Source organism: Phragmites australis, chromosome 21, assembly GCF_958298935.1.
Source record: "Phragmites australis chromosome 21, lpPhrAust1.1, whole genome shotgun sequence".
Taxonomy (NCBI): domain Eukaryota; kingdom Viridiplantae; phylum Streptophyta; class Magnoliopsida; order Poales; family Poaceae; genus Phragmites; species Phragmites australis.
This window is the reverse complement of record NC_084941.1, coordinates 5726944-5799032: the sequence shown is the minus strand read 5'-3', so window position 1 is coordinate 5799032 and position 72089 is coordinate 5726944. Positions and strand designations below refer to the sequence as shown.

General features: G+C 44.6%; 4 protein-coding genes across 6 annotated transcripts in view; 2 read left to right on the top strand and 2 right to left on the bottom strand.

The window, feature by feature from the left end:
• The window catches only part of LOC133903491 (cold-responsive protein kinase 1-like), a 6673-nt gene extending 3461 nt beyond the window's left edge, over positions 1–3212 (top strand). For both annotated transcript variants that reach the window (XM_062344893.1, XM_062344892.1), the window contains 5 exons: positions 825–952; positions 1145–1358; positions 1683–1914; positions 1993–2143; positions 2574–3212. In XM_062344893.1, the coding sequence (XP_062200877.1) occupies positions 825–952; positions 1145–1358; positions 1683–1914; positions 1993–2143; positions 2574–2885 (1037 nt within the window). In that variant the 3' untranslated portion in view covers positions 2886–3212. The remainder of the gene's footprint in view (positions 1–824; positions 953–1144; positions 1359–1682; positions 1915–1992; positions 2144–2573) is intronic.
• Positions 3213–29461: 26249 nt separating this feature from the next.
• On the top strand, positions 29462–30415 carry LOC133903844 (uncharacterized). The gene has a single exon (XM_062345311.1). The coding sequence runs from the start codon at positions 29562–29564 to the stop codon at positions 30126–30128; it is 567 nt and encodes a 188-aa protein (XP_062201295.1). The 5' UTR covers positions 29462–29561; the 3' UTR covers positions 30129–30415.
• Positions 30416–43386: 12971 nt separating this feature from the next.
• LOC133903730 (pentatricopeptide repeat-containing protein At1g09820-like) lies at positions 43387–46386 on the bottom strand. 2 transcript variants are annotated; one of them, XR_009907333.1, is made up of 3 exons: positions 44622–46386; positions 44079–44164; positions 43387–43980 (listed from the first exon to the last, which is right to left on the bottom strand). XR_009907333.1 is itself a non-coding variant. In XM_062345171.1 (2 exons), the coding sequence occupies exon 1, from the start codon at positions 46347–46349 to the stop codon at positions 44625–44627; it is 1725 nt and encodes a 574-aa protein (XP_062201155.1). In that variant the 5' UTR covers positions 46350–46386; the 3' UTR covers positions 43387–43980; positions 44622–44624. The 2 variants fall into 2 exon arrangements, 1 of the variants encoding a protein (XP_062201155.1); XM_062345171.1 differs by lacking the exon at positions 44079–44164.
• A 5528-nt stretch (positions 46387–51914) lies between these two features.
• LOC133902900 (uncharacterized) lies at positions 51915–54767 on the bottom strand. Its single transcript, XM_062344222.1, has 2 exons — positions 53521–54767; positions 51915–52347 (listed from the first exon to the last, which is right to left on the bottom strand). The coding sequence occupies exons 1-2, from the start codon at positions 54454–54456 to the stop codon at positions 52312–52314; spliced, it is 972 nt and encodes a 323-aa protein (XP_062200206.1). The 5' UTR covers positions 54457–54767; the 3' UTR covers positions 51915–52311.
• Positions 54768–72089: the final 17322 nt, after the last annotated feature.

The window sequence follows — 72089 nt, the reverse complement described above, 5'->3', positions numbered from 1 at the left end:
TGCCACGTGAGCACGGACAAAGGCCCAATCCTTAGACATGGTGTAAACTAAAAGATAAACGTAAAATATATGGTTCAAAGTGACACCTATTGTTAAATGTGGTTCAAAGTGCGCCAGGTGCACTAATATATGGTCTAAAGTGAAATTTGCTCATTATATTATTGATGCTGGCATGGATCACATGGTCTTCAATGGTACCTGTATTGCCAGCATGATTGTCTTCTATTTATCAGGGATCTGAGTAGACTTGTCAACTAAAATTGGTTGGCTACTCACATTTTGTGAAAGTTACTAAAAGATAGAGGCTTTAGGAAGTCGGGATAATATTAAGAATAGAAACAAACATTTATTCTTCTTTTAATGTTCATAGTCACCATAACCCTGGTTTTCTCTCTGAAGTAAGATTAGTGGTTGTTTATGTTTGGGGAATTTGATTCTTCGGTACTTTTTTTTAAACTTGGGCAATGTCTTACAGTTTACTTTTATTTATAGAACCATATTGAAATAAAAAACCAAGTCCGATCACCTGATCTAGGTAAATGTTGAATTTTTCCATGTTTTGTTCACAACAGCTGGGCAACTTGAAGGATTTCCCTAGTTTTCAAAGATATATTATGTATCAAATGTATTGGAGTTTACCAATGATCCATTTATATCTGCTTTATATCTGCAAGTATAACCAACTCCGTGTTTGAAAAGGAAAAAAGGGTTTCATGTCTTTATTTTGTAAATTACATTTATTTGTGGAAAGTCAATTAGAAAAAAATAATAATCAAACACTATCTTGTTTCTGCATTTCCTTGTCTGACTGTATTGTCTTTTAGGAGATATACTTGGAGCTACAGAATTACAAGGCCCGACAAGTTTCTACTATCATGATCTTAAGGCTGCAACCAATAATTTCAGTGAGAAAAGTAAACTCGGAGAAGGAGGTTTTGGAGATGTATATAAGGTATGGTTATCTTCTAATATTTAATCCTCTATAGAAATTTGCGGACTAGACAAAACTTTACAGAATGAAAAAATTTAGGATTAAGAAAATTCTTACAAGCAGTGCTTTTCGTTTTAAAAAGGGGGTGTTGTTTTTGTTTGGTTATATTTGATCCTCTACAATATGATTCTTCAAACAGTCCATTTATGACAGGGTTTGCTGAAAAATGGGAAAACAGTTGCAGTAAAAAAGTTGATAGTAATGGAAACTAGCAGGGCCAAAGCTGATTTTGAAAGTGAGGTGAAGCTGATCAGCAATGTTCATCATCGGAATCTTGTCCGGCTTCTTGGTTGTTCTCGCAAAGGCTCTGAATTCCTACTTGTTTATGAATACATGGCAAATGGTAGCCTGGACAAGTTCCTCTTCGGTATGTTTACTCTAATACATGATTCTCTGATATTTGATGCTTGGTACTTAATTTCCTTAGGTTTTTAGAGCACCTGATAGACATCTTAAGAAAATCATTTCTAATGATGCATCTGGTACTGCCATTTGGTTGTGCTAGATGGTTCCATTAGTTTTAACTGAATCCCACATCCACATATCACTAGAGTAAAATTACTACAGTTTAGGTAAACATTTTGAGAGGGCAATTGCCTTGCTGATATTCCAAGCAGAATTAATGGGCTAACATAACAGTAATGACACAAACTTCTCTGCAATGGCCTCATGTTGGCTTAACACTTAACAGGTGAGAGACGTGGAACCCTTAACTGGAGGCAGCGATTTAACATCATTGTTGGCATGGCTCGTGGTCTTGCATACCTTCATCAAGAGTTTCATGTCTGTATCATACACCGTGACATTAAATCTAGCAATGTTCTTCTTGATGATGACTTTCAGCCAAAGATTGCCGATTTTGGTTTGGCAAGGCTCCTACCTGATGATCATAGTCATCTGAGCACAAAATTTGCAGGAACATTGTAAGTTTAAAAATGCAAATATTGCATTAGGTAATAGGTACATGACTTACATTTTAATCATCCTTTTCTCTTGAGCAGGGGCTACACTGCTCCAGAATATGCAATCCATGGCCAACTATCAGAGAAGGTTGACACATACAGCTTTGGTGTGGTCGTTTTGGAAATACTAAGTGGTCGGAAGAGCAATGATACAAGGCTTGAGCCTGAAACACAATACCTACTTGAATGGGTATCCATCTTTCTTCTGAAACTTCACTCTTCTTGGTGCATGCATTACCCCATATTACTGGCATATATCATATTCTCATGTACGACTTTACAAGTCTGTAATTTATGCATATAGCTTTATTTTCATCTATTCCTAAATTGGTGATATGAACACTCTGCTGGATTTTCACTATACGCATCAATCTGAAGATTTATCAGGCAATTGTCAGAATTCCAGCATAGAAAGTATATCCTACTCTTAATGTTCCTTATTAGTCTTCATCAAGATCAGGTTTGGATACTTTGATCAGTTCCTTTTCTTTGACAAAAAAGCCTTAGTAGTATTACTCATGTTTCATATGATCATCTTGAATCAGCTGTACTAAGCTTTGTTATGTTCAACACTCAAATGTACCTAAATGTCCTTTTGATAACCCCTGATGGTTGCACAGGCCTGGAGGCTATATGAAAGTGACAACTTAATCGGCTTGGTGGACCAATCACTAGATCCAGAAGAATATAGGCCGGAAGAGGTAAAAAGAATCATGGAGATAGCCCTTGTCTGCACTCAATCAGCAGTTGCCGCAAGGCCAATGATGTCAGAGGTGGTTGTGTTGTTGTTGACAAGAAATGATCCAGAGCTCCAGCCCACAAGGCCCACTTTTATCGACGCAACAAGTAGAGTGCGAGGTGAGACATCCACCTCCAGTTCATCTTCTGCATCCAAGGCCACTGTATCAATTTCACAGTTTTCAGCCAGGTAAAAATCAGGGCCGGCCCTGGGGGGAGCGGGGCGGCCGCCCCGGGCCCTCAAAACCCAGAGGCCCCATATGTATATGTATATTGTGTATATCGGTCCAAAAATAAACTGAAAAAATTAGATCTGGACGATTTATATTTAATAATGGGTCCCATTTTTAATCTCGCCTCGGGCCACCGAAATATCAGGATCGGCCTTGATAAAAACCGTTGTATATGACTTCATTTTTTATGTGATAATGATGTTTGTATATGTACATATGTCTATATAGCAAGCGTGATGATAATTTGTCAGTATATATGAGAGCAACGTACGTAAATCATTTGAAGTATCCTTTTATTCCTGTGAGATGTAACTATATCTATATGAGTATGTGACTCCCGTGCATAATGCAATTATGTGCTTTCTTTACAGAACAGTCTATCTGAGATGATCTATATGTCTCATGTTGTATGTATTGCAGTGACTGCATTTTAGCTACTGATATTTATTTAGTTAAGACATCCTAGCTCATCTGTCATGAAATGAATTCTGAGTTGCAGTTGCTACGGTGTTTCCCTATAATTTGTTCATTTAGCTATTCTACTAGCTCAAAAGAGGCAACATGAACAATTAGATTGTTTAACAACTGAAAGTTATCCACCTGACAGAAATCCATACTGAGGACAGGCTCTCTTTCATTTTTTTCTACCTTTTACAAGGGAACCCTTTCATGTGGTTCATGAAACGCAATTGTTTTCTAATTAAAGTGATCCTGGCAAGCTCTTTCGGTGTCACAATTTACGAAGAATAGTCTATAATAAATACGCCTTTTTGTACAAGCCTGATCCAACGCCTTCATTGAGCCCTTGCAATTGATTGGCAAACCTAGGCAAAGGTCTGTCTTGTTGTTGTCAGTTTTCATAAATGGCTAGTTGGCACCAGAATGTAAGCTGCAGCTGTTGAACTCTGCATTCATCCTTCTGATAAGCTAAGTATCGAATAAACTAATAAAAAATTCATATGATTTTTTTATAATAAAGTTTTATTAACTCTTATCGTCATAACAAGAAGATACAATCGCATAAAAGCATACTTCTGATTTCTATATGACTAAGATGCATATAGCCCAAAAAACAAAAAAAAAAAGCAAACCACCTAACAAGACAATCTCAACAAGGTAGACTTGAAACAAGCGATATTATGGAGGTGGATACATCATCTGAAGCCTGAACCCCATCCGTGTCTAATGAAGATAGCTCTGACTATCTACTCCAGTCACGTATATGCTGCTGCTACCATCTCTCAACTGCTAAAGCACAACTAAGTACGAAAACAGTGTGTACATGTATATATAATCTGCAAAGGAGATAGATTTTTTCTTTTGTTAAAGATAATATCGTTTTTACATAGCCATATTGCCTAGCAAAATGCTGCTGCTCCAACCATTTTCTGTTTCTTGAATATCAGAAGTATATGAAGCCGCAGACAGCTGCATTTTCTGTTTTTCTGTAGCTTGTTTGGAAAATTGTAACAATACTCTATTGTAAGATAGGCTGAATATGACAAGACCTGATACTGGAAACAGCAAAGCAGAGGGTAAGGCGAGCAAGCCGTAAACAGAGCTTACGTTTGTTCCACATGGACTGCGAGTGCCTCTCAGGGGCATGAATTACAGTTTATATATGTAGGATTCGTCAAAATGTTGCAAATGATGCATGCTATCAACTGAGTTCTGAATTCCTTCAAAACTGCCATCTAGGTAAGCATTAATTTACTGTCATATTCAGAACTAATGCATCTCCAGAGATTTTTATAATTTATTCATTGCATATTTTTATAATTTATTAGTTCACTTATCTTGTTTGCTTCCCCAGCCTTAGTGTGTGCCACATAAGCTGACTTTACTAGACAACATACAGACAGTAATCGGATGGCAGCATCCAACCTGTTGCACATCATTATAATTGGTTTCACATTGTTGCTTGATGAGACAATTCATCAACTGTGATTGTTTTCACATTGTAGCTTTGATGCAGACAGATCAGCTCTAAATCCCCTTCTATTGTTTCAAAAAATTGCATCATAAGGCTCTTATTTGAGCTATCACTAAATCTATCATATACGAAGTTTGATGTTGAACTTCTAGAAAAAAAGGATATTGTCAACTGTAATGATCGACAGTGTGCTCTCCATCCTATTTCTGTACTGGGCTGTAGAGGTATGCTTGCATATTTAGAGTTAAACTTACGCTGGTTCTGATCAATGAGTTCCATATTCGAGAGTGCTTTCTTGCCCACCATTAGACCGTCTATGTTGTAATGAATCTTGGGCATTGAGATATGAAAAGTGCCCTTATTTTTTATACTTGTGTTGGTTCTTGTGTATTGGAAAACATATTATTGATAATGCTTTACCTTTTTTGTTGCATGTTTTGTATTTATGAAATAACATGTTCCACAATGCACAGTATCAGTAAAATGTCTTTGTGTTACTGTTGGTGCATACTCCCTCTAGTCACAAATAAGTACCCCTTTTGACATTGATACAGTCTTAAAAACATAAGAGATAATTCCTTATATGCAACTGTTATAAACCTTTATCCCTAATCTGCCACCAATAAAACTCATATTCTTTGAATGTCACTGATCTTAAATTCTAATCCCTTATATTCCACTCCCGTTAGATTTGTTACCTTTGACCGTCAGTCAAACATTGAAATACCGATGATGCCCTTAGTCCGTAACATCATGTACATGTGTAATTTTTATGGTGCTATTCGTTCTTTCCCCTAATATTTTTTTTTGGGATAGCATAGAAAGAGACAAGACTAAGGGTTTGTTTATTTTTTATTCTGATTGTGGATTCTAAAATCAGAATATAAAATAATCAGGACGACTCTATAATCTACAATCCATAATCTGGGATCAGATTATGCCATAATCCATAATCCAGGAAAAAGCTGCTTCTAGATTCAAGATTGTGGATTGTGACACACAAATAACGGTTCGCTTCTTTCTCCCTTCGTTTCTTTCTCCTGTCACTGTCGATGCCCTAGATGTCGGAGCCGTGTCGTCATCACAGAGAAGAGGGGGGTAGCGCCCACGAGGGAAAGAGCGGCGGGCGGAGCCTTGCTGCTGCTGCCGCCACCCATGGCGCGCGCAGAGGATGGAGGCCCGAGGCCTGGTTGCTGCTGCCCTTGTGTGGTGTGACTTGGCCACCGCAGCGAGCAGATGGAATTAGATGGATCCTCTTGCAGCCGACACTCACAACTCGGTCACCGTGTATTAAGGAGAAGAGCGGCGGCGCCCCTGCTACTGCCTGCCTCCATAGCCACTGCCGCCCCTGGATGGAGAATGAGCGGTGACTTGCTGCCGCCATGCCAGCCCTGTGGGAGCTGCTGCCGTGTCGGCCTCGTAGGAGCCGCCCTTGGATTGAGGTATGTGCGCTTGCTGGGCTTATCTATGTTGTCACGCATTGCGTGTTTTCCGTAGATGAGATGCTCCCGCCGACCACCGTGCCGTGCAGGTCGAGGTGCTCCCGCCAGTCGACGTGCTGCAAAGGTCGAGGTGCTCCCTCCAGCCAACGTGATGCGCTGGTCGAGGTGCTCTTGCCGGTCGACGTGCCGTGTAGGTTGAGATACTCACACCGGTCTTCCTTGCTGAGCTGGTTTGCTCGTGTGAAGCTCCACCGTGTGCGTTGAGCCAGCCATGGTTCCATTAATCTGTGCGCCGCATGTGGTGGAGAGCGAGTCTGTAGGGGAGGAGGAGAGAGGGGAGTGATTCTAATAATCTAGTGGCGTTTGTTTTAGATTGTACAATTTAGATTCTAACAATCCAAATTCTAGATTATGAGAATCAAAATCTAGATTGTTAGAATAAAAAAAAACAAATAGGCCTTAACAAAATTGGTTTGGCCAATTTTGCACTTTTCTAACTCCATTTATGCCCTAAACGAGCACAATGTAACCATCTTAACATTAACAGTGAGGAATTCATACATGCATGCATATACACTGCAAATTACATATGATAAGGAGTACAACAAATCAAGTTTCATATTTTTCTAAGATCTCTACAATTACTTATGAGTTTTTAAAGGTTAAACCTATTTTTAAATATAAGGGTAAAAATGTCTTTTTTTATCCTGGTAACGGCCAAAGTTGACGGAAATGGCTTGCAGGGGATTAAAATTTAAGATCGATGGTATTCAAGGAATATGAGTTTTATCGGTGGTAGATCAGGAATAAATGTTTATGATAATGGCATATAAGGAATTATCCCAAAACATAACTTTTGCCACCATATTCTGCTGTAGCGTATTGGTGAAAACTGAAAACTAATAAGCTATAGTATTATGAAGTACATTTGGAGACAAATATATTTACATGGCCAATCAAGCACTCATAAAGAGATCATTGGCCAAAATTAAGATAATTTGGTTGCACACATCCTTTGTCTTAGTTATGATACTATTCATGATTAGAGTTTGTATACGGGATTTAGGAGAACAATTTTGGGGATGATTGGGAATAATGAATACAATGTTAGACTAGTTCTTGCTGTACCGTCTAGCTGAACTAGACGCACTTGCGTAGCACTCACGCCTCAGGGCCATGCAGGCCATGCAATCACGCCCAGGATCGTCTCCAACATCAACACGACAACTCCAACCGCAGCCAGCTCGGTTTCCATCTATAGCTGCAACAGATATGCATGTAATCTTGTTTCTAGTTTTAGCCTTGCCATGCACAACTCATATAAGCTGATCCCCGGCTAATCAATACGATTCATTGCATGCTTTGCATATTGGCTATCACGCTTTCATGGTATCAGTTAGCAGGACAATCATGCTGTTTCCTCCCACACCCTAACACCGATCGCAAGTTCCCCCTGTTGATCACCGCCTTCATGGCCAGTCTAACGCTTGAGGAGATCACCGTCGCTGTTGCCAAGGCCGCCGATGCCGCCCGAGTTGATGCCAAAGCCAAGGTAGTCCTCTGGGCACAAGCAGTCGCCGTTGTGGGCATCAAATCTCTTGTCCTGGTCACACTTGATCTCCAAGCCTCCAACTTCTAGAAGTGGCGTGGCCTCTTTCGGCTTGCGCTCTGCAAGTACGCCTTGGAAGACCACATCGAAGGTGCACCCTCACAGCCTGACACAACGTGGACGTGTCTCGATACCATGGTCTCATCATGGCTTCTTAATTCTGTCTTGCTGTAGGTCCTTGAGTTGGTGATGGCTGACAGCCCTGACGCCGAGACCATCTGGACGAAGATTGTCGATTTTTTTCAGGACAATAAGGAAAGCCGTGCACTTTATCTTGAAGCCGAGTTCAAGAAATTTTTCCAAGACGATCTCTTCGTCATTGATTACTGTCACAAGATGAAGTCCTTTGCCGATGCACTGGCTGATGTCGAGTAGCCCATCACCGACAAGGCCCTCGTGCTCAACACCATTCGAGGTTTGAACGAGAAGTTCTCCCATCTCTGGTCTATCTTCGGTGCCCAACGTCCATTCTTGTCGTTCAACGACATTTAGACCACCTTTCTTCTTGAAGAAATTCAGAAGAATGCTGACGTATCGGGTGCTATGGCCCTCCCCTTTGGGACGTCACGGCCCAAGGGCAACAATGGTGGCCATTCACAACCTTTCGGTGGTGGCACTCCTTCCCATGCCTCCCATGGTGGCTCAGGCTCGTATGATGGCTCTTGTTCCTATGTCGGGTCATCTTCCAACGACGACGATAACAATCGACGATGTCAAAACAATCGTGGTGGTTCTGGTCGCCAAAACGGCGGCCAGAGCATAGGCGGCGGCCAGCGCACTAACAACCGAAACCAGCAGTAGCACTGGCCCATGGTCTATAACTTGTGGACCGGGTCCTTCCAGGTTTGGGTTGGGCCATCCCAGGGTCACCCTGCCTCGGGCCCATTTGGTCTTCTTGGCCCACGGCCTGCTTCGCAGTAACAGGTGTTGCACGCGCAACATGCTATGCAGTCGGCCCAGATGCTGCCGCAGCCTGTACAAGCCGCACCGCCCTCCTGGACTCTGTGGCAGCCGTGGCTTCCCATGTCCTTGCTGTCGCCAACTTGGGACCAACAGTCCCTTGTCAACACCTTCAACACCATGACAATGACGCCACCGAGAAACTCTGACTGGTTCATGGACTCGGGCGTCACCACCCATATGACCTCCGACTCCAGTACTCTCTCCTCCTCCCTACCCCCTTCTCGCCATACACCCACAAATATCATCATCGGCAATGGGTCAATGCTACCCGTTGCCTCCACTGGCCATTCATCTTTTTCCACATCTTCTCGTCCGTTCCATCTACACAATGCCTTAGTTGCACCTCATATTATCAAAAACTTGATCTATGTTTGCAAGTTTACCACCAACAATCTTTGCTCTATTGAGTTTGATCTGCTTGGTCTTTCCTTGAAGGATCTTCGCATCAATACCATGATCATCAAGTGCAATAGTTCGGGGCCTTTTACTCGTTCTGGTCATCAAAAGCTTCTCCTTGCGCCCTTGCCGCATCCACCTCCGCAACGCTTTGGCACCGCCGCTTGGGACACCTTAGTCGCCAGGGCCTCTCCCATTTAGCTTCCTCCTTGCCGTGTAATACACTTGTGCATGATGATGACATTTACCATGCTTGTCAACTCGGTCATCATGTTTGCCTTCCGTTTTTGGCCTCTATTTCTAAAATAAATAATGTGTTTGATCTCATACATTGTGACTTGTGGACGTCTCCTGTTTTGAGTGTCTCCAGTTTTAAGTACTATATTGTCATCCTTAATGATTTCACTCATTACCTATGGATATTTCCTCTACGTCTCAAGTTCGATGTATTTGCCACACTCACACATTTCTTTGCATATGCCAAAACCCAGTTCAACACATGCATTAAAAGCATCCAGTGCGACAATGGCCGCGAGTTTGACAATGCATCCTCTTGCACCTTCTTCCTCACCAATGGTGTTCATCTTCGCCTCTCTTGTCCCCATACTTCCCAACAAAACAGGAAAGCCGACCGTGTCATTCGCACCACAAATAACATTGTTCTCTCCCTTCTCTTCCAGGCCACCATGCCTCCCTCATATTGGGTTGAGGCTCTCCATACCGTCACACACCTCCTTAACTGGCACCCTACTTGAGCTCTCTCATTTGGCACACCATCCGCTGCCCTTCATGGTCATCCTCCATCCCTCGACCATGTTCGAGTTTTTGGGTGTCTATGTTATCCCAACCTCTCTTCTACAATTCCCCACAAACTTGTGAAAGGACAATGATGTCGCCTAGATGAGGGTGAATAGGCAATTTTACAAAAATTCGTCCCCTTTTACCATTGGCCTAAACTTGCAGTGGAATATAAACTAACGGGTTTTTCACAAGTAAAAAACTTAAATATGCTAGGCTCAACTAGTGCACAATCACCCTAAATAAGTGTGGAAATTACAATCCTAAGGTGACAAAAATTACTCTAATCTAGCAAGAGATATGCAATAAAACTTAAATTGAAAAAAGCTGGAAACACTGTTCATATACCTGATATTACTGTTCATCGGATACTCCGGTGAAGACCGGAGTCTCCGGGTTGTACAGGTTCGGAATCTTCGGTAAAGTCCGGATTCTGTACAGAACTAAGCCCGAAACTGAATATAAAGGATGGGTGGAGAGTTCTAGCTCAAACCAAGTGATGTCGTGTGTCCCGGAGATGATTCCAAGTAGATCCACGGAGAACCTACACTCAAATACACACAAACAAGTAGATCGAGCAATATGCACAAAGATTTGAGCAAGAATTCAAAAGTAGAGGAACAAAGAGGAGACACAAAATTTGTTTCCCGAAGTTCGGATTCACCACCGTGAATCCTATGTCTCTGTTGAGGAAGCTCCAACAAGCCGGGTCTCTTTCAACCGCTTTCCTCGATCCACTAGCTTTATCTCTTCTCTTTCGGAGGCGAGATCGACCTTCACAAACTTTCCCGCGGCTCACCACACGCGCGGGAGCTCACCGGGCAACATCTAGCCGGCTAGGAGGCTTCGCCTCCAAGAGTAACAAACGCAATCGAACTTCTTGCCGATGAACTCGAGTGCTCAAGAATGGATTTAGCTCACTTGCACTCAATCTTCCAATCTCTCAACCCAACTCACTTTTCTTCTCAAATCACACACTAGAATGGAGTGGGAGAGGTTCTTTTGGCTCTAGAGGATGTTCTTTTCGTGCCCTTACAGCAGCCCCAAAGGATGGGGTGAGTGGGGTATAAATAGCCCACTCCAAAGAACTAGCCGTTACTGTTCTGACACACCTACCTCGGAGTATCCGGTGAACACCGGAGTATCCAGTCTCAATTCCAAAAACGGCGTCAGAACGTGTCAGAACTAGCTATTAGGCTCTTTTCTGGACTTTACCGGAGTATCCGGCCTACACCAGAGTCTCCGGTCGGCACTTAACACAGAAAACAGCCCCAGAGACTTCCCGAAGTCTCCAGCCACTCCAGGTACCGGAGTATCCGGACTTCACCGGAGTCTCCGGCCATTCCAGGTACCAGAGAATCCGGTCTTCACCGGAGTCTCCGAGTACAGCACAGCTGACCTCTGAAAAACAGCGATAACTTTTGATCCCGGAGTCCGATTTCGACGATTTTGGACTCTATGGAAAGCTTATTCAGAGGGCTACACATTCCAACTGAATTCATGATCTAAAACACATAGGATCAAACTAGGACCACTCCAAAACCTATTTTGGACACTTCCACACTTTCTGCTCCAGACTCTTAACAACAAACTCTCACTTTGGGTTTGGTTGGGCACTATTGAGCACTGAGACGCGATAATTAGCTCACGTTGCATCCCTCTTAATAGTGCGGCATACCTAGACTCAATTTCAAAGATAAAACACATTTAAACCAATTTGAGCCTTTTGAATACTTTCAAGTACCGCTTTTTACTTTTAAACCTTTGAGGGTTGCTAACTTCCATAAAATCTTCACTCTATCTATTCTTGATTTATCATATGATTGATGTGAATAATCTATAGCTTCCCATGGCCTCGCACGGTCCATCGGCGTAAAGGCTTCACTCGCTCTTCACCACCGCCTTGGTCCTTCGGCGCCAAGCTATTTGCTTGCCCTTCACCACGGATGGTCCATCGCAGCCGAGTCTTGCTTGCCCTTCACCGTCTTGCCATAAAAAATCACTTTGTATTCAACATCTTCAAGGAATTCATTTTATCAAATATGGAGTCCACTCTTGTTCTTCACTCTTGGCATATATGATTTCGATTCAACTTATGCCTTCTTATGGATCCTAACCCCAACTCACTCTCAAGCACAAAGCACATGGGTTAGTCCATAAAATCTAAATGACAACATTTATACCTTAAGTTACTTGATCTTCATAAGTAGCTTATTAGCCTTCATGCATATTATCAATCTTCATATAGAACCTAACCCCACTCATTCTTAAACACATAGCACACGGGTTAGTCCATAAAACTCTATTAACAAGTCATACCTTTAGTTACTTGATCTCCATAAGTAACTTAGCCTTCAAACTTATTGCTAATCTTATTGAACTTCTTCTTCTTCTTATGAGCATCACTAAAATCTCAATGACTTTTGATGCAATTCTTTGAACTCATGGCATTTCTCAAAGAATCCATGTTTCATCATTTATGAATCTCCTATGGAATAACCTAATAGCAATTCTCAATATGATTGTTAGTCTATAGGCATTGTCATCACTTACCGAGTATCACCTAGAGCTCATTCATCTTGATGCATTTTCAATCTCCCCATTTACCTAGAGCTCATGCATATCTCTCATCCATGCATCACCTATGGAACAACCTACTAACAAACTCAACACCATTGTTAGTCTATATGTATTGTCATTAATTACCAAAACCACACATAACGGCTAGATGCACTTTCAACTTGCCCCGCGTTCCACCCCTTGTGTCTTCCTTGGTTATCCTGCAAACCACAAAGGCTATCGCTGTCTCGATATCGCCACGCAGCGCGTCATAATTTCTCGCCATGTGGTCTTTGACGAGTCCACCTTTCCGTTTTCCCATCGCCTCCTAACTTCTCATGTCCATGAGCTGGACTTTCTTTGCCCCCCCCCATCCAGTTCTGCTCCTGTCGATCCTGTGCCAAGTCCATCAACTCCTGGTCCTCCTCCTTCTCATGAGTCATCACCAGCGCCTGCCACACCATAGCATGTCCATCCACCCTTGCCTCTTGTGCCATTGCTGCCCATGCCCCAATAGCTACACACGCCCGTGCAACAGCAACCGCACATACTCGTGTAGCAACAATCACCTGCTCATGCGCCACTGCTACCTCCATCCACTGTTGTGCCCATACCTCCAGTGGAAAATGCCCATGCCATGCGAACTCGCAACAAGAGCGGCTTCTGTCAGCCACTTCACCGCACGAACCTTTTGGCCAAACCTATCTCTCCCATTCCAAAGAGTTATCGCTCCACTCTTCATGATCCGCGCTGGCACAATGCAATGTGCTCTGAATATGATGCCCTTCTTGCTAACCGCACTTGGGATCTTGTGCCACGTCCTCCTAATGCCAATGTCGTGACTGGCAAGTGGATTTTTTTGGCATAAACTTAAGCCGGATAGTTCTTTAGACCGGTATAAGGCTCGTTGGGTTCTACGTGGCTTCACCCAATGTGAAGGCATTGATTTCTCTGAAACCTTCAGTCCCATTGTCAAACTGGCCACCATTCGCAGATCTCACTTTGGCACTTTCCAATGATTGGCCGGTTCACCAACTTGATGTAAAAAATGCTTTCCTCCATGGGTCGTTGGCTGAGAGCGTCTATTCTTAGCAACCTGCTGGTTTCATTGACTCAGCTCACCTCGACCATGTGTGTCGCTTAAACCGTTCACTCTATGGTTTTAAGCAGGCACATCGCGCTTGGTTCAGCCTCTTTGCTTCTCACTTGATCTCCCTCGGTTTTGTTGGCTCCAAAGCTGACACCTCTCTCTTCATCTACATAGGAGGCTCTGATGTTGCCTATCTCCTTCTGTATGTCAACGACATCATCCTTACTGCCTCCTAAAGATGTCCATATGGGTCGTGCCTACTGGGCTGGCCCGAGGCACGACACTGTAGGCACGGCCCAGGCACGGCCCGGCCCGAGCCGAGATGGGCCGGGCCAGCACGGCACGAGGCCACGGGCCATGCCTGGGCCGAGCGCGCGGCACGGCGGGCCGGCACGGGCATGGCCCGGCACGGCACGGCCCGGCTCGGGCACGAGCAGCCCAGGAGGCATGGCTGGGCCGGGCCGGCACGGCACGGCCCGGGCACGGCCGGCCCGGCACGGCACGGCCCACCGCGCCGGCACGGCACGTTGCGGCCCACGGCACGGCTGGGCCGGCACGGCACGGCACGGCCCACCGCGGGGGGCACGGCCCGGCCGGCACGTGGGGGTACGACGGGCCGGCGGGGGCACGCGAGTTAACGGGTTAAACAGGCCGGGAACGGCCCGTTTAACCCGTTAACCCGATATTTTTGAATTTTATAGCCGTTTTGTGACCGTTTGAGCTCCAAAAAATTCAAAAAAAAATTACAAAAATCACCATTTTCACCTATAAATAGAGGAGCACCGTGCCATTCCATTCCACACCAACAACACCATTTTCTCTCTTATTTCCTCCTCTCATTCTTGTCTCAAAGTTCCTGAGAATTAGCGATACTTTGGCAAAATTAGTTTGAATTGTTGCAAAAAAATCCGAGCAATTCCAAAATTGTCAACCTGCTGACTTGCTATCTTGAAGTTGAAGAAATCTTGGTGATTTTTTTGCATCGTTGTTGAGTCTTATTTTATTATTAGTTTTATTACTTGATTATTTCTAACTCTGAATATTTGCAATTTTTGTAGTGTCATTCGACATTGATCATGGATGCCGGTGATCATGATTTTTTTCTCCAAGAACTCACAGGGGACTACGGCCCCTTTGATACCAGTGCTGCAGGTGATGATGGACCCGACGGTGAACCTCCGGTTGGTTCACATCCAGGTGATGCAGCAGCAGTTCCATCGTTAGGCTCTACAAGTGCGCACACATTAGCAAGCACCGGGTCTAAAAGATCAAGAGCCGGTACTTCCGAAGTTTGGCAAGACTTTGAAAGGTTCTACAAAGAGGAAGATGAGGTAAGAGTCAAGTATGCTAGGTGTTATATTTGTAAACATGAATTATCTGCAAAGCCCTCGGGTGGAACGGGGCACTTGAAGAGGCACGCCACAAATTGCAAGCGAAAGAGTGGAGCAGCCATGAAGCAGATGGTGTTGCAGTACAACCCCGACGGTTCTGTTCGTCATTGGGAGTACGACTCTGCCAATGCTCGAAAAGAGCTATATCGCTTCATTGCAAGAGCGGATCTACCACTCAATATCGGTGAGTCTGCTGCATTTGAAGATTACATTAAGCAAGCTCATAATCCTAGGTTCACGCATGTTTCTAGACAGACAACTAGTAGGGATATGATAAAATACTACAATACGTGTCGTAGCAAGCTTAAAGAAATGTTGCAAACATGTACATTTTCAGTTGCTTTGACCTCGGACATATGGGCAGGTAGGGCTAGAGAGGATTATCTTAGTGTGGTTGCTCATTTTGTTAATAATGATTGGGAATTAGAAAAGAGAATAATAGGTTTTCGTTTGATTGACAACGCGCATACCGGTGAAAATATTGCTGAAAAAATATCTCAAGTAGTTGCAGACTTTGGTCTCACGAATAAAATATTTTCTATCACTTTAGATAATGCCAGTGCAAATTCTAGAGCAATGAATATTCTTACTCCGTTGTTTAGTACATATGCTGAATCTTTCTTGTTACATCAACGTTGTGCTTGTCATATTATCAATCTTATAGTAAAATCCGGTTTGAAGAGGTTGTCGCGATACTTAGACGATTTTCGTACTGCAATATCTTTTGTGAACTCCTCTAACCAACGAATTGCAGCATATAAACAGTATTGTGTTGCAATGGGTGTGCGTCTACGTAAGTTTGCTCTGGACATACCGGTGAGATGGAACTCTACTTTCTTGATGCTTAAAAATATTATACCATATAAGAGCACATTTGGTGTGTTTATTCATACACATTACCATCAGCATGGGGTCAAACTTTACTCACGGAAGCGTATTGGTATGTTGCTGAAAGGATACTAGAGTTTCTTGAATTTTTTTATGATTCAACTGTGAGTTTATCAGGAGTTTATTATCCAACATTTGTTTAGTAGTGCATAATATTGTTGAAATTGCTACTCATTTAAACAACTATGAAAATGATAATCTTCTAAGAGATTGTGTAGTTCCTATGAAATCTAAATTCTTAAAGTATTGGAAAGAAATTCTTTTGTTGTACGCCTTTGCCTTTATTTTAGATCCTAGAGCTAAAATTGCAGTTTTCTGTAGAGTTTTCGCAATTCTAGGTGATGCTCTTGGCCACGATTATTCTAATTATTATACTAATATTCGTTCTAAGTTATTCGAAGTTTATAGTAAATATGAAACAAAGTATGGCGGAGTTCGTCTGCAACGACCTCCACTAGCACCCACAACAAGTAAGAAGACGACAACGTGGGAAAAAATATTTGGTGCAGGTTCTTCATCAAGAAGTTCAGACTCTTCGTCACGATCGTCTACGGGCACCGAAATTCCAATATCCGGAGGGAAGCTAACTACCTTCATCGACAGTGACGTTATCAGCCACGAACAAGAAAACTTTAATATACTGCAATGGTGTCATGAGCACAAGACGAATTATCCAGTGCTTTCACTGTTAGCGCGAGATTTGTTAACGGTTCCTGTATCTACAGTTTCTTCTGAGGCTGCCTTCAGTCTTACAGGAAGGATAATCGAAGAGAGAAGAACAAATCTGTCAAGTGAGATGGTTGAAATACTTACCATAGTAAAGGATTGGGAACAAACTGAAGCACGAATGCAACATACTGCAGAAAATACTGAGCTTGAAGAATCATTCCAAAATTTGTATCTAGATGCTGATGAGAACGTGTAATTTCAAATTTTCTGAGCTAGGTTGTACTCTTTTTTCCTTTGCTAGAAAGGTTTTTAATGAGGCAACCTATCAATAAAGCTTATTTTTATAATTAATTATGTGCCCCTCTTATTTCTAAGTTTTTTTTATTTTATTCATATTTTTTGTTTATTTTTTTTAAATAACCCTCACGGCCCCACCCCCACCCACCTCTCCTCTCATCGTGGCCTATAAATACCATCTACTCCATCTCGAACTCCATGTAATCTCATCGGCCACCCATCTCTCTTTTTCTAGTTGCTAGTCAAGTAGCCAGTAGCCACTTCACATCAAGAAACCAATTCCATATTTCAATTCATGGATCAAGACACCGAGAACTCGCGTGCATGGTCATGGGTGTGGCAACATTTTGAAAAGGTCTTCAGAGAAATTAACGGGGAACAGGTAAGATTTGCTAAGTGTAATATATGCAGCAAAGAAATAGGTGCCAGATCTCCAAATGGAACGGGACACTTGAGGAAGCATATTAAATATTGCAAGTAAAATTCTGGGGTTTCTAATGAAACTATGTAATTTTTGGAGCATAATGGTAGGTTGTACTCTTTTTTCCTTCTAGTAGAAAGGTTTTTAACGAGGCAACCAATCAATAAAGATCTTATGTATTTATTTTCTATATTTTTATTGTTTTTTTTTGAATTTTTTAGCTATTATTTTTGATTTTTTCCCATTTTTCGGAGTGCTGACGGGCCGAACGTGCCTCCACCGTGCCGGTCGGGCCCATCGTGCCTTCCCGTGCCGACCTGGCCCGTCGTGCCTCCACTGTGCCGGTCGGGCCCGTCGTGCCTTCACTGTGCTGACTAGGCCCGTCGTGCCGGCCGGGCCCGTCGTGCCGGCCGGGCCCGTCGTGCCGACCGTGCCGTGGGCCGGCCCGGCACGGCACGGTGACAGTTGGGCCGTGCCATGGGCCGACGACTCGGCACGTGGGCCGGCATGGCACGGCCCGTAACAGTAAATGGGCCAATCGGGCCGTGCCGAGTTGGGTCCGTGCCGGGCCGGCCCTTTTGGCCCATTTGGTCATCTTTACTGCCTCCACATCCGCTCTACTCCGTTGGACTATATCCTCTCTTCAACGCGAGTTCGCTATGACCAACATGGGCTCTCTTCATTTTTTCCTCGGCATGACCGTCACTTGAAATGCCGCCGGCATGTTCTTATCCCAGCGTTACTATGTTGTTGAAATTCTTGATAATGTGGGTATGACCTCCTGCAACCCGTGTGCCACTCCAGTCGACACTCGTGCCAAACTCCCTACTTCTGGGCCTCCAGTCGAGAATCCTACACAGTACCGTAGCATCACTGGTGCTCTTCAATACTTGACCTTTACTCGATCAGACATTGCCTGTGCTGTTCAGCAAGTGTGCCTCTATATGCATGACCCCCGTGAGCCTCACCTTAATTTGGTGAAGTGCATTTTTTGCTACCTTAAGGGTACCATGTCATACGAGCTTCATCTCCGCCGCACAGATCCCATTGCCCTTGTCGCCTACTCGGATGCTGACTGGGCCGGCTGCCTAGACACATGCAGGTCTACCTCTGGCTATGCGGTGTTCCTTGGAGATAGTCTCATATCATGGTCGTCCAAACGACAGCACACGGTCTCCCGCTCTAGCGCTGAGGCAGTGTACCGTGTGGTGGTCAATGCTGTTGTTGAATCCTGCTGGCTTCGTCAACTCCTGCATGAGCTTCACCACCATCTGCGTCACGCGACTGTCATCTACTGCAACAATGTCTCCCATGTACCTCTCCAACAACCCGGTCCAACACCAACACACGAAACATGTTAAGATTGATCTCTACTTCATACGCGAACACGTCAGCCTTGGAGATGTCCGAGTGGTTCACGTGCCCACGACACAACAGTTTGATGATATTTTCACAAAAGGATTACCGACGGCGACCTTCGATGAGTTTCGCTCATGCCTAAGCGTACGTGACCCTCCCGCTCCGACTGCGGTGGGTGTTAGACGAGTTCTCGCTGTGCCGTCCGGCTGCACCAGACGCGCTCGCGTAGCACTCACGCCTCAGGGCCATGCAGGCCATGCAATCACGCCCGGGAGCCTATCCAATGTCAACAAGGCAACTCCAACCGCAGCCAGCTCAGTTTCCATCTATAGCTGCAACAGATATGCATGTAATCTTGTTTCTGTTTTTAGCCTTGCTGTGTACAACTCATATAAGCCGATCCCTGGCCGATCAATACGATTCATTGCGTGCTTTGCATCTTGGCTATCACGCTTTCAGACAAACCTGGATGATGCAAGTGATTCACTCATTTGCATTGCTGCACTTTGTACTACATTTGTTCCCTACTTAATGAATGAATGGTACATAGCTTTCCTGCGTATTTTTGTATTTTCGATTTTTTTTTTAGCCATGGAATGTCCTTCAATATCTATGTTTAGTGTTACTCGATAAATTTGTAGGTAACGTGTAATAACTAATATGCGGCAAAGTTCTGGTACTGCACTCAATGCAGTTTAGGATAAACATAGAAGTCAAGTTTGAAAAGCTTGTTTTGTTCTATTTGGCTGTCCTTCTCATCAGTACTACCTTGCGTGATGGCACATATTTAACCCCAAAACACTGCTTTGTGCTAGATCTATCTATATTTACGATTTTATGTTCATTCCGTTAACTGTACCAGGAGGTACAATCTGCCTTGCCAATAGCTCTGACATCAGTTCTAGTCTAACATAAAGAATAGTTATTTTTTAATACTTCGGTAGGATATATTTCTGGTGGTTTTCGGTTGCTTCTGAGAAGTCCGTTGTCCGTTTTTCGCTCTGAATTTAGCCACCTTTTTTTTTTTTTTGTCTTATTGTCCAAACCAAGACAAGTGGAATTGAGCATAACGGCTAAGCTTCTGGGACCAAGTCTAGCAAATCCATGTACTGATCTTCCCTGGATTGGCTTGAATCCACTGGAATTAACGCATGCACCTATGATGCCTGCTTTTATTATCTTATTGTAAGCGTATAATTAAATCCTTGACTTCTCCTGAAGCAGTTTAGAAATGCACCTGGAACAGAAATACACGTATTAGATGTATCGGAACAATTTCACTTGAAATAACTGGACATTGAAATGATATCCACAGTTTGAGTCCATTTGAACTTAATGAATGGTGCCAAAAGATGGACACGTAAGATTACCTGTTTAATTGGTTATTACTTATGAGTTTCTACATTTTTATAGAGGAATAACGGAACTGAATCTAGCTCAGTTAGTTGAGGGTGTGAATGTACGTCTAGATCACCTAAGTTCGAGTCACTTTGGATGCGAATTTGAGTGTCTATTTTTTTAAATGATTGTGTGCATTCTGGATGTCTTTACGTCTTATCGGTGTAGAGGCCAAAATATGTACTCCTATTATCTAAAAAAAAAAATATAAAAAGAGAACAAAGAAACAAAAAAAAGCAGAGCTGTACAGGCTAACTGAAAACTAAAAGGATGCCTGTGGAAGGCATGAGGGTTGGAAGAGCACTACACAAGAGAGTTAATCCATGATGAAAAAACTAAATTGAGAGAACCCTTCATTCTGTCAAGATGAAGATCAACTTCATCGAAAAAGGTGATGCTTCCATCTTTGAAAGGTTGGTCTTGCTTGTTGCAAAATAAAACCATTTCTTCGCTTCCAAATGTGCCATGCTGCAATTATGAAGATTTCCGTTAAGAATGACAACTGAAAGTTAGTTTTTGCCTTCTGTATCATCTGGAAGAATTGAAGAGTATGGTCCCCACTTTATTCCAAGAAAGTCCCAGCAAAGATATACTATGAGAGCCGTCCAAATGCATTCAGCTTAATCGAACGTGCCGACTGGCTATAAAGATGATAGCTAACACACGCCCGATAACCGACGTACTATGTTCTAACACACATCTAAACCGCCCATCGCACAACCATTCGATTAAAACAAATGCAATCCCGATATTCCTGGCACATACCTGCCAAGATCACATATGTACCTTTACAATACGTTCATCACAATAAGGTACAACACGTGCAAATTATGTTACAACATAGTTCGGTACAAAATATCAGAGCAAACGATTATGTCTAGTATCAACAAACTTGACCCGAACGAGCACTAGAAACTGTAATAACGTTTATCTACTACGCAGCAGAAAAAATATGTACAATAAAATAACAAAAGTAGCCGATGATGCTTTTGCCCTTAAGCATCACCGGGGTAGTCTCGTGTCACTAGCTTTACTCTTGCCCATCGTCAGTATCGGTAGGGTGAAAGTAGCCAAACACTGGCTCGTCCTCACCTGCAACAAAAACCCAGCAATAACACTGTGAGTACGAAGGAACTCGCAAGACTTACACATATGGGTATATATATATATATGACTCGAAGGATAATTCTTTTGGATGATGGCAAGGAAACTAAGTCATAATCTGACACATTTGCTTAAATGCAATTTTCATCATCTTAATGTGTATGCACCTAAGTACGAAGAGTTAGATGATGCAACTGATATGATCCTATTCTTTCCCAATTCCTACCCATAGCTTAATGAATAACCTTGCACAAGTGATCAACTTGAAGGAATCACATCAACCTTTCCCTTTTCACACTCATCCCCGATGAGTATGACCATCATCTCACAAATCATCACGTGACTCCACAACAAAATGTTAGGACACCAAGCATGCTCAGGACCGAGAGCGCGGCAATTCGAATTGATCTTACATTCTGCAGGGGGTACAACTTTACCCACACGACACGAGTCCATCCTCTCGGCTCTTGTGACAACCTTTCTCATATGTGTTGCATCAGACCAGCCCGTGCCTATGTTGTTGAGGATACCTAGTTTCTGCCAAGGCTCTTCCCCATTGGACACCCCTAGGGTTCTCGCCATCCCAATATAAACTTCTCCATCTCAACATTTTTCATGACACACCGTAGGGCCGCAGTTAGTTGATGCACACAACATACGATATTTAGCTCATCCATCCCATACATGGATACATGATAAGTGTTGGGCGTAGGCAAACATCGGTACGGTCCTTAATCAACTCAAGCAGGGCTACGACATCCGAAACTCCATTCTCATTTATCCTTACCACCCACTCAAGTCTCGTGAACCAACACACTTATCTCATTGACTTAACTTTCATAGCAGTGATTGTATTACATGCCCTACAACTCGTGAACGATGGCAACATCCACCGCTCGACTTCTACCGATACGCTAAGCATAGCTAAGCATTTATCGATCACTAGACTTGATTATATTCGTTACCCAGGGTTACAAGGAAAAAGGTAACACCAATCACAAGTAAGGTAACACAACAATATAGGATCTACCCATTTAACCTTCATAACTCAAACTTACTTAATGCAACTATCCCATATAATAATAGAAAGTTCATACACATGACCATTGTAAAATAAGGGTGCAATATGTAGATGCTTGCCTTAGTTTTTCGGCTTCTCTCACGTACACCTCCGGTTCGATATCAATCTCGACCTCTTGAACCGTCAACACGTCACTATCTAAGCAATATAATAACACATCGAATGAATAAAAGAATGAGCTAAGATGTATACTTGTGATGCATGATCGTGAATGAGGTGCAATGTGCCATACCATGAAAACATTTGCAAAAGAATGCTTAATCGATTGGGCTAGAAGAGGTTTAAACATCGCACGAGACAACCTAAGATTATTGGGTTCTGAGTAGCTAGCGGTCAGACCGAGGTAGGGTGGCGGTTAGACCATGGGGGTCGAACAGAGAAGAATTTGGTATTGAGTAGCTATGGCTGTTAGACTGCAGGGTTTGGTGGTTAGACCGGCCACATTGGTTGTCTGACTCTTTACTATGGAGTTTGAACTTGATTCTAATCGGCCTAGTTCCAACCTGGTGGTCAGATCGGCCCAGGTGGCGATCAGACCATTGGGCCTGGCCAGCAGCACCTCGACGAGGTCACTGGCAAAGGTTCCGACGACACCTTCAGCCAAGAGTGATACCAAAATACTCTACAAGGTTAGAGGAGTTCATATTTGGTGGTTTGGGCAACATGCACGAGGCCAAACTCGAGGACCCTACGGATGATGTCAATGGCTAAGGGTGGAGTTCGGGTCTAAGCTAATGGGGATCAATTTGAGCTCAGGGACGACGGAAAAACGGTTGGGGAAGTCTCATCTTGGTGTGGGGAAGCTTCCTAGAGGGTGGACCCAGCTCCAGGGAGGCTTTTATTTGAAGATCGGGCTCCGGGGTGGTGCTCGGCCTTGAGGTGGAAGAAGACGCGTGAGAAGCTTCTCCGGCGAGGATGACGGTGGGGAGGAGCTCAGGGAGGCTTGGTGAAGCTCGGAAGTTATCTCCATCGATCTCCGGTCGTCGTGGTGGTCGAGGTGGCACTTCTCTCTCAGTTTTGGTCAAGGTGAAAATGAGTGAGGGAGAGAGTGAAGAGAGGTAGTCGAGGGGGTTTTATGTGGCGGGCTGACCGCAGGACATATCCAAGGGGCGAGTGTGGCAAAAGGCTCTGGGGGCGAGGCCGGAGACGCTGGTGCTACGGTGCTGCTGCTGCGGCTGTTCTCGACATGAGGAGAATGGACAGGAGGAAGCCTCCCCCGGGCAGGGCAGGGCAGAGTACAGGGCTGGAGCCGAAAGCGCCAGGGGACGGCAGGCAGGGGAGATGCTCTTGTGATTGAGGTCGTACCTTGGAAGATCTCTTGTTTTGTTGCCTTGCCAAGGGATTAATTCTGCGAGAGTGGGGAAAGGCCAGGGGCAGTGCATCGACGGCGCGTGAATTTGAGCGCGCCACAGTGCTGTTGACAAGGTACAAGGGTTGTTCCTTGATAGGTTCTTGAGAGCGTGGTAGAGACAGCTTAAGCTGACACAATAGTGCTAGGGAGCACAGTTGAATTTGTTTTTATCTCAGGTTGCTACTCTATTATTTGATAAAGATGAAAAAAATTCAGCTCCAACTTGCATCCCCACTTTTATCAGTTCATCGTCTCGCCTACTCCATTTGCCACATCTGGGGAGACTCTCCCCTTCGCCATCGAGCAACGGTTGCTACAAATTCGGTCCTTCCTGTCACCACCCAGCAGGTGAATTCTTGTCTCCTTCCTCTTCTTTTCCGGTACGGGATCAATTTTGATGTTCTCGATCTGAGGGAGAGAGAGGTCGGAGAGGGGAGGGAGTTGTCGTAGAGGATACCCGTTGGAGCTCTGTCGGAGGATGAACTCCTGTCGCAGGGATCCCGAGAGACCCCTTTTTAAAGATTCGGCCGGGGGGATGATCCTGAACGAGCTTGTCTGGGAAATAAATGGGAACGGAAATAAATGCAGTGGCTGGTGGTGGGAGATGATCGATCTAGTGCAAGAAAGATGGGTGCACCGGGATTTAGACAGGTTCGGGCCGCGCGGGGGCGTAACACCCTACTCCTGTGTGAGTGTTATATCTCTCCTTGAAGGGAATTCTTCAAGGATGTATCTGGTTACAGGGGTGAGCTGTCTACAGAGAGCTTGAGGCTCTCGTGTTCTAGCTTGGCTTGAGCTTGTTTGTGATGTTCTTCGCCTTTTGATCTGGGCTTCGTGTGCTTCTTGAGGGTTGTCGGGGCTTTCTTGCCTTGTTCACCTTGATTTTTCGGTCTCTTCTCTTGATCTCGTCCTGTCTAGCTTCGTTTTCTTCTTGGCTTTGCTCTCTTTCCTTTTATAGGCGCGCCGACCTCGACTTATCCAGAATGGGAAAGAGGGGGCGCGAATGCCAAGGCGCCACGGAGAAAGGCGTCATCATTCCGTTTTGGCGAAGTGACAGGGGCGGTGGAAAAATGCGGCGTGCATCCGACCACCCGCCACTGCGGATGTCCTCCGGCGTCATTAAGAGGGCTCACCGGGCAGCCACAGAGGTGCTCGGTGCGCCCACCCTGTCTTGTTCTTCTGCCAGGGTAGGGTGGCAGGCGGAGCGCTTCGATTTTGGCAACGCTATCCCGAGGCACCCGGGTGAAACCGGACGGGACCTGTGCATTTAATGGACCCACGCCCCCCTGCCAGAGCATGGCAGGATCTGACACTAGGGCGTGGGCAGCTGAGAATGTCAGGATATCAGGATGTCAGGCCGCGCGTGCCTATTAAATGCGGTATTGGGCCTTTGACTGGCTGACACCTCGACGATGGGATCCCTTGGGTCGTCGGACGATCTTGCGCGAACCTTCGGGGAACCGGGTCCTCGGGGGCTGCCACGTGCAGCCCCGAGCACTCTCTTCCGAGCACTTAGGGGATATCTTCGGGGAACCGAGTCCTCGGGGGCTGCCACGTGCAGCCCCGAGCACTCTCTCCCGAGCACTTGGGGGAGACCTTCGGGGAACTGAGTCCTCGAGGGCTGCCACGTGCAGCCCCGAGCACTCTCTCCCGAGTACTTGGGGGAGGCCTTCGGGGAACCGAGTCCTCGGGGGCTGCCACGTGCAGCCCCGAGCACTCTCTCTCGAGCACTTGGCTGTTTGGATCATCGGGGGACTACAGTACTCGGGGGTAGGCGAGAACCCTTTCGAGCACTTTCTTCCCGGTACTTGGACTCTGTGGGTCATCGGGGAACTGGGGTGCTCGGGAACCAGAGGCTGTGGCCCCGAGCACCTTCTCCTGGAACTTAGATTTTCCTCATCCTGCAGGGGAGACCTCGCGGGATGGTGATACGTGGCGGACGGCCGGCCCGGTCTCGGGACTTAGGGACCCCTGGTTCCTGATACACCGACAAGCTCCTATCGCCCTCGAGCTTGTGCCACCCACGCCGTCCTCGAGCTCGTGTTGCCCTTGAGCTCGCCCTGGCCTCTGAGCTCCTGTCACCCTAGAGCTCGCGCCGCCTGCTCCGTTCTCGAGCTAGTGCATTGGTTAGTTACAAGATATTAATGAAATAGAGGTGAGTGAATTATAGTGAGACAAATTTAAAAAATTGGTTAGAGCATGTTAGAAAATAGAGAGAAAAAATCTACATAGAAAATTCTCTATTCAGATGACTAGAGAACCAGAAATAGAGAATGAGTTGAGATTACTCTTATATAGGGATTCTATGTCCGCCACTTGTTTACCGTGTTGCAAGGGCGAAAGAAATGATCATTGACTTGATGTAAACGATCCATTATGAAAGACAAAGGCAGGTGGTGTCGTGCGTGGATATTTGAGGGAAATATGGTTTGGTGGTCTGTGATAGTGTAGCGTACATTATAGGTTGTTTACGGAATAAATTGAATACACCTCGTAAGTTATTTTACGAGCAGTGTCACTGGAAAGGAGCTTTGGTACGTTTTGGGTTATTTGTTTAGAGATTTCAATTTTTGGGTTGCTAGAGCGATTATGCTATACATTTTATTGCCCTCACGTTACTCACAGCGTATCTTCACCGTGAATCTCAATGCGTATTGTTGGGTGTATAGGTATATAGAGTGTGTTTGGTTCTCGAATATAGGAGTATATATTCGTTGGGCCAAGCTACAAGATCAGATAAAAGAGTTTGTATTTACTAAGTTAGGTAGTGATTAATCTCAGGTTAGACTGAAGATGTATATTTGTATTTACTGGATCAGATTACAACAAAAATACGAGACACCTTTTTCTTAAGATTATATGTATCCATTAAATCAAATTATGATAAATTTAGATAACCAAATACACTCATTATATTGATACAGCGTGTTCCTTCGTTGGTTATCTTTCTCCATGGTGAAGCAATGCAAGCAGCAGCACACTTGCAATGGATGCAGCCGTGGGCACAGACGATCATCTAGGGTTGGTCATGATATTTTGATGGCGTAGGGTGAGATTAAAAATAGGACTCCCATTAAATATAAATTTTAAAATATTTATATAACACAGTAACTTAAAATAATATTGTTATATTTTTTATATCAAATAAATAGCAATTACATATATCATATAGAAAAAATAGTATACCCCATACACTCCGGAGTCCACACACGTCGACTGCCGCAAGACGTTAGTGCTAAGTAGCACATTTTGACCACATATACCAGTAAAAATTATTCGTTTGATCATACTGTACACCACCATGAAATTTGTCCTAACTTCACCACTGGAGGGCAGCCTCTATAGCAGGCAGTATTTCCACCAGCAGCTGTCACCCCCTGCCGCTCCTCGGACACGCCCATCCAGCCCAGTCACCCCTCCGTCCCCCTTTGCATCGCCCCCGTGAAAATCACACCAGCTTCAACTTGCACCGGCTGCCGGTTGGCGACGTTGCATGCCGAGTCTGCTCATGTGCTTCGCTCGGCGACCGTGCCAAAAAGCGACCGATGCTCTCTGCTCTCGGCGGCAAGCAACTGGGCAGGCAGGCAGCAGGGCTTGCTCCGCGCGTGTTCGACGCTGTTGGCCGGTCACTCGACAGGTTGGGCCTGCCCTACCAATGCAACTTGCAATTAATCGGTAAAGTAACCTATCAGGAAATGGTTGCACTGTTGTAGTAGGAGTGATCTTCTTTGTACGAGCTGGCCACAGCTGCAGCCAGGCCCATTAGGCCATGGCTCGTTGCGTCCGTGCATGCCATGGTTGCGTTGTGTCCGAGGTAATAAGACGAAATTAGTAGTAGCAAGTGGTAATAGCTAGCAATAGTAATGTGGATTTTTGTTTATGTTTAAATAAAAATTACAAATATATGCATTCGTTTTTCAAAATTACAGATCTAAACTCGTATCATCCATTGAAAATCACCCTTACAACGGGCTATTGATTTAAAAATAAAAATATTACATTCTAATTGCTCTTAAAATTCGAAATACTATCAAAATAGTTATAAAAAATTATATGGTGTATATAATGCTATCATCTAGCTCTCTAAATTTTTTTAACTCAAACAATTACTTGTACAATAAGAAAAAAAAGACAATTTTAAGGATCTGAAATTTGTAATACTTAAAATTTATCTTTTTTTGTTTCTTCTTGTACAATTTATTTTTTTATTTTTAAAACTGTCAGGTAATAGTTAGCATGTTGCCTTTCTAACGGATGACAGCAGTCTAGTTCAGTAATTTTTCAAAATAAACGTATATATTTATAATTTTTTTATTTAAAAAATAAAAAACCTAGTGCCGTGGCCCAAACCCAAGGCGCGCTTGTAAGAAGAGAATCGAAGAGTAGGCCGCGCGGGGCTTCTCGACCAGACCTGGCCTGGCCTGCTCAACGGTTACCGGAGCCCAGCCCCAGCGAGGATCAAGCCCGAAGCGCGCGCGGAGGGGCTCGACATTGTTGCACTAGCCCGTGGGCCGATATCCCGCTCGTGGCAAATAGCACGCACGCACGGTCCGGGACAGGAGTACGAGAGCACACGAGTGCACCACAGCCCGCGATCGGTTTGTATGTGCCCGCCCAACGCATGACATCGCCAGCTCCTTTAGTGACTAGGAGATTCAAAAGCAAGATTTTAGTGGTTGTTTGGATCCCATGGATTAGAAGTAAGTTTTCACCAAACATGTTTTATTGCGAATTTTAGGAGAATTGGTTTTAGGTTGTTAGTCAGTTAGATCTAGTTAAACAGATTACATTTGTTTGGGTCACGTCAATTAAAACGAGTTTTATGTGTTACGTAGACACCATTACATCTGCTCCAGATGGTCTCTCTCTTGTTTATTCGATTAAATCGGCATCAGGAAAGCACTATTGACATGGACTCTTGTTCTTGGCCAAGAAAGACGGCTTCTTGTTCTTGGCCGGGGAGAGGAAGGATTGGAGCGGCACCTTGGACTTGGACGGCACGCTCCCCAGTGCAGCTTCGCCAGCGCCTGCTGGACCTCCGCATGGAGCTGGAGCATGATCCAGCCCTGCCTGCAGCTCGTCCGATCGTCCGACACTCGGTTGTTCTCCTGCTGCATGTTGAGGACCTCCACCTGGAATTTGCGGCCAGGAACGACGTGAACTGAGCTCCCTCCACCAGCGCCGCCGGAGTCCATGTCCAACGCCGCCTCTAGCGTTCGAGTCAAACCCGTACAAAGCTATTGCTCTGAATAACAAAGGCAACGAAAGGACCGAATCACCAGTGTGTAAAAAACGCAGGGCCCAAACTGCAAGCACATCTATGTGGAATTTTTATATTTTGTTTTTTAAAACATATTTACAAATAGATCTCTGTAAAAATAATTTTTGAAAATAGATCTTTTTCACAGCAATATAATCATGTTAGTTGTTACGTATGATCTTCTACATTAGATTTACAAGATCATACGTAACAGCTATCACAATATAAATTGTCATAACACTGTGCTATTTAACAACGACACCCATCGTCATGGCTCTGTAATTTCTCAATAGGTTCATATGAATTTTTTTTTTTTAAAAGAGCAAAATCTAAAAATTCCACCGCATCTCCCCTCAACCGGGCAAGACGGCAAGTGCCCTCTTTTGTCAAAGTCAAACCGCTACTCTTGATTTTACAGTCAACACCTTAAGGTCTTCGCATTCTCCACAGCGCCCAGATCCAGAAATAGAGAAAACAATAAGGGCTATATCACAATAAGTCCGTCCCTTCGCGGAAAAACTCTCCCCGGATTCTATTTGACTCCAGCTGCAGAGTCGACTAGCTCCATTTTCTTCCAAGCGAGCGGCGAGCCCTCCCTTTCCCCTCAAATCCGGCTCTCCGCCTCGCCATGGCCCACCGCCTCCTCTTGCTCCTGGCCGTCGCCGCCGCGTCCCTCCTCGCCGCCGACGCGCGGCCGTGCCACACCTTCCTCGTCGCCTTCCCGGCCGACCCCAACCCAAGCGGCGACGGCGCCACCCACGACCATCGCCTCGTCCCGCGCGTCGCCACGGTCATCACCGTCTTCCGCGTCCGCCGCCTCGGCCCGCATATCACCTACTACCACCAGAACCACCGCCATCACCCCCACTCCATCCCCGCCAACGTCCAGATCCGCCGCCCCGAGCTCCCGCGCCCCGTCGCCGGCGCCGTAGCGGCAGTGGCTGTGCCCCAGGAGCGCGCCAGGGACATCCTCGTGGTCGTCGTTGGGCTCCTCTTTGGCGTCGCCTGCGGCGCGCTCACCGCCGCCTCCATGTACCTCGTCTGGTCCGTGCTCGCCGGCGCCGCCGCGGCCTCCCCCTACGACGAGCTCTACGGCGACGAGGACGACGAGGAGGCGTCCGACACCGAGAGCCCCAAAAAGGTCGGCTACGTCGTCATCCAGGATCTCGAGGCCCACGACGGCGGTAAGAACTAGGGCTAGGGTTTGGTGGTGCTCCAGGGAGGGCAAGTTCGTGCAGTGGAATGATCTATGACTTATGCCTATGTGTTGCGTAATTCGTAATGTCTCTATGATGTGTAGTTGGGGAGCACTAGGGATTTGACATCCGTGTGAACACGCTCTTGAAGCGCGCTTAAGCGGTGACATGTGCTTGTTTATGATTAACTTATCGATAAATGTTCTGTGATATTTGTGAAATGTTCTTCTGAAACATGGCATTTGTAATGTTTGTCTCATGGTAATGAGGCTCGGCTTCGAGATCATAGTTGTTGCTGTTTATTTTCGACAGTTCTGTGTCCCAATTCTAGGCATTTTTTGCGACTGATCTTTCCTAATGCACGAAGGCATGGCTGATCTGCGCTTCCAAAATCTTGTATTTGGTCTATGCATGTTTGCTCGTCAATGGATTAACTATTCTGTTTGACAGAAGTGCTAACAGCTTTGATGGTTGATACGTAGCTCTATATATGTTGATGATCCATTTGTTTTGTTAAAATGGCATTAAGTTCTACTACCAATGGTTTTTTGCCCCGAATTTGGTCAAAGAGTCAGAAGAGCATATTCTGATTATTCGTAAGTGTCTTTTCATAGCTTAGTCCCGACAGAAGAGCTATGCGGATCGCCGCCGATAAAAACTTGTGTTCGTCATTGAAGATTTTATGTATATCAAGGTGTCTCCTCTTAAAGGGGTTCGACCCTTTCAAGTCAAAGGAAAGTTGGTACCTCGGTATGTGGGGTCTTTCCAAATCATTGCTCGGCATGGAGAGGTGGCCTATTAGTTAGATTTATCTTCGTCCCTCTCCGTCGTGCATAATATGTTCCACGTCTTGCAATTAAAAAAGTGCATTCGAGTTCCAACCGAAGTCATTGAAATTGCAAACCAAGACTTGCAACCCGATCTGACCTATTGCGAGCGACCGATATAGATTCTGGATGAAATGGAACACAAGACCCAACGACATTTTATTAAGTTTGTTAAAGTGTAATGGAGCAATCACTCGGAAGATGAGGCTATTTGGGCACGTGAAGATCGAATCCGCTCCGAATACCCCCTTACTTTTTGAAAACTTGTGAGTGTTGTTTCAATTATGCGTATGTTGATCATCTCACGTATCCATAGTTTGTTTTCATATTGGTTGAAAATTTTGTTCCTGAGGGATCGCGCTTAGAAACCATTCAAACTGGGAGAACATCCTCCTTGCAGTCCAACTGAGCCTCTGCAGGTTAGATCGCCAGAAACGTTCAAAACCAGCAAAACCCTCTGCTCCCAGGCGGTTTGACAGCCCATAACTCGTGGTCTGACCATAGGTGCCTAAAACTCTCTGTATAGATTTTGGTCTAATTACCATACTCGCGGTCCAACAATGTCGCGATCTGATCGAGCCTAGCCGTGGTCTGACTGCCAGCGCACAAAAGATGCTATGGCTAGCTTTTCGTTCCACCGATGAAATTCGACAAAAATTCTTTTTTGTTCATGGAAGCATCCTTCTTACTTCATCACCATTACGTTCTCTTTGAATTTGCCAAAACTCGGGACAAGATTCTTTTAGAGGGGGGGGGGGGGGTTGTCACGTCCCAAAACGTTAATCACGTAATTAAGCATACATAATCATCATGGAAATTGTTTCTACATGTTTATTTATTAGATTGAGTTTCAAACATGTTTCAAAGGTACTTAGGAGATGGTCTAGAGCTCTTTAGGAAAGCCCGAGATACTTCGGAGGAGAAGAAGAATAGAAAAAGAAAGAAAAAGGAAAAGACAGTTCTCGCGGTCTGACTGGGATTATCCACGGTCTGACCGCCAGAAGCAGCCATGTGGGCTTTCCGCGGTCTAAACGGTAGCTCCCGTGGTTTGACTGCCAACTGCCAGTTTGACCGCCACAACACCTTCGGTCTGACTGCTAGCTGCTGAAAACTTTATGAACTTAGGTTAGCTTATCCGGGGTTCGAACTTTCAAAACCCTAATCATTTGACGATCTTTTGCAAATATTTTCAAAACACAACGCTCTATTATTATGCGAGCATACATCATATGCACACTTTTTTGTCGTTTGTTTATTTGTGAGATGCATCCTTGGTTTATTTGGAGAGCGACATGCGATTCGAGTGAGCGAAGGTGACGTCGACCTTCTGGAGTGCTGTGAGTGTTGCGCAGGTAGCGTCAGGCAGGTGCCGGAGCAGCAAGACAAGCATCTAAGCATATTCAACCTATTACTTTGGATCATGTGATGCCTAAATTGATAAATTATGCTCTATGTATGTTATGCATGTTGAGTTAATTGATGTCGGGAAATCGGATAGCACCTAACTGTTGCATTTATCCTATCTTATATTGATGATCTCTATCCTTGTAGCCTGGGTATAATCATGAGAATGTCTTACTAAAATTGATACAAGATGCTTAGCAATGCATAGGTCTTCGGTAGAAATCGAGCGGTGCAATATTTCATCATTCGCGAGCTATAGGGTCAATTATTACTCACCATGATGATGACAATACGAGTTGTATGAGAGTAAGGATGAGACGATATATGGGCGGTGCTAGGGGTAGGTTGGGAGAGGAAGCCGGATGCCATAAACCACTTGCATCATTTAATCACCGTCCGTCGATACCGTTGGCTTTAGCACTTTTCGTACTTACTACATGTCGCATATAGGAATGATAAGCCGAATACCTTTGTAACTGTGATCTTTTGGCGTGCGAGTCGATAATGTCATGGGCATAATAAGCTTATAGGAGTATCCAGTTTGCTCTGGAGGTAGTTCTAGATGACCTCCGCACCTATCGGTGTATGATCAAACTGTTGGGGTTTATTGGAAAAGGTTGACACGAGTACCTCTTATGTGGGTCTTTGTGGACACGTGAGCCGAATAGTCCTCGAGTCGTGTAGGTAAAGGAGTACCCCATGTCGGGTGTAAAAACAATTCAAATTATCACGCTCTCAGTTATGAGCATGCTTCTATCCATCCGCATTGATTGTAGAGTCACGAATGTGAGATGATATGGTATGGTATGTTAGGATGTGATTGAGATGTTTTTATTCACAGATATGTTTATGATGGTTCAGTTACATATATTTATGATGTTAGTGATTACAGGATAGGAGGGGTATATGTGTATGGTTAAATATAGATGCTCACATTACTGTGTCCAAATTTGCTTTTGCATATGAATTTACTTAACCATGTGGTCGTCTCCTTGCTAATATCCAAATCCATAATCCTTAAAGTCGGTTTATTTATATGTACCTATTATGAATTAAATCTTGCGAGTACCTTATGAGATACAAAGGGATAAGCTTGATGACCTCTGTGTAGCACTGACATAAGAGTTTTTTTTACTGTGGGAGATATAACCTTATCTACATGGTGAAGGTTGGCTTTATATGACTATTCCACTAGGGATTTGAACTTTTATGTATGCTGGTAACCTCAGCAAAACACATTCTGTTGCTTTTAAAAAAGCAGTGCCAAGCCTTTCAGGTGCTATTGACGAGGAGGAGCTAGTGTTTGGCTACTTCACACCCGTCGACATTGGTGACGGGCATGAGTAGGCAACTACTCGGGTGATGTTATTTTGGGGTGGAGTCTAAGGGCATATGGCTCTACCTATCTTTTGTTGTCTATAGTTTTTGTCTTTCGCTGTGTAGTTTCTTTTTTTATGGGAGTTGATCTATTTTATTGTCCACCTATATCTCTTTTACTGTAAATTGTTAATGCTTAAGAATTTATAATATAATGTTAATTAATTGCTCTTTATTAATCTTTATTATGATGATATATGTTGGAAAGACGTGTGTTCCGATCTTGGGCACAAAATACATGTCGGGACTACCGGAATGATATTCTGGTTAATCATTGTAGTCGTGATTATGTAAATGATTGATTTAATGATTAATTAGAATACTATTTAGATAGTTCCTCACACATGTTTGAATTTTTTTTTTCAAATTGAATTAAAAATAGAATATCACATGAAATGATAAAAATGCATATAAACGGAGCATTACAAAGGAACTCACTTTTTCACTAAACAACCTAGGATTGGAAACATTTTTATAAATTAGTACCACACATGAGAAGAATATTAGTGAATTTTTCTATATTTTTGAGAATTTATTTGAGCCATTAAAAATTACTAGAATTTATAAAAGTAGGCTTATTTGGAGAATTTTAATTAAATATTAGCCAAGTTTTTTTGGATAAAACCAATTAAAACGAGTTGCTAGTGAGCTATAATTTGCTCATGAAAATGTTTAAATTTTTTGGACTACTTTTGTACTTTCGAATAAAATCGAGAGTTAAATAGAGAACATAAACACATGTAGCGAAAATGGCTCTATTAGACCATGATTGTAATTTTAGTTATTAATAATAACATAGTCAATGAGACTAATATATTTGTTAGAATATATGTTAGTAAGTCTCATGGATGCAATACATGAAGAAGCCATCGCAGTCGGGACAAAGTTGGACTAAATTGGAGAAGTCTCACGAAGATTTATCTCACTGGATGGTCCAATGCTCTGAGTGTTGAACTCACCGGAGCATATTTGACAAAGGGGGAGAGAGTTTTGAAGACCTCACTAGAATGTCCGGTGATGAGCAAGTATGCTTACCGGAGCAATTCTTCTAGAGAAGGGTGTCGTGATGAAGAATGAAGGCTAAGCCTCACTGGATAGTTCGCTGATCAAAGCATGGCAACATTGGAGTGTTTCTAACCATAAGATAAATAGAACAACCCACCGGATAGTCTGGTGATCAGAGAAAGATACACACTGGAGCATTTCCACCAGAGAAGGTTGCAACCGTGGAAGATCGAAGATTAACACGTCGGAAGGTCCGGTGATGAAGCAAGGCTACAACGACCAATACACCAGACAATGAACATTGCAAAGAGGCCGAACGAAGTTCAAGGCATTATATAGTCCAGTGATGAAGTGATGTGCACCGGATGCAAACACCAGAGCAATTTACATAGAGAGGATGCAGTTGGCTCGGATGGCTTAGGATAACTGACCGGATAGTCTGGTGATGGAGATGACGTATACACTGGAGTGTCTGGTGTTCACAGAGTCTTGAGTGGGGTTCCAATGGCCAGTTTGTGAGTGTACTCACTGGATGATTCGGTGTTAGTACTATTGTTCTCACCGGATCATCCGGTGTTTACAACTTTTCTGAGCCGTTGGGTTAGTGGCTATTGCGTTGGTTTGAGGCTATAAATACACACTTACTCAGTCATTCAAAGATGTGGTATGCTGCTGGAGTCTAGAGGAAGCTCATACACACTTGAGAAAACATCCAAGGCACAAAAATGCTTAATGTGATTACCCAAGGTGTTTAAGCACAAGATTAGTGAGTAATTGGTGCTTATAGGCCTAGAAAGAGTATTGCTAGGTGATTGCTGCCTAAAGAGTGGATCAAGGAGTGATTCAACCTTATACCAAGTGATACACCGGCAACTTGGAGTCTTGATGGCTCGCCAGCAAGCTTGTTGACCCTCCAACTTAGTGTGAAGCGGTGACGAGAAGCGTGTACAGGAACGTGGAGACCCTTGTCTTGGTGGCTTAAGCTCCGAAGTGATCATGGTACCAAGGAACCGGAAGAGATGCTAGTAGTGAGACCTTGCCTTGGTGGCTTAAGCTCTGAAGTGATCATGGCGACAAGGAATCAGAAGAAATGCTAGTAGTGAGACCTTGCCTTAGTGGCTTGGTGACTTATCTGGGTGGAGATCTTGTCTTTGTGACTTGGTGTCTCAAGAGTCGTGACTGGATGCCGACCGGGAGCATATCCTTTGTGGAGCTCCAACATGGACTAAGGGTAGTATTCATACCATCAGTACCATGGGATAAAAATCCCTTGTGCCAATTTTGCTCTCTCTATCTCATTTACATTTCCGCATCTACATTCTTGCAATTTACCCTCTTATATAGTTTACATGTGCTTTGATCGGTAGAGTAGACACACTAGATAAATCTAGAGAACATATAGATAGAAATTGATATAGGTTTATCTTGTGTAGTTTTTAGAGCCCAATAGATTCTAAGTGTCCTAATTCACCCCCTAGGACGTTACCGATCCCTTCAATTAGTATCAGAGCTAGGGCTTATATCTAGCTTTTCAATTTGGGTTAGAGATTCACACCTTTCATAAGGTTTTACCAATTCAAGTGGCATTTGAGCCTTAGTCTTATTGTGATCGGTTAGGCTTCACCATCTAATGAGTTGTGATGTCAGGGTTGGGATGGATTCCTATAATGCTCTACTTTTTGATGGCACAAACTTACTCTAGTGGAAAATTCTAATGTCTTGTTATTTTTAAGCCTGAGGGTTGGATGTTTGAAGAGTCACTGAGGAAGGAATGAAACCTCGCATCACCAATAAGGAGAGGCAACTATATGCATTGACAAAGAGTATTCTTTTATCATCTATATGTGTTGATGCATTTAATCGTGTTTATTCTCTCACCAATGTACATGATATTTGTAATAGTCTCATTGAAACACATGAAGGCACAAATGATGTGCGCAATGAGAAATATAATGTGTTTGCTACTACGCTTAATGGCGTCAAGCAACTACCCTATGAAAGTGCTAATGACATGTACTCACGTTTGAATATTTTTGTCAATGAGATCAATATGTTAGGTTTGATGCAAATTGAAGATAATCAAGTGGTGAGAAGAATACTTCAACCTCTTCTTTCAAAGTACAAGTTGATAGTCTTCATCATCTACGACAACAATAACATCAAGAAGATGACTCCAAGTCAAGTGCTTGGTAAGATCACCGCCCATAAGATGATAATGAACATAGGGGTGGAAGGTTCTTTCTCATCCAACATCAAGAACCTTGCTTTCACAAGCAAGCAAGATCAATGCCAACACATGAAGGCAAGGATGAGGAGACAAGAACAAGAGTCAAGCTAAAGCGAAGATGATGGTGATCAAGATAAAGAGAGCAATGAAGAGGATGATCAAAGGACATCAAGTGATTAATAAATTGATCCAAATATGACCAAACTCTTCTCAAAGTTAGAGAAGAACATGAAGGGGATCAATACCAAGGTTGATCATCCTATCTCCATTGAATACTTAGTCAACACAATTGATCATATCAAGAAGGAGAAGAATAAGATTAAGAACAAGAGGGAGACAAGGGGAGAGCCAAAACATTTGCAATGATAGAAAGATAGGTGAGTGAAGATGAAGATTCAAGCTCAAGTGATGAGAGCTTCATCACCCACTCCTCCAAGAGAAGCTCTTCCTTAAAATCATCATCACACAAGTCATCACATAAGCCTTATGTCCAAAGGTATGGATAGCGATGTAAGTGATGATGAATCTGATGAGGATTCTACTTCCTATGATGGACTCCTTTATTTGATCAATGAGAAACAAATGACTCTTAAGAAACAATCTAAGGAGCTTAAGAAATTCAATACACTCAATGACATTCATGCTATATTTGTTTCTAGTTATGAACAATTATTAAGCAAATTCAATTTATTAAACAAGGAGCATGATGAGCTTAAGGCTAAATTTGGGTGCATTGAATCTCAAAGTAGGGTCCCTTTGAAGCAATCTACCTCTCTATTTAATTTCAATCCTAAGGTAGATGATTCTACTTCTTGTGATGATTTAATTATTTTATCTAGCTCACCCTTTTGCAATAAGATTTATGTTGAGAATGTTATTGTAGAATCATCTAACAATCTCATTGCACAAGAGAATGATGAGTTTAAGCAAGAAGTGAAGAAGGACTTGGTGAGTTTAAAGGGAAAAGGACATGTCCAACCTCTTCAAGATAATTGTGTTTTTATGGTGAAAAAGTTTACGGAGAGATCCATCATGATATGCTTCAAATATCATTAATAAGATCACAAGTCCTTCCAATGCAAACAAGCGAAAAAGTAGACCAATGAGAAAAATAAGATGATGAACATCTCCAACAATACCTCCAACCTCTACACCAAGCCCAACTATAAGATCAAGACCAAGAGCAACCACTATAAGCTCAAGAATGACAATGGCAAGGTGGTTGCACATATGGTTGGGAGAAAGGATTGGAGGTGGAATCAGCCCATTTAGGTGTCCAAGAAAGTTATCACCAATATGAAGGGACCCTAATCGATTTGGGTTTTAAAGAAGACTTGAAGCCTTAAGAGGCTATGATGATTTTGATACTTGACTCACAAGATGAAGTGAAGGTTCAAGCAAATAAGTCAAGTATACAAGTTTGGGCGCTTTGATGAAAATCATGATCATCGTATACCTAAATTCCCATCCAAAGGTAAAAGAGGTAAATAATAGCTAGACTTATGTTCGTGTATTTTGTTTTTTTCTTCTAGCTTATTTGTCTCGTTTAGGATTGCATATGCTTATTTCAATTTATTGCAATACCTAGTGTAGGTTTTCATATGTAAGATTGCTTGTGTTTATCTCTAACTCATGAGCAACCTACATGATTTATTAGTTGTAGGTTTATTTTATGACACTAGTTTTTACAATTGGTATCTTTCATGTGCCATGATTCAATCTATATGATAAATCCTCATTGTTATCAATAACAAGTGCATATATCTCACAAGTATTCAACACTTATATACACACTTTTAGGAGTAGTATATCCTATAGGTTGTGATTCTGAAACTAACATATGTTCTAAGTTGTATCTCTTATAGTCTCATGGAGCAATCAACATGTCATCAAAGGTATACAATGTTTAAATGTTTCAATTGGTATCATTGTCAAATCTTTTATTCATTTAAGCTACCTCCATGCATAGTATAGCTTAAACGTCCTATCGTGACATATTATTTAGTTGTGCATATGGTTCTTTCTTATCATATGTATGCAGACATATAGGGGGAGTTCAGACTATATTATGTGAGTTTCTTTAGTTATGATCCATATGTTTTCATAGCCTACAATTTGTATCATTCATTTGTAGTGATATCCATACAATTGGTATCCTTTTAATTGGATCATGATTTGTGAATCTCTCTTCCATGTACTCTAATATTTTTTTCCTTTGAGTTCAATATGTGCATATAGCCTTTTTGGGAGATTATTGATAAATGGGGAGAATTTTGATGACCAAAGCAAGATGCAAGTTGCAAGATGAACATTGTGGAGGAGAGAAAAAGAAGAAGCTCTTGCATAGGTCAATCAAGGGAGATAGTGTCGATGAAGAAAGGGGGGAGCCACGACAAAAGAGGGCTAAGTGGTAAGAACATGCATCTAAGCGATATTGTAAGATTTTGTGTTCGCTTATGATCTTTACATTTTGTATCATTTATTATTTTTGCCACTTGTTTTGGTTGTGTTGTCATCAATCACCAAAAAGAGAAAGATTATAACGAAAATAGCTCTATTAGACCATGATTGTGATTTTGATGATTAATGACAACATAGTCAATGAGACTAACATGTTTGTCAAGAATATATGTTAGTAGATCTCATGGATGCAATACATGTAGAAGCCACCACAGCCGGAATAAAGTTGATCTGAATTAGAGAAGTCCCAGGAAGATTTGCCTCACCGGATGGTCCGATCCTCTGAGTGTTGAACTCATCAGAGCATATTTGACAAAGGGGCAAAGAGGCCTGAAGACCCCCACCAGAAGGTCCGGTGATTAGTAAGTGTGCTCACCGGAGCAATTCTTCTAGAGAAGGGTGACATGCTGAAGAATCAAGGCTAAGCCTCACCAGATATTCTGGTGATCAAAGCATGGCAACACCGGATTATTTTTTACCAGAAGGCAGAATGAAACAACCCACTGGATAGTGCAATGATTAGAAGAAGATACACACTGGAGCATTTCCACTAGAGAAGGTTACAGCCGTGGAAGATCGAAGATCAACACGTTGGAAGGTCCGGTGATGAAGCAAGACTACACCGAATAATACACCAGACAATGAACGGTGCAAAGAGGCAGAATGAAGTTCAAGGCATCATATAGTCTGGTGATAAAGTGATGTGCACCGGATTTTAACACCGGAGCAATTTACACAGAGAGGATGCAGTTAGCTTGAATAGCTTAGCATAACTCACCGGATAGTCTGGTGATGGAGATGAAGTATACACCAGAGTGTCTGGTATTCACAAAGGCTTGAATGGGGTTCCAACAGTTAGTTCATGAGAGTGTACTCACCGGATGATTCGGTGTTAGTACTAGTGTTCTCACCGGATCATCCGGTGTTAACAAATTTTCTGAGCCGTTGGGTTAACGGCTAGCGCGTGAGTTTGAGGCTATAAATACCCACCCACTCGTTCATTTGAAGGTGCTGGAGTCCAGAGAAGTTCATTATACCTGAGAAGACATACAAGCCACCAAAGTGCTTAAAGTAATTATCCAGGGTAATTAAGCACAAGATTAGAGAGTGTTTAGTGCTTGTAGGCCTAGAGAGAGTATTGCTAGGTGATTGCCCTAGAGAGTGGATCAAGAAGTGATCCAACCTTGTACTAAGTGGTATGCCAGCACCTTGTAGTCTTAGTGACTCGCCGGTAAGCTTGTTGACCCTCCGACTTAGTGTGCAGCGGCAACGAGAAGCGTGTATGGGGGACGCGGAGACCCTTGCTTTGGTGGCCCAAGCTCCAAAGTGATCACGGCGGTAAGGAACCAGAAGAGAGGTGAAGGTATAGGTGATGTCCTAAGATGGGTGTGAATTAGGACACTTAAAACTATTTCGGCTCCAAAAATAACATAAGATGAACCTATATCAAATTTATCTAGATGTGCTCTAGGTTTATCTAGTGTGTCTACTCTACCCATCAAAGCGCTTGCAACATATTTAAGAAGGTAAATTACAAGAATGTAAATGCAGAAACGTAAATAAGGTAGAGAGAGCAAACTCGGTAGAAGGATTTTTTTTCCCATGGTATTGATGGCATGAGTGTCACCCCTAGTCCACATTGAAGCTCCACAAAGGATATGCTCTCGATCGGCACCTGGTCACAGCTCTTGAGCCACAAAGTCACAAAGACAAGGCTTCTACGCGGATGAGCCACTAAGCCACCAAGTAAAGGTCTCACCATTAGCATCTCTTCCGGATCCTTGCCGCCGTGATCACTTCGGAGCTTGAGCCACCAAGACAAGGGTCTTCGCGTCCCCGCACAATCACCTTGCCATCGCTCCACACCAAGTCGAAGGGTAAAAAAGCTTGCTGGTGAGTCACCAAGACTCCAAGGTGTCGACGTACCACTTGGTACAAGGTTGGATTACTCATTGATCCACTCTCTAGGCAGAAATCACTTAGCAACACTCTCTCTAGGCCTATAAGTACTAATCACTCACTAATTTTGTGTTTAATCGCCTTGGATAATCAATTTAAGCACTTTGGTGGCTTTGATGTCTTCTCAGATGTACATAAACTTCTCTGGACTCCAGCAGCATGCCGTACTTCAAATGATCGAGTGGACGGGTATTTATAGCCTCAAACCCGCGTACTAGTTGTTAACCCAACGGCTCAGAAAAGTTGTTAACACCGGATGATCCGGTGAGAATAATAGTACTAACACCGGATCATCCGGTGAGTACACTCTCACAAACTAGCTATTGGAACCCCACTCAAGCCTCTGTGAACACCAGACACACCAGTATATACTTCATCTCTATCACCGGACTATCTGGTGAGTATATACTTTGCATCCGAGCAAACTGCATCTTCTCTGTGTAAATTGCTTTGGTGTAAGCATCCGGTGCACATCATTTCATCACCGAACTATCCAGTGAGTTAACTTCAGCCAACCGAGCCAATGCAACCCTCTCTAGAAATAATATTCTGGTGTGCATAGCCTTCATCACCGGACCATCCGATGCGTTGAACTTTGTTCTGCCTCTTTGTATTATTCATTATCCGGTGTGTGCAACACATTGATCACCGGACCATCCGGTGCTTTGATCTTCAACTTCAATTGCTGTAACCTTCTCTGGACAAAATACTCTGGTGTGTATCTTCTTTGATCACCGGACCTTTTGGTGAGGTCTTTAGGTCTCTCTCTCCTTTGTCAAATATACTCCGGTGAGTTCAACACCCAGAGCACCGAACCATCCGGTGAGGCAAATCTTCCTAGGATTTCTCCAATTCAGTCCAACTTTGTCCCGGCTACGATGGTTTTTTTTATGTATTACATCCATGAGACCTACTAACATATATTCTTGACAAATATGTTAGTCACATTGACTATATTGTCATTAATCACTAAAATTACAATCATGACCTAGTAGGGTCATTTTCAACATAAAGAGGTTAGTAGTGAAACCTTACCTTGCTGAATTTGTGGTTCATCTGGTGGAGGCGAGGTCTTGTTTTTGTGTGCCTCAAGAGCCGTGGTCGGATGCCAACCGAGAGTATATCCTTTGTGGATCTCCAACATAGACTAGGGATGGCATTCATACCATCGATACCACAGGATAAAAATCTTTTGTGCTAAGTTTGCTCTCTCTATCTCATTTACGTTTTCGTATTTGAATTCTTACAATTTACCTTTCAAGTGCTTTGATCGGTAAAGTAGATACACTAGATAAACCTAAAGCACATATAGATAGAAATTGATATAGATTTATCTTATGTAATTTTGGAGCACAATAAATTCTGTGTCATAATTCACCCCTCCCTCTTAAGACGTCACTGATTTCTTCAACACACACATACGACATTGTGCTTCTAGCTTCTTTCTCCGGGCACACGAGCGCAGCATAGCAACCAACGGTTGTATTAGGCACATGAGGTACCGAAAACACATTTTTGATGAATGAGGTGAAGAATACACTTGTTATATTTACAAATACGGCTACAAATTGTCTATTTTTGCAATATACAGTGTGTATGTTGTCTATTTTTATATTTTTGCTGTTGTTTTGACAATACGGGACCAATGCTAGTAGATGATGGTTGACTTTGGTTTGCTTTGGCTCAAGGAGACAAGGAGTGTGTCCTTTATGTTTTTTGTTTGCTGCTTAAAATTGGAACTTTATGGTGGTAATTATCCATTTGGGCCATCTATTTTATGTGATTATTGAGGAGGTATTACTGTGAGTTGCTTCACTTGTGAGATTTGAGCTTAAAAATTGCCCTTTGCAGCATCCAGATTATTAATTGAACTAGGCGGTCAGTTCATGACAAAATGGAGCAAGGTGTGCCTTTCACTATCAGATGCAACTGTAGAATTCTAGTGCACTACGAAATAAGCAGGCTTTGTCAATTGTTGCCGCAGAGGGTTACTAGAGCAGACACAAACGAAACCACAATACTTGTCAGTTGAGAACAATGGCACAAATAGTTAAATACATAAGCCAAGCCACAAAGGGTTACTACTGACTAGAGCAGACAAACGAAACCACATCAAGGTGCAGTGTTGCTGGGATGGAGCTATTTACAAGACGGATATACCAGCGGCAGTTTTTCCCAAAGGAAATACCAAAAGCTCCATTTCTCATGAAGATTATTACTTCAAATGCGGAATGATGTGACATTTGATCGCAACTACCATCGGAGTTGGCTACTAGCATCATGATATGTGTGTTGAGCAACGACCTCATGGACCATGCATCTTGTAAGAGTCACGCAGGTGGCTCATATATGTTTTATGGAAACCGACTAAACATGTGTGTTGAGCAACGACCTCATGGACCATGCATCTTGTAAAGAGTCACGCAGGTGGCTCATATATGTTTTATGGAAACCGACTAAACAAACAGCTGTGCGGTATCCAGTGAAAAGAAATGCCAGATGGCTTTTAAAATGCCTTCATTCCAGTGCCCACAACATGGCCAATCTTCTACCCAGGGCAAGTGAATAATTTCATCAGATTATTTGTGCCCCCTGCAAACCAAACAAAATGGGTCAGTAACCTTGACGCAATAGTTGTAATGTCATTACTCAAAGAAACTCAAAAAAGTGAATCTTGGTAGACATAATACCGGGCTAGCATCCTCAGATCCATATAGGTCGTAAGATGAAGTTGGACAAATGTTTGCGTCCAGTCCTCAAGTCCTTAGCGTTCTGTCTGATGTCCAAAAAAGAAGCACAGGAACATCTCATGCTAAATTCTATTCTGAAATGACACAATAAATGCTATCCGAATATTTTTCTTGTATTGATATGCATAATCAGGTGGTCAAGTTTGCTGGTTTGCTTCGTTTTACTTCTTTTAATGCAAATACTCCATGTACACCTAAACATTGGTGGACTCACAACAGTTAACTGACTATGTAGTAGTTGGAGCGGATGCACAATTGACAACAGAGCTATACCTATTGGATAGATCCACTCCTACAATACACTACACTACAGGTGAACCAAATGACCACATCCAAACCTAGACAACGCAAAACATGACCTAGCAGAAATAAGGATCACAATTCCTAATCTCAACAAGTAATCAACTTATGTTGTTTTGCTTTGTTTGCTATGTATAAGCAAGTTTTAACAAGCTATATTTTTTAAACATTACAAGAACATACCTTTCAGGAAGATGTCAAGTTTTTAGAAGCATCCGTTGCATAACCTCTTATATCAGGTATGAAACCTTTTTCTATCATGCCCGCATTGATTATTTCATAAGTGACCCCATTTGGAACTAGACCTTTCTCCAACATCTCATTCAGGAGCTCATTAGCCTCCTCCATCTTCCCCATTCTGCAGAAGTACTTGAGCAACACATTGTAAGTGACTACATTCGCCCGTTTCTTACCTTTCTCCATCCTACCCCTAATTTCATGGGCAGACCTAATGTCCCCCTTCTCACAAAACCCATTTATTATGGTATTGTAGGCCAGATGCTTTGGCTCCAAACCAACCTCCAACATCTCATCCAAGAGCTTTACTGCTTTCCGGATCTCACCTTTGCAACACAGAGCACCGATGAGTACATCATAAGTGACAAGATCTGCTTTCACACCTTTCTCCCTCATCTCATCGAGAAGGACAGAAACACTCCGCCAATCCCCACTACTGCTAAACCCTGTTATCAAGCAATTATATGTTTTAACATTTGGACTAATCCCTTTTCCTGCCATTGCCTCCTTCACCGCCACAGCCTCCTTCATCTTTCCAAGACGGCGATATCCATCGACCAAGATACTGTAAGTAACTACATCAGGTTTCACATCCCTCCGTGCCATACCATCAATCCAATCCTCGGCATCCACCATCATACCCTTCTTGCAAAACCCATTCAGCACATTGTTCAGGGTGGACACATTGCATGCCAGACCCAACTCCTCCATCTCCTCCACCAGCTTCACCCCTTCCTCCACCTTCCCCTCGCCACAGAGCCCCGAAACTAGTGAATTGTATGTCACCACATTCGCAGCAATCCCCTGCTGCTTCATCTCCTCAAAGACCCTCACCGCAGCCGTAATGTTCGGCTCCTTGCAATACCCATTAATCAGCACATTGAATGTCACCACATTCGGGGAGATCCCGGTTTCGACCATCTCCTTCAAGAGCACATCGACATGGTACATCTTCCCAGCTCGGCCCCTCTTGCAGTACCCGCCGATGAGAGTATTGTACGTGACCACCGAGGGAGCCAGCCCCCACGCCCTGATGTCCTTGGCGACATCGCCGGCCTTGCGGAGCTGCCCGGCCTTGCAGAGGCCAGAGATAACGGTGTTGAAGGTGAACAGGTCCGGCGACACGCGCCGCCGCAGCGCCACCCTGAAGGCCCTCTCGGCGAGGTCGACCCGGTCGGCGCCGACGAGGGCGGCGAGCAGGGCGTTCACGGAGAAGGCCGAGGGGCGGTGGCGCGGGTGGTCGGCGCCCGCGAGGAGGAAGGCCTCGTAGGCCGCGAGAGGCTGGGAGGCCCTGGCGAGCGCGAGGACGAGCATGTCGGCGACGAGCGGCGCGGAAGGGGACGAGGAGGGAAGGGCGCGGAGGACGGAGGCCGGGGAGTGGAGGCGCGCGGCGGCTAGGGCGTGGAGCTCGGAGCGGAGGAGCGGGTGGAGCCCCCCGTGGGAGGCGAGGCGGGCCAGGAGGAGCGCGTGGAGCCGGAGCGGCAGCGGCGCGCGGAAGCGGGCGCGCGACCAGCGCGCGAGGGAGACGAGGTGGGGCAGCGGAGGGAGCGGCGCGGTGCTGAGGAGGAGGAATAGGACGCGGTGCGCGGCTCCAGCGGTGGACGCGCCCGCGAGCGCCTCAACGCGGTCGAAGCGGCCCGCTGCGAGGTGCGCGAGCAGCGTGGCGAGCGGCATGGGGATTGGGGGAGGGGTGGTTGGGCTCTCGGGGACGAATTGAGATACTCTACATTTACCTAGTAGTCATCGTGCTACAGTATATTTAACAGTAAAACGTGAGTGGTGCTATAGTAATTTATAGAGAATCACTGTAGCACGGGAACTGTACAGAATCGCTGTAGCAACTTCATTGTAGCACATACACTGTAACATAGCACACCGATGAGCACATTATAAGTGACAAGGTCTACTTTCACACCTTTCTTCCTCATCTCATCGAGAAGGCCAGAAACACTGCTAATTCTCACTACCGTTAAACCTTGTTATCCAGCAATTATATATTTTAACATTTGGACTAATCCTTTTTCCTGACATTGCCTCCTTCACCGCTACAGCCTCCTTCATCTTTCCAAGATGACAATATCCATCAACCAAGATACTGTAAGTAACTACATCAGATTTCACATCCCTCCTTACCATACCTTCAGTCCAACCCTCATCATTCACCATCATACCCGCCTTGCAAAACCCATTCAGTACATTGTTCAGGGTGGACACATTGCATACCAACCCCAACTCCTCCATCTCCTCCACCAGCTTCACCCCTTCCTCCACCTTCCCCTCGCCATAGCCCCGAAACAAGTGAATTGTATGTCACCATATTTGCAGCAATCCCTTGTTGCTTGTTGGTGTCTCGGATCTTTTCCGTGCGCTCATGACCACACGAAAGGAGACGCACGACCACTCCTCGCAACCACGTGACCATAGAACGACCACTCCACGAGTGGTCCTCGACCACTCAAGCTAAACTAGAGACCACTCACGAGGATGTGCGACTACTGCGACTACTCGCACGACCACTTTGATGAACTAGTCGGAGGAACACAGGAAGCACTCAGATGTGAGAGAGAAAGATTTTTGTGCCACACAACCACCGTGACTTTTCGGTTTTGTTCCTCTTCTTATTTATAGACTCTTACAGACATACCCTTACATGCGACCCATACTCCGCAACTTGCGCTGCATCGCACATCGCAGCTAACGTGGGGCACAAAAGTCGCTATGACGTGACGCAAGTCATGTCCCACGTCTCAGTCCTATACTTACTCGCATATCCCTGATGCAAGCAAGGAAACATACGTTTGACTCAAAACACAAAAGAAAAGATAAGATACTGACACCAACAAGTTATTATATTCTAACATTCTTCCCCTAATCTTATTGTGACTTTTTGATCTTGACCACGCCAATCTTTGCATGAAGCTCCTAGAACTGAACGCGGCCGAGTGGTTTGGTGAGGATGTCCGTGAGTTGCCGTTCGGATTTAGCGAACTCGAGGTCGATATGTCCTCCAGCGACACAATCACGTATGAAGTGATATCGGGTGTCAATGTGCTTGCTCCTGTCATGGCGGACTGAGTTCTTGATGAGTGAGATAGCAGACTTGTTGTCCACCATCAATGTCGGTGCTTAGAGCTCTTCGCTGGTGATCTCGCACAGCAACCGAGCGAGCCAAACTCCCTGGCAAGCCGCTGTAGCCGCAACTATGTACTATGCTTCGCATGTGGAGAGTGTGACCACTCTCTACTTCTGCGATTTCCAGGAGATGGGATTGTGGCCGAGGAGGAAGAGAATGTCGGTCGTGCTCTTACGGCCATCAAGATCACCAGCCATGTCACTGTCGCTATACCCTGTCAGCGCGAGTGCGACCCCTCCTACCTTCTTGTAGACAATGTCGTACCCGCGAGTACCAGCCACGTAGCGGAGGAGATGCTTGACCATCGCGTAGTGATCTTCACGCGGATCCTCCATGTACCAGCTGACATACCCCATGGCGAACGCGATGTCGTGTGTGCACCAGATAGCGCATACCACTACAATGATCTAGTAGTGTGTCGCATCAACTGGTGGTGTCGTGCTTGCCTTGGAGAGTTTCAACCGCTCCTCCAACGGCGCATGACATGGGTTGCACCCCTCCATACTGCTCCTCTCTAGGAGCTTGCTAGCGTAAGCGCTTTGGCAAAGCGCAATACCGCCTTCACCCTAACTCACCTCAATGCCAAGGTAGTAGGTGAGCAGACCAAGGTCACTCATGTGGAACATTGACATCATCTCTCGCTTGAACTTGTCAATATCGACATGGCTTGACCCGGTGATGATTAAATCATCAACATACACGCCCACGACCAGCAGACTAGGTCCAACGTGGCACGTGTACAGAGCATGCTCACTGGCACACTTGATGAAGCCCAGCGATATGAGGCTTTGCTTCCAGCTTGGTGTTCCAGGCACAGGGCACTTGGCGCAGCCGGTACAGAGCCTTGTGCAACCTCAGCACCTTGTGCTCTTGATGCTCGATGATGAACCCCGGTGATTGCGGCACGTAGACCTCCTCGACGAGCTCCCTGTTCAAGAATGCGGACTTCACATCTATGTGGTGGACAGACCAGTCCTTATGCGCCTCTAGTGCTAACACAGTGCGCACCGATTCCATCCACGCAACGGGTGCAAAGATTTCCTCGAAGTCGATGCCCTTGTGCTAAACGTAACCTTTCGCCACAAGTCACAGCTTGTGCTTCACCAGCTCACCCTTCTCATCACACTTGACCTCAAACACCCATTTCAACCCGATCGGCTGACGTCCAATCGGTGGATCGACGAGCTCCCATGTCTCATTGTCTTCAATCGACCGCATCTCCACCAGTATCACGTGACGCTAGCACGGCTCACGCTCCGCCTTGGAGAAGGTGGTCGGCTCCTCTGCACTCACTAAGGCAACTTGTGCTCATCGAGTTCTCGGGTTGCCTGCCCATGTGGTGTGGAGTTGCCCAGGATGTCCTCAACGGTGCAGAAACGGAGCGGCCCATCATCGTGCTCGGCGTCGAGGTACTAGTCACCATCGGTCGGTGGCGTGACGAAGCGAGTCGATGCAGGTCGCCCCGGTGTCGCAACAGGCAGACTGGTCGTGGCCGCTCGTCGCTCCGGTGTCCTAGCAGGCGGACTGGTCGTCGCTCCCAGACACATGGTCGCACCTGGTGGACCTGTGGTCGCAGCAGGCCAATTCGTGGTCGTCGCGCTAGCTAGAGCCTCCTTCACAGCCTCGGATCTCCGGCACTCTTCATACTCGATGGTGAAGTTGTTGTTGAGTCCTGTGGTCGTTGACTCATCTGTCGTCGACCAGTCCCAGCACCTCCTCTTGTTGAAGATCACGTCACGGGAGACGTGAACGCAGTGTGCTCAGGGGTCAAATAGTCTATACGCCTTGGTCCCCGGCTCGTACCCAAGGAACACCATTGGAACACTGCGATCATCAAGCTTCCGCAGGTTCGGCTTGGTCACCTTGACATGCGCCACGCAACCAAACGTGTGCAAGAATGAGACATCGGGCTTCCGCCCATGCCAAGCCTCGAACGGGGTCATGCCGCTCAGACTCTTGGTTGGCGACCGGTTAAGGAGGAAGACCGATGTGGTCACTGCTTCTCCCCAAAACATCGCTGACATCTTCTTTGCCTTGAGCAGATAGCATGCCATCCTGACGATGGTCTGGTTGCACCGTTCCACAACACCATTCTGATGTGGGGAGTAGGGTGCTGTGAGGTGGTGCTCGACTCCCTGCTCGGCGCAGTATTGCCTGAACTCAACCGAGGTGAATTCACCACCCTGATCAGTTCACAGTACTCGCAGTCGCCGCCCGGTCTCCGTCTTGACGCGCGACAGGAACTTTTTGATCGTCATGGCTGCCTCGTCCTTGCTGGTCAACAAATGCAACCACATGTAGCGGTTATGGTCGTCCACCAACAACAGGAAGTAGCGCAGCCCGCCGTTCGTCGGTGGAATGATGGGCCTGCACAGATCATTGTGCACGAGATCTAGAAGACCCTCAACGGTAGTTGGCTTTTTGCGAGAACGCAGCACATCGTTTCTTGCCAGCAAGACAGCTGTCACAGACTTCTCCAACGTGGTCGATCGCCAGTAAACCGAGCACCATCCCATGGAGCACTAGCTTCTTCAGCGCATCGAAGTGCAGATGACTGAAACGGGCATGCCAGAGCCACACCTCATCATCGTGCTATGCGACTAGGCACACCGACTGCGTGATGTTCAGCCTCATCATGTAAAGTTGGTTCTTGGAGCGTGTTACCTTGGTGAGAAGACTGCGCTTCCGATCACGGATCCACAACACTCCCCTGTTGATCAGCACTTGGCAGCCTCGCTTGTCAAGCTGACCAATGCTGATGATGTTGCTTTTCGGCTTGGGGATGAAGTAGACATCCGTGACGGCGCAGTGCTCGCCGTTCTTGCACTTGAACAACACCATGCCACTGCCTCGAATGTCAACGATGGAGCCATCCCCGAACTTGACCTAACCGACAATACCGATGTCAAGCTCCACGAATGTGTCACCGTCGCGAGTCATGTGGTTGCTGGCTCCAGTGTCTAGGTACCACACACCGCTTTGGCTCTTTCCTTCGCAACCAAGGTTCACCTACGCGCGCATCTCATCGAGCTCAACGCACCCAGGGTACCTCAATTCCGTCGAGTCGGTGAGGGCGCATGCATGCGCCATCAATAGGATCGACTCATCATCGTCACCCTGCACGTGGTGTGCTTGCTCGTTGGGCTTCGGTTGCCGGCAATCCTTGGCCTAATGGCCAAGTTTGTCACAATTTTGGCACTTGTCATTTCTGACATCACGCCTAAACTCTTGCTTGCCATCGCAGCTGTTGGAGTCGCCGTTCTTCCAGCTCGGCTTTTTGCCGCGGCGTCCACAGCCACCACCTTTGCCAGAGTAGGAGGATCCCTCTCCAGGCTGTCGATCCTTTTGCCGTGCTATCCATTCCGCATCGGTGAACAGGAGTTGCCTGCTCGCATTTATCATGCAGCGGTCCTCGACTGCCTTCAACCGATGAGTACTGGAGGCCAGGCTTTGAGGTGCCGTGGCGGTGGGTGAAGCGGCGAAACCCCATAGCCACGTTCCCCATCGACTTTGCGGTGCTCGAGATCCGTGACGAGCATCACAACACCGTCGTGACAGCTATCTAGGTGCTCGGCCGTGTCTGGGACATGCATGTCGATGCCAGCTACTCTTGGGGCGTCATGTCGTCGGATCAGCCATCATGGTGTGGGAAGTTGTTCATCGCCATGTGCGTTCAAAGTGTAGGGGGAGGGAGGGGGAGAAAAGGAGGTGGTGTGCAACCCGAAGAGTAATTATTCTTCCACTACTAAGGGGAAGAAGCTTTTGTTGCAGGTGCACGACTTTTTGCCCTATGCTCTCCGCCTCTCCCTGTCCGGATCTCGACCACCACCGCCTCACCAACTCCTAGCGATCCAGCCTTTCCTATAGTACGGATGTGGGTAACCCGTCAAGTACCCATTATTCGTACAGGTACGAGTGCGAAGAAATATTGTACTCGTAGATAAGTATGGGTATTGTAATAAGCGTTTTTTTTTTCGACACGGATGACACTATCCGGAGGATCCAGACCTATTGCCATCCCTAAGAGTGGTTCGGGACGAGCTCACGCTGCCTGTCCGCAAAACACGGATGGAGGCAAGTAGCCCCAACTGTAGGAGAGGCAACAGAGAGGCTTTTGCTTTCGTTACAGAAGTAAACATTTGCGTACCAACAACAATTCAACATAGGGTATTGCTTTGGCCCCAGAAGCAATACTGTGCGTGCTCTCGTGTTGTACATATACCATGGGCGTCTTGTGTGCATTACAAATTGCCCATCAGAACTCCGATACAGACATATACCATGGGCGCCATGCTGTGTTTTATGTGTGCAGCGTGCTGAATCCTGAAGTTGCGAAGCAGGCCAGAGCTGAAGGCGTGAAGCAGGAGAACGACGAGCACATGGAGACTTGGTGCAAACGAGTGGGCGAGAGGCGTGTCCTTCAGCCGCTACTCGTGTATCTCTCTGCCAGTTTTGCACAAATGGAAATTGTTGGCGCTATGACTCGCGCGGACAGTTGAAGGATCAGGGAGACCGATCATGTTGTACCACCAGTGTATTCTGCAAATGAAGGTGAAAGTAGTGAAACATGTGTTGTTGCCATCATGAAATTTTAACTTACGATTACTCCCATTGCTAAGGTTAGATTGACACATGTGTTTCGTTTTAACTGTGGAGCAGCATTCCTGTACAAGTCACACCTACATGATATATGCGGCATCATAAGCGAGCAGGCTAAGGTACCCAAAACCAAAGACCTCAGCGACACTATGTTGGATAGAACAACACCCTGACTTTTTGCTTCTCTATGTGGTGGTGTATTTTCTATAGTTAGCATTCAATCAAATGGGAACCATTACCACGAGCATTTGAATTTGGCAACAATGAAACAACATATATTTGCTTCTAAAAGCTTGGCCACAAAAAACAGCAGAAGGGGTATAAATATGTAAATATGTTCTTACAAAGAAAGCACATTTTTCCACAGATGAACAAAACAACACCACCTCAGCAAGAAATTAAATATATCGTCATTTAGACTAACTGTAAACTGCAAACTTCTCGGATGAAATTTTTGCAGGTATAGGGTAAGGAGCAGAAATGTCAGATTTTGAAAGGCACAAATTCCACCAGATTAATTTGTATAAGTGATGGGTTTTCCTTAAAAAAAAAAGGTGGTGGGTCTTACAGGATGAAGTAAGGAAAATGTTCGTATTTTCATGCTTGAGATAGTACACTTCAAGATGTTTTAGCACCGTTTTAGCGGTTTCACTTATTACTAAGGTGAGAAAAGATGATCGGTACCTAAAGTTTGTCCTTTTCTTTTCTAGCGAAACTCTGTTTATTTTCTTATCAAAGAAAAAACAGAAAGGGGCCTGATAAAACAACAGTAAATAGCACATACACACGAACACAGATATCTCAATGTCTTCCATAAAGAAACTGCAACTAATTTTCACTAGGTAACTTCTTTTGTTCCATTTTGCATTTTCGAGGTTCAATGCTTAGCTTGTCAAAAAATTCAGTTGCATATGAATTGACACACTTGAGTATCAAACAATGAATTTGAACTACTTCCGTACACTGTACTCGACATTATATGCAATGCTGTGAGGCAAAATGGATACTAGATGAAAACTTACAGAAACTCTACTCAATCGCAGCATCATCACATCAAAGAAATTCAACAGTATATAAATAAAAGAGGTTCAGGAATACATAATTAAGAAATACCTTTGTTGGCTTTCTTTGCTTCAGTTTCACCTTCACATCAACTCCATTTTCAATTATTGCATGCAACACAACCTCAATTTTCCCTTCGATCCTATCCCCTTTCCTTGGTGTATACACTGCATTGTGAATATCGTCCTCTATTGCACGCTTCGCAAGAACTGCGCCAACAGCTGCACATGCTTTCATACCCTTACCCTTCCTTGAACCCAGATCAAACTTCATGTCCTTCGATATGGAGTGCGCAACCGCCACCACCCTGCTGGTCACTCGGTGCACAAAGCAAGCACGCACCGACCCCTTCGTGACGTGTATATCTAGACAGAAAGGGTGGTGGTAAGGATCGGTCATCTGGTTGAATGTTGGAACTCGTTCCCGCTTCACCTCAACCATGTCGTCCTCACGTACTGCACGCTTCGCCTTCAGCTTTGGAACATTGGAAGAAACAGATTTAACAGGCTCCACCTTCTTGCACTCCTTTGGGTTCTTGGAATTGGCTTTATTCTTCTTCCTACTGCGGATAAAAGGCACATTGTTCTCCTCAAACTCCCTGGAGCCCCTGTCCAGCTTGTAGAAGAGCTTCTTGCGGTGCCTCATGTCGTCTATCTCATCATCCGAGTCGTGCAATTCATCATCCTCATGTTGCTCGAAGCCATCTGGGCACTCTTTGCCCCGTGCAGGGTCCAAGGAGAAGCCGAATGACGCAGACCAGAGGTCGCAGTCAACCACATCGATGCGGAAGCCAGAGCCAAGGGGGTCGGAGCTGGCGCAAGGCAAGCTTTGTGGAACCTGGCCTTGCGCAGGTAGAGACCGGCGCGGCGGCGCGGCCGACGGGAGGATGGAGAGAAAGCGGCAGAGGAAGAGAATGCAGGACATCTGCGGAGGCAGCAGAGGTGAGCACCGCCGCCGCGTTTGGAGAAGCAGCTGCCGTAGGGACATTTCGGCAAATACCTTGTGGGCGAGCTGGTTGTGTCTTCTCAAACCCTGCAACCGTCTTCACTACTCCGAGTAGTTAAACGAAGGTGTGGACGGCCGGTGGCGGTGGAGGCCTGGCCTAGGTTTCCAGAGGAAAAAACTAACTGGCGGCGCAGAGCACAGCGGCTCCGTTCACCGGTGGGGCAGAGCGGTCGGAGCCGGAGTAGAGGCGAGGAGACGCGCCCGGGTCCCGATGTTGTGTGGGCCTGGTGGCACTAGCTCATTCGCTCTAGTTAACGAATTGAATGGGCTTAGTGGCCCATGAAGGACCGGCCCATGGAGACCCGGTCGAGCCCTAAATATAAGATTTTTTATTTATATATATTTTTATCTAAAAAGTAAAATTATGTGACTATTTTGAAAATTAAAAAATAAGTTTTTCTCGTCCGTTTAGTGAGCAAGAAGTAAAAATCGCCCATCCACCGATCAAGAAGTCCAAAAATCATAGAAATGTCGTGTTTATTTTAAAGTTTAAGAGCGTGGAACGCAATATTTTTATGATTTTTGAATATCTCACCTGATGGATGGACAATTTTTGAACTTTTTGCCCGATGGATGGGTGATAAGTTCTTCTAATGGGCGAGATACTCTTATTTTTGCAAATTTCCAAAATGACATCATAATTTTGCAATTTTTTAAATTAAAGAATATATATATATATATATATATATAAATACTAAGTATGAGAACGCTTTCCACCGTCTGAATTCTGCAATCTCAAACCCAATAGCTTAGCTTATCCATGAAGGCCCATCGCCAGCAGAACCTCATCGCCGGCGGTGTGTCCCGGCCCATGAAGGCCCAATCATAGCCCTATATATTATCGTGTCCAAAATCCAAATCCATACACGCAAGTGATTCGATAACCCCTTCCATCGCTGTACTGTTCCTCATCTTCTCTGGTTCCTCTGTTCGGCAAGTGCGAGCATGATATGGAGGAGGTATCAGCGGTGGCCACGACGGACAGCAATCACGACACCCTGACGCTGGCCGACGAGGTCCTCACGGAGATCCTCTCCCAGCTGCCGACCAAGTCGGTGGGGCGCTTCCAATAAGCGTCCCGCACGTGGTGCTCCAAGCTCACGTCGGAATACTTCGTCGGCCTCCATGCCCGATGCATCAATCGACTGGATGACCCCAGGCTGCTCCTTACCTCGGTAGGTTCCTCGTGACCCATCGCAAAGCTCATGCACGACGATAGTCACAAATATAGAGTCCTTATCTATTATATATAGTATAGGTTATGTAACAACTCTAATTTTGTCAAGCAAAATTTCTCAAGAAACGTTAAATAAAAATACTTTTTGATAGTTAAATAAATTTTCTTAAGAAAGAATATAAAAAATAAAAGAAGAAATAATAAGAAACAAAAAAGAGGAAACCCTCCCTGGACTCCCCCTCCATTTCCATCTCTCTCCCTCTCGGCCTAGCCCAGCCCGCAGCTCACCCCCTCCCTCTCCCCCTCTGTCAACTCACCATCCTGCGTGGACACCACGTCAGCACACCCCTTTCTCCTATTTCTTTTATTTCGAGTGCTGACGTAAGGATGACATCATGAACAACTTTTTTCGGTATAAAAAGAATTCTAGAAAATTTGATAATCCAAAAATAGGTTTTTCTTTATAATAAAAAATTGTTAAATTCTTTAATGAATTAGAAAAAAGGTTTTTAAATGATTTATTTTATAAAATAAAATAAAAAGGTTTTAATACTATTAATTCATTAAATAAATGTTTTAATTATGAAAATAATTTAGAAAATCTAGAATAATGTTTAAATAAAATAAAATGTTATTAATTCTTGAAAATTAGGAAATTGATATGATAAATTAGAAAATGAGTTTTTCTTTAGTAAAATAATTTGTAATAAATTGTTGTAATTCTTTTTAGTGTTTCTTTAATTTCCAAAAATACTTTTTAATTCCCAATAAATGCTAGAAATTCACATAAAATATCTGGAGCCTCCAGAAAATCCCAGAAAAATTCCTATGCCTTTCTTTCACTATTCCAAAGCCACCTCCCTCGTTACGACTATGATCTAATCATTTCCTTCACCAATAATTTACCAAAAAACCATGAATATAAATTGAGTTGTTTAATGTGTTTTTAGATCTTTCTTGGCTTTTGGTGTTTATTGCCTTGTTTTATTTTGCGATTAGACACCGATATCCAGGAGAAGAAGGTTACAGGTTTCCAGACCGGGAGTTCAAAGATCCTACTAAACACCAGGGTGAAGGCAAATTGTCCTTGATGCATTTTGATCCTAAGTTTCTAAATGTTTGATTTGTTAAAGTTGCATGCTATAGTTGTCGGTGGGAAACCCAAGTTAGGATGTACCTTGGCTTTATCAAATCTACTTTGTCACCTCGGTTTTTGTGGGATCAAGGGTAGTACTGCTTAGCCATGCTTGGGAAAACACTTGGTTTAATAACTTAATAGTGGTTTTATATAACGAGATAAAATTATGTTTTTGGCAACATGGACTAGGGAATTGAGCAAGAGGTTGAGTTGGTTGCCAATGGCAGGTGGATGGTAGTCTTACTCAATTCAATTAAGGGTCAATTCATGGTGCGATCCAGTACTAAGCTTTACAGTACGACCACAATCATGGTATAGGACAGGCCTGGCTGAATAATTAATTCTCTTCCAACATAGTGTACACTAGGTAAAGGAACGAGTAATGGATGAGATCTCCTTGGAACCGTCTGGCGCATGAGGGGGCATCTGTTGTTGGGAGACATTTGTTGGGAGAGGAACTCTATAAAGGCCTTGCAATGAGAATCCTAGCAGCATACCTCGGAAATGTGTAAGTGTTTAGTCAGCATGGGCATAATGGATGGTCACGTCTTGTGGGTAAAATGTACAACCTTTACAGAGTGTAAAACTGATATATCAGCCATACTCATGGTCATGAGTGGCGAGGAATGCCACACATGATTAGAATATAGTGATTTTGTTTTGGAAAACTTTGGGTGGTGGTTCATTCATGGTTGGGGAACCATGTGTAAGGTGTTAACTTCGGTTGAGGTCAAGAATGTTAAATTATTGAGGTTATATACATTCAGTCATTTACTATTACTTTCATTTCAATGTTTTACTTAAATTATGCATTTACGCAAATAAACCCCTGTAAGCCCTATTATTGTGATTGCCTTCATATCATTACTTTATCATAACTTGCAAAGTACGAGACATACTGACACTTGCTATAACCATATGGCTCAGTCGGGAAATTTTTTGAAGATTATTCTGAGGATGGAGAAATCTAAGGTGATGCTCTACATTGACTGCCTATGGGAGATGCGGATGAGAAGACTATGCTAGCTGCGGTGTTTATTTGCTTCTTGACCCTCGGAGGTCATCTCTGTAAGAACCACTTTTCATGTTAAGTCAATGACATTGTGTTTTGTTATCATCTATAAAGTCTCCGTATATTGAGATTAATTCCTAGCTCAATATATAGTAAATGTATTGGTCTATCCTTAGATTGATCCCGACAGGTTACTAAAGTCCTTATCCTGTACTCCCTCATTTAATCTATATATTGCCCTCAGGGACAACTATTTAATACAACTTGCTATTCCTAATAGGGTATCACAATCAGCTTTTCTCCTCAGGGCGCCGCAACTCGCCTGAAACCCTAAAAAAAAATTGTCGACTTTCCTTCCCACTGATCTGCTTGGATCTGCTCATCCCGTGCGTGCATCGGATCTGTCGCTTGCATCTCTTCACGATGGATTTGATGGCCCTCTGGTCCTCCCTTAGCCATGCGATTGGATGATTGGATCAACTTTGAGAGGGCCCTGGAGAGGTGGCGATTGGATCTCCACTGCACTGTCTACCATCACATCGATATGTGCTCATCTTTGTCCTCCTGTGCCCGGCTAGATCCGCCAGCCGCTATCCTCTCGAGCTCAACCGTCGTCCGCCCATGCCCCGCCGGCCACCTCTGCTTAGCTACCTCTGTCAATCCAGCCACCTCCACCCCGGTCAGCATGGTTGCCTGTCCTCACGCCTCTAACTCTGTCCGCCTCTCGCTCGGCGGCTTGTTGCTCAAGTGCGAGGGCTCTTGACGGTGCAGGCGATGTAGTGCTTTTCATGAGCACCTAAGTCACGACCAAAATAAGTTGCTGCTCTTTGCAAATGACTGAGTGAATGTGTCAATGATTTGTGAACCACCGATCTAATGAGCTTGTTAAAGAATTAGGGGATGCTTCGAGTATATGAACCATAGAGGGAACACACAAGGGTTTTTATACAGGTTCGAGACTCCTTTAGGATAATAACCCTATGTCATGTCTGTCTTGTATTGATTGACCTATTACAGTGGGGGATGTAGCTGGTCTAGATGGTTCTAAAACTAGTTAGCAACTTCATACTAGGCTTCAGTTGGCTCTTTATTGGCTTGTCTAGGCTCATTTTTGGCTTCTCCATAGGGCTCTTCAACTCCGTATATATATAGGAGTGTCATACATCCTCTGAACTCTTCCTTCTTATTCTTGGGGATAGACCTTCCCGGTTACAGGGGGCCTTGGGCACCTATGGGTAGCTTCCTTTCTGTCAGGGATCCACTTTCTAGAGATAAAGATATGCTTTAAGAATTACGGGACACCCTGGGTACCGAGATATAGTAGTTAACTAATAGTCATAGTCAAGCCCCTTATCAGTATGTGAAATAAGGTTTTGACGGTTCAAGTATGATGGCCAGCAAAGATAAGCTTTTTATTCGACTATGTCATCGAGTAAGACTCAGGCTTCCAATTAGGATGAAGCATCTAACTGGATTTTCTAGACTCCTAGATTACCTATTTGGGATTCTGAATACATTCGAGTTCTCAAGGGGGGACTAGATTCTTTGTCTGAGTAGATCTTTTTGTTTGCTCTCCCTTATTGGAAGGGAAAACGTTTTATCACTGGCTTATTTTGAAAATTGAAATGTTGCAGTGAAGATTTTGAGTAGTGATAAGAATCTTTTCCTGCCAGCATATCATGATTACAGTAGTAGCGCGAGAAGCCCAACTCCTCTAGGTACGGCGCCAACTGTCCCATATGTGTCAGACATTAAATGCGATGTGAAAATATGGTGGGAGATCAAGCCCTTGAGTCGTGTCACGTTGTCAGTTGAAGCGCCGTTTTTGGGAGCCTCGGCTTCGCATAAAGGTGAAGGGGGAGAATCTAATAGCGTATGACGTTGCCAGTGACTTCATCAAGCGCCACCTTAGTTCTCTAAATTTGAGGATTACCACAGCTTGGCTTTTCTCAGTCGGATTGGATCCTTCCCGAGAAGGTGAGATAGTTACTTGTTGATCTCAAGTAGCCATATTCTAGGAATCTACAAAATCACTTCTTAGAGTTTATTGCTTCTTCTCGCAGTGTATTCACTGGAGGCTGACAACAAGAGGGCCAAGGTTCTTTTTGATGCTACCCTCTCTCCTAGCCATAAGGATGTCCTCGTTCCCATCGTGGAGATGGACTCCAATGCTCGGGCGAGAATCATGTCGGTAAGTGCCTCAGACCTTCTCGATTCTTTCTCTAAGTAGTTGTACCCGGGGTGAAGGCTATTGTGGGCTTGATAGCTCCCCGAACACGGAGGGTCTGATCTAGAGGCCGAGAAAAGCGGGGGCCCATCTGCGAACTCAGATTATGTTCTTACCACAGGTAGTGTGGGCCCAAACAGGACCAGAGGTGACTACGCATCATCTCGAGCCCCATCCTTTGCCAATGGAGCGGAACCGGAGGGGGATGGCGATGCATGAGCTGAGTCACTGGTGGGCGGCCCTAGGCCACCGACGCCAGCAGCTCCAGCCCCTTGCCCTTGTCGACCCATCACCAACTCCGCCAGCTGGGGGCCCAGTTACGACACAAGTACTCGAAGTGATGGCCTTGACCTAGGTACGTTTAGCTTTTACTCAAGGTTTCTACGGTCAATTTATTCTTGACTTTAGGCGTGTTTTAGCCTTTTATCCAGGAGAGCAGGAATGATGTCGTCCCTATGAGTTCATCAAGTTGTGCTCCTTCAGTTCCTACGGGTTCAGGAACTGGTGGAAGCGCTCCCGAGAAGACCCTTAAGAGATCGGCATCTTTCTTGGTCCCAGCGAAGCCACCCCTTATTAAGAAATGATCCAGGTATGTGTCGGTATCGTAGAACTTTTCTTTATGTTAATAGGAGTTTGATATTCGAGTTTTCTTATATGCATGCTTTTTAGAGCACTACCAGCAGTTCCCAACCCCAGCCTTCATAGGCCCTGATCGTAACCTCCTCCAAAGGGGATGTGTGGAGGTTTAGAAAGCCCTCGACGTCGGTCAGCGATGATCAAGAAGATGATCTTCCGACTCCCTAGGCCCTTCCTGTGAACCTGCTGCATGGGCTGCCTGGGGATTTGACTTGGAGGGAGATAGTTGCAGGTCCTTCTGGTCATGATCCGGATAACATCTTCTTGTCCTTTTATACGGTAAGAGTTCTTCCTACAAAAATAATCATTTTAGTTGATGAAATGATAGGTACTAACCTAAAATCCTGTAGGTGTACGCGGTGTAGCTGAAGAAAATTTGAGATGCGGCTCAGAAAGCTAACGGTCGAGTGGCCACCCATGAAGATGATGCCGCTGCTATGCGCCAGTGACTTTCTCAGGAACCCGCGGAGAAGGAAAAGGTGATCGCTACCGAGAAGGAGGTGACAACTGCCGAGCTGGAAAGCCGAACCAAAGGTATGCCTCTTGGGATTCTCGATTTGTTGTCTTGCCACTGTGCCACTCAAATATGTTGCATTGTTGAAATCTTCGCTGCCAGAGAAGCCCTGACTCAGGAGGAAGCCAAGATGTTGGTCACCCGCCAACAGCTCACTGCAGCCTTGAACGTCTTCCAAGAGGCGCTTGTTAGGGTTGGGATCCAAGCGGAGGATGATGGCGATGATGACCCCACCAGTCTAGCCTCTCGAGGAACCAAACTCACAGAGGTGTTTAGGGAACTCCAAGGGAAGGTGGCTGAGCACATCTCGAGTCAGTCCTGGCAGAGCATAGAGCAATCGTTGGCCTTTTCCTTGGCTATCCTAAAGACCTAGTACTTGGAGATTAACACCGACGTTCTCCAGGAGGGCTTCAGGGTGGAATCGGAGGAGGACTCAATGCAGAAGGTGGAAGAGATGGCGGGGCCACCAAAGCCTTTGTGGACAAGATAGACTTCTTCGACGCATCTACGTCGTAGTCTTTCTTCTTCTCTTTTGCCTACGTCTGTAAAAACACTTGCTAAGTTTTTGTCAGTTTCGTTGGGAACTTAAACACTTTTTAATGGGAGTACTTCATGATGGACTCTTTTGACAGTATATCATGATCTCCTTAATGACTTTTTCCTTCAATTAGTTAGGGACGCATTGATCACTAGTCAAAGCGCTCATTATAACCAGCCTTAGATCCGCTTGAGTGGGAGGCATAGTAGTCCCAAGTCACTCATGGAATGCCACAAGGATCCTTTATGCAACCCTGAGTTCATGACGCAATGGTCCTTCTTTTTTCATTGGAATCTTCTTTCAGAAGGTACACAATATGTTGTTTTTGGTTTCTAACGCTTAGTACTTATTAAGCACCCTGACTGTCTACTCAGAAATAGAGATTCCAGGTAGGTAGTCATAATAGTAAAAACATCTTTGTAGCAAAAGGAACTCATATTGCCCTTGGATCGAGACAAGCTTTTCACCACCCTAGGTGCGTGTTTGGGATGAAGGACCCGAGAAGGGACTTCCCCGTTTGTCGGGCATGAAGATGCGTGAAAAGATAAAAAATCTTTGTAGCAAAAGGAACTCATATTGCCCTTGGATCGAGACAAGCTTTTCACCACCCTAGGTGCGTGTTTGGGATGAAGGACCCGAGAAGGGACTTACCCCGTTTGTCGGGCATGAAGATGCGTGAAAAGATAAGTAAGGCAGAAAAAGGGAGTTGATCAATTTTTTAGGCAATATGATCTTTATTATTATGATAATGTACTCTTAGACTTACATTTAGAACATAAAGAAACTACTGATGATCCATGAGCTATGTAGACTTATTACTTTAAACCTAAACGACACATGCTAGATTAAGCCAATAAGAGATGACACTTATAGTCCCCAGGGGAGCGTAGGTGTTGTTGCATGGCCTCCGGGCAAGTCATGGAGTCAAGCCCCTAGGTGTCATAGTCTGCATATCGAGGCGTTATGGTCGCGGTTATGACTAAGGCTTCTCGCTCACCTTGATTCTTGAGCTTTTGGGTTCCTTTCCTGGTTGATGTTGCATGGCCATATCGAGACTTTGCTTGTCGCAGCGTATACCTGCCTTAGGGCACCCTCTGATAGTGATGACCCCTCAGGTCTCGGGATCTTCACGCATTGATAAGTATAATGTGTGGCTACCATGAACTTGGCGAGGGTAGGTCTTTCCAAGATAGCATTGTACGGTGTTTCGAGGTCCACCACCTTGAATAGGATTTTTTTCTGTTTGGAAATTGTCATGCTTCCCGAAGGTAACAGGGAGCGATATCAGGCCGATGGGAGTAGCTGAAGATCCTTGTACTATACCATGGAAGGCTTGAGTGACCAGCTTGATATCAGACCAAGAGATCTACATCCCTTCGAATGCGTTAGCGAAGGGGATGTTCAGGGATAAGTACTCAGGTGACTTTGCAATTGTTTATCGTAGGCTCGACCACTATTGGAAAGTGGCCTGGTCGTATGAAGTTGTCAAGGCAGTATTCTTGGTCGAAGGAGATCTTAATGTTTGACCACTTCACGGCCTAGTGAGCCTTAGGGATGGTGGCTAGGACTTCTCGGGCCACCATCTTGTACTGCTATTTGGACTTGTAGGTTGCAGAACCACTGAACATATGGTCGATCGTCCTTTCTCCTAGCTGAAACGACATTGGGCATGTGTCTTTCTCACTACCATCTGAGTCGGAATCTCTGCTCTGGGCTGCAACTTGGGTCTTCTTTCCTTTGGCTGCCTTTTCAACCTCTGCCTTGACCAATTTTTTTCAGAGGTGGCACTCATGGATGCTATGATTGTCAGTTTGGTGGAAGTCGCATCAATGCTTTCCATCTCGTTTGCCGGAGCATGGTGTAAAGCTCTTGTTCCGATAAGGCATGAAACTTTTGTCGGGACGGACATCGAGCGGTTCTGCAAAAACTTTGTCAGATTTAACTTTCTTGTCCTTACCTCCCTTGGTGTTCTTCTTGCGTTTGTTCTTAGCCTTTTTGTCGTTGAGCCCATGTTGAGGACGCTTGATGCCCTAAGTCTTTTCCTTTATGTAGAGGAACACATTCACTGCCCTAGCAAACTTATCGATAATCTACATGAGCTCCTTGACCGTGTCGGGCACCTTTCTAGCGATGTCTTCAACACACTGCCAACTCTTAACCCCTTGAGTGAACACCTAAATGACATCGTAGTCGCTGGTCTTGGGGATGGTGTTTCGGGTATTGCTGAAGTGACGCACGAACTTGCGCAAGGTTTCATTCTCCATCTTCTCGCAATGGTAGAGATCATTTTTCATGACGGGATGAACGTATGTACCCTAGAAGTTAACTAAAAAAACATTGCAAAGCTGCTCGCACAAGTAGATTGTCCCTGATGACAAATTGCTCAGCCATGTCTTGGCTGCCCCGTCAAGAGCTGTGGGGAGGTTATTCACCATTACCTTCTCATCCCCACCAGCCGCCTGGATAGTCGTAGTGTAGATATGAAGAAACTCAATGGGATTTGTACCTCGGTTGTATTTCTCGATCGTCACGGGGTAGAACCTTACCAGCCAGCTTACGTTCTATAGATCTAGAGAGAAGGAAATGCATCCATTGAAGGTGCCTTGCTTGGTTCTAGCTAGGCTCGGCCTGACTCGCTCTAGCTCATTCTCGACTTGGCTTGTTATGTTAACAGGATAGAAAGTTGGCTCAACTTGGTTTGTTAAGCTCGTGAGCCAGACTAGGGATGAAAACGGTCGGAAACGATCAGAAGAAGCTTTCACCATTTCCACTTTCACATTTTTTCTCGAAAACGAAATCGAAAATGATAGTGCCGGAAACGAATACGGCGTCAATATTACGGGAACATTGATAACGATATTGTCGGAACAGAAACAAGTCGGTATCGATCGGGAATCAAAATTATAGAACGATAAACACCGACGTAATGCTACTCGCAATCACGCCCATGCACCATGTATAGGATCAAGTCAATCGATCGATGATTACACACAAACACACTATGAGGATAATATCAAATGTTTAACTTAAGTAATAATACCATACATGTTCGACTTATGACAGGCCAAACAAACACACAAGTACTGAAGTATACAATCAGACACTAGAACATCGCAACATGCTAACATCCAACGAGATAGACATATTACATATAGTTTTTAGTTCAGACTTAACATAGACACATAATAGTTTAGACTTGACATAGATTTATATGGGTTGGGCTGCTTGTGGATGTGGGCCTTCAGATATGAGGGTGAAAAACGGTAATTACCGGGCTTAAAATACGATAATTACCGGCTAAATACGGAAAACCCGGAAATGATCGGAAGAGCCCAAAATCATTTCCACTTCCATTTCTGGGACGTAATACCATTTCCATTTCCATTTCTTCGGTATATCATTTCTGGCTGCTACGGTCGGAACTCTTCGAAAACGAGCCTCGGAAAACTGATATATATCGTTTCCGTTTTCATCCCCAAGCCAGACACACTTTTTGAATAAAAAATACATTTTTATTTCTACTATGCTACTGATAGAGAAGCTATAAGTCTCTTTGAATTGCAAGAAATTCCAGGAGTTCTGAAAGGTTTGTTGCATAATTTTCAGCACGAATAGAGAAAAACTTCTATCCAAATGCGATTTAAACTGCTCAACACCACGCAGTTAAATATATCTGCCAAGAGAAATTGTTGTTCTAGGAGCTTGTCTTTCTTTACAAAAGAAGACGCGTAAGAAATTCACCGTTTCTTTACAATTTATATGTTATTATAAAAATAGGTCTTGCCTATTTTTTAAGGTTGTTAGCGCCGCCTAGATCTGGAGCTCCAAACCTCATTTAATTATCAACTGCTTGCAATGATAAAAAGGAGAGGAGAAAGGGGGTCACCCTGCTTAACCCCTCTCTTACAACTGAAGCTTTAGCTTGAGACCCCATTTAGGAGAATGGAGAAGATACCGAAGATAAAATTTCTTTAATCCATCCAATCCATTTCCTGTTGAAGCCAAGACAATGTAACATACTTAGGATGAGCTTATGATCACCGTGTCAAAGGTTTTCTCAAAGTCCAGCTTGAGGATGACGATTTCTTCTCCCGATTGGTGACATTGATGAATGTATTCAAACGCCCATCCCAAACATTCTTGTATGGCTCTCCCTTTTATAAAGCCATACTAGATTTCATGGACTAAATCAAGAATCCTGGTCTGCAACCTATTAGCAAGCAGCATGGTAATGAGCTTGATAGCAGTATTAAGCAAGGAAATAGGTTTGTACTCATTGGCTGACACCGGATTATTGATCTTAAAGATCAGAGTGATGTGTGAGATGTTAAGGGGTTGGAGGGAAAGAAGTCCCTCTTCAAAGTACTTAACCAAACAGTCTTGTATGGCTCTTTCTTTGATGAAACCATACTAGTTTTCATGGACTAAATCAAGAATCATGGTCTGCAACCTATTAGCAAGCAGCTTGGTAATGATTTTGATAGTAGTATTAAGCAAGGAAATAGGTATGTGGTCATTGGCTATCACCGGGTTATTGATCTTGGGGATCAAAGTGATGTGTGAGATGTTAAGGGGTTGAAGGGAAAGAAGTCCCTCTTCAAAGTGCTTAACCAGACCATAGAAATACTCCTTAATGATGTGCCAGCACTTCTTGAAGAACAAACCATTGAACCTATCAGGTCCAGGAGCCTTGCTAGAGGAATTCTCTTAACCATTTCATCAATCTCTTCAATGGAGAAGGGGTTAGAAAGTGTAGACAGTCCTTCTCTGGGATGTACACAAGGGATTCCAACTCAAAGACCATATTAGTGTCACTAGCAACGCCTATTCTGTCTCTATAAACCTACCAGAGGATGGCAGCCTTCTGGCTATGATCAGTAACTAATCTTCGCTCCTTAGTTTCCAAGCTTGTGATGGTGTTGATTCTATATCTTTTGATGGCTGCTGCATGAAAGAATTTGATGTCTTCATCCCCAAATCTAACACATCTGATAGTGTATGTCTTCCTCCAATATTCATTTTTTGCTTTGAGCAGCTTTGAAATGTGAGTTTTGAGGATATTCCTTAGGTTTTTCTCTTGCAGATAGAGGGCCCTACTCTCCTCTAGTTTTTCCAAGACTAGTATAGAGTCATTGCTTTCTTTGAGAATCTTGTTTATGTATGAGATGGATTTACTCTATTTCTTTTAAGTTCCTTCTGAGCAACTTCATCTTGGCCACCAGCTTAGAGGTGAGGTCTGTTGCCTTGAAGCTAGCATTCCAAGAGCTTTGAACCACATCAAGAAACCCGGGTTGATCAACCCAAAAGTTCTCGAATATGAAAATTTTAGCTTAACGAATGCTGGTTCCAATTTGAACATAACAGGGGATGTGATCCAAAATGGGCTTGGACATAGGCAGAAGAAGAGTGTTGGGAAAAGTTATAGTTCAATGGAACGAGATGAAGCACCAATCTAACTATTCTAAAAGATGGTCTTCTTGCATGTTACTCCATGTGTAACTTCTGCCTTTAAGAGGAATTTTTAGGAGCCCAAGCTGACTAACGAGATCATTGAACATGATCATGTCATTGAGGTTACCTCCAGGCTTTTCCTGTCACCAAAGCTTCCCAGCCTTGTTCCGGCCTTAATGTGGGGAGCTGCTCTTTCTGGGCTTTCATTATATGCAATCCTACCATAAGCTATTGTGAGCACATACAATTTGTTAACAACAATGGTACCTTCTTTGCTGGTCGCATTGGGTTGGGATACGACACGGAGATTAGCAAGCATGCCATCGTGCATATCACCTACAAAGAGAAGAACATGGAAACAAGATATTATGAACTGCAGTCAGGGGCGGATCCAGGGCCCGTGCTGGGGGGGCTGCAGCACGGGCCCAGCCCAGGAAGCCAGAGGAAGATAGAGGAAAATTCAGAAAAAAAAATGCATCATTTTAGCCCACAAGCCCAGGAAGCCTATGAGAAAGAAAGAGAAAATTTAGAAAAAAAATGCATCATTTTAGCCCATAAACTATGAATTTGGTCCAATAGTAAGAGACCCAGCACCCCCTTGACATTGGGCTGGATCCGCCCCTGACTGCAGTGCAATCTGCGATATGTGGATGACTGGCAGTGGCGTCCAATAGACCATGCTTCTAGACCAATAGCTGGCACGCCACCCACCTCTGTCGATGGCAAGATCTAATGGATGGTAGAGCCTAATCTCATACCAGTTTCTGTAAGATGCGAAATCGTGGCATTCAACGTCAAGACAGACGAATTTGAAGTCCTGCAAGGTCAGCCGTGCAGCCATGGCAGTGGGCATATGACCATCCTCCAGCTTCAAGGTGCACTTTGCATTGCTTGTTCAGACCGGAGGAGGAACACGCTTGACATATGGACGATGAAAGATACCGGCATCTGGTAAATGGAGTATCATATAGTGCTTGACAAGTTATCGGAGAACACTACTCCATTGGCTGTTGATCCAAAGGATGGACGGATTTTGCTCAACACAGGTTGGTCATTGGGCTACTATGACCTCCAGACAGCAACACTTTTTTTCGAATATGCAGGAGAACTGCATGTTATTATATTAAGAGGGAGAACCGTCTGAAAACTCTGCCGTACCAACGGCTGGGTTAGACCATCTACACTAAGGGCATTACTAATGAGAAGTTTTGTCCTATTATCTGCCATGAAAGTTTAGTCTACCCTCTACAGTAGGTGCACTCCTACTTGATATGTTCTTAGGCTTTTCTTAAATGGCTTACTTTTGTTTGAAGGAACTATTAAACGAGTTAAGCAGAGTCGTTTCTACTGTAGGTCATTTCTACATGAAAATATGTGTCACCCATACATTGATGTCTATGATCATGGAGCCTTGGATGTAGATGCATCTTCTTTTTTGGAAGGATCATGTATAAACTCAGCTCTTCTGCATCCATATATTACTGTCAGAAGATAAATATGGAGTCCTGAGAACTATCTGCATCTGCATTGCAAATTTATTTGGGTCGTATCAGCACTTTTCTTTTGTTAACTATGGAAGTAACTACTTTTGGTTTTCGATTCTTTTTTTGGTTGGACTGTCGAGTGATGTATGTCCTCATTGGTTCTTATTCACCCCAATCAGACATGTCTCAGTTTTACTGTCGAGTGATGAATGTCCTCACAGGTTCATATTCACCTGAATTAGACAGGTTTCGATTTTGAAATCCTAGATCAACCATAGTTCTATGTGGTATATATGGTGTCTTTCGCGTGATTTGTACCGAGCTTCACATGTAATTGCGCTCGTAGATGTTATGTCACGGCCCGAGGGAGAGGCATTTTTTGCTGCAGAACAAGCCAGTAGTTGATATAAGTTGCTAATGTTTAACAATGGGAGCTGTTCGCCGTGCACAAAATGAGTCTACTGTCAGGACCTTAAGGGGTTCATGGCTTAGCATGCAGATGGTAACTAAGAGTCCAAAGCAGGCTAAAGCATTGGAGGCCAAGCGCCGTGTCGATGGAGAAGGCGGCCATTTCCGCCGGTGCCACTTGTTCCAAGCCTTCCCATTTTCTTGTGTGTTCGTTAGAATGATGGCGTAAGAACTCAAAAATCTTGTGTATTTAAAGATGGCTGCACATGATATCATCATATTGTCCAGCCATATTATAAGCATTTCGAAATTGGCTTCTGTTTTTTATTTGTGTATAATATATGAAAGAAGAAAAAATAGCAAAATAAGGATTGGTTAAGGTTTTGCTTCTATTGTATATACGGAACAAAACATAACATGATATCAAACTTGTATCCGGAAATTCATAGTTCCAGAAATTTATTCAAGCAAAACCACACCAAGACTTTTCCTCTCCCTGATATTGTTTCCATCGAAAAATCACCCAAAGCACATACAAATTCCAAACAGGGCCTTAGTCCCACATCTGCCTGTTTTAGCTGCCATCTGCCCTTAGGTCCTGATTTTGTATACTGCAAAGCTAAAACAGGCACAGGCACGGTTTGGTTGGATCAAGTAGAGGCCGATGCAGCCTGATCTTCTTGCCTGCCAATAAGCCACGCTCTTCTTCCCTTGTTGTCCGCCAGGTTCCTCATCCTCATGGCAGCCGCCTTCAGCGTGTCATCTCCCTTGCAAAACGCAAACTTGACGTACCATCCGTGGCAACTTCCGTGGAAGAAACCACGGCCAGGCACAGCCGCCACACCAGCATCGTTGGTCAATTCCGTCACCAATTCTATCTGCATTGCACAGTACAGGAAAACGATGGATCAAGTTCGTCACAAATTTCCTTGTTTTGCACAGCAATTTCCTGCACCAACTATTTTTTTTCAAATGCTATAACCGTCAGAAAATAGTGCATGGATGCTCAAAAATCGAGCGAAAAATCTTGACGACGAGGGATGGAGTGCAGCATCATCGTGCAAAATTTCATAGTCTGAAGTGATCTGTAGAGCGAGAAATGAAAAGGACGAATTGCTGCCTGGGGTGGTCGGTAAACGAAACAACGACCACCCCATCTTGCCAGTCAATCCTCATTTTTCCAGCAACAGAGATATGCAAAAATGGAGAAAAAATATCATGGAAAATGGGGATGAATACCCGCATAATCGTGCAAATTTTCAGAGTTTGATGTGATCAACAGAGGGAGTTTTGAAAAGGACAAACTGCTTCCTGGGGTGGTCGGCAAACGAAACAACGATCTCGCTGGTTAATCCTAATTTTCCAGCGGCACAGATGTCCGGGAAGCCCTCGACGTGGTTGACGTGGGGAAGCGCGGGGAAGTCCGGGAAGCCCTCGGCGAGGTCGACGGCGCCGACGCGCTGCGCTAGGTGGGAGTGGGACAGCTGCTGGATGGGCGACGGCGCGGACCGCCTCGAGGCCACGGACAGCCTCCGCTCCATCGCGTCGCCGCGTGCTCGCTGGTTGGCGCAGCGCGTTGTCAGCTTCAAGGCCGCTTCGCGGTGTGAGTGCTCGGATAAGGTGAGATCAGCTGCCTGTGTGCTACACTGCTATTATTCCCTGATCGCGTGATGCCAGTCACCTGATCGCCATGTGCAGTTGCAGAGCTGAGACGCCGACGCCGACGCCGACGCCGACAGGCCACGGGCGAAAGGTTCAGCAGGCAATTTGGAGGGAGGAGAAGAGATCCAACGCTTGACAAACTGCACAAAAGTTGCAGCTCGCAAAGCACATGTTTGAAACCGGAAAAGGAAAACATGAGGCACGGCGTGTTGCTATACTGCTCAAGTTCCACTAACTAATATTACACGTTAGACAGATTCATCGCAGATTTCTGGCATTCCATCCTGCGACCCCACTCTGTGTTCGATCAATGGTTCGATACCATTCGGTATTTCAAATCGGGAGCTCGGGGGCCTGGGCCGTATTTCACTAACTACGCTCCTCTCAAGGCCGAATGCGGAAGGCAGGTTGCACCTAACCTGTGCCATCTGCAATGACCCGACGCGACGCCTGATGCGCCGGAGCACCAGCAGCAGGCGCGCGGTCCCAGTCCACCGGTCTTCCAGCCTTTCAGGCACGAGTCAGCCGGCGCTGAGCGGGGGCACCCGTAGATGGTTGAAAAGAAGTTTTTTTAAAAAAAATTAAAAAATATATTTTTTGGAATTGCAGAAATACTACACGTTTCAAAGAATGCCACAAATAATCATCTACCGTGCCAGTAGCCGCACTACCGCAATGGGAAAATAGGTTTAGTTGTGCTACGGCACAACGACTTCTCCATGTGTCTCTACGTAGGCCATTGCTACTCTACCGCAGCACAACAACATTTTGTCACCCCAACATAGCGCGACAATATGGATGTCGCACTACTGCAGAACAACAATATAAGACCCTAAGTGTCACCCTGCCCTGACAGACACTGGCCCCTTCCACACTTTGTCCTACTTGCTAAAGCGGGAAGGACTAGACAACATGCAGCCTCATCTACGTAAGGACGGTCATATGTTGTAGGGGTGTATCAATCTAGCGTTCGACGCTCTCGTACCGACAAGTTCCACTCAAATGACGATCCTGCCTCTGGTTACGTGGGCTAAGTGGTTGCAGGTGCACTGTACAATTGCGAGGGTAATAGGATGTTGTGATGTCCTCCTGATGTCAGCACCGAAGGTGTTGTAGCTAGATAGCGTGTGATGTGCACTCTGAGAGGGTGGAGAGATATGTGAGAAGTGTTGTCGACCAGCATAAGATTGTGCATAAATAAACAAGTATTAGTTGATAGAACCGTAATTGAAATGTTTATGGAAGCAATATTCATGACAAACCTGGTGTCGGAACAAAGCAAGGTCCTGTCATGTTGAAGGGATTGGTGACGTCCTAAGAAGGTAGTGAATTAGGACACTTAGAACTATTTCGACTTCAAAAACAATA

Bases quoted from the DNA above. Each gene is read 5' to 3' on its own strand.
- LOC133903730 (XM_062345171.1), bottom strand. From the start codon at position 46,349: ATGCCGCTCGCCACGCTGCTCGCGCACCTCGCAGCGGGCCGCTTCGAC.
- LOC133902900 (XM_062344222.1), bottom strand. From the start codon at position 54,456: ATGTCCCTACGGCAGCTGCTTCTCCAAACGCGGCGGCGGTGCTCACCT. The intron at 52,348-53,520 runs GTATTTCTTAAT...CTTCATTTGCAG, and splicing joins AGCAAAGAAAGCCAACAAAG to AATACACTGGTGGTACAACA.
- LOC133903844 (XM_062345311.1), top strand. From the start codon at position 29,562: ATGGCCCACCGCCTCCTCTTGCTCCTGGCCGTCGCCGCCGCGTCCCTC.